General features: G+C 54.4%; 3 protein-coding genes across 3 annotated transcripts in view; 1 reads left to right on the forward strand and 2 right to left on the reverse strand.

The window, feature by feature from the left end:
• Positions 1–8,093, forward strand: part of slc50a1 (solute carrier family 50 (sugar efflux transporter), member 1) — a 10,819-nt gene extending 2,726 nt beyond the window's left edge. The window contains exons 2-6 of the mRNA NM_001015865.1: positions 4,374–4,451; positions 4,953–5,076; positions 5,994–6,155; positions 6,310–6,429; positions 7,324–8,093. Of these exons, the coding sequence (NP_001015865.1) occupies positions 4,374–4,451; positions 4,953–5,076; positions 5,994–6,155; positions 6,310–6,429; positions 7,324–7,416 (577 nt within the window). The 3' untranslated portion in view covers positions 7,417–8,093. The remainder of the gene's footprint in view (positions 1–4,373; positions 4,452–4,952; positions 5,077–5,993; positions 6,156–6,309; positions 6,430–7,323) is intronic.
• Positions 8,094–17,710: 9,617 nt separating this feature from the next.
• dpm3 (dolichyl-phosphate mannosyltransferase polypeptide 3) lies at positions 17,711–19,956 on the reverse strand. Its single transcript, NM_001011061.1, is given in 2 exon segments — positions 17,711–18,387; positions 19,914–19,956. A coding segment is annotated over 1 exon segment (279 nt). The 5' UTR covers positions 18,332–18,387; positions 19,914–19,956; the 3' UTR covers positions 17,711–18,052.
• A 15,561-nt stretch (positions 19,957–35,517) lies between these two features.
• On the reverse strand, positions 35,518–42,532 carry krtcap2 (keratinocyte associated protein 2). The gene is made up of 5 exons (NM_001097402.1): positions 42,431–42,532; positions 37,284–37,438; positions 35,953–36,016; positions 35,804–35,870; positions 35,518–35,720 (listed from the first exon to the last, which is right to left on the reverse strand). Exons 1-5 carry the CDS (start codon positions 42,432–42,434, stop codon positions 35,600–35,602), a joined length of 411 nt encoding a protein of 136 aa, NP_001090871.1. The 5' UTR covers positions 42,435–42,532; the 3' UTR covers positions 35,518–35,599.
• Between the last annotated feature and the right edge of the window lie 9,967 nt (positions 42,533–52,499).

Here is a 52,499-nt window from a genome sequence, read left to right on the forward strand (position 1 = left end):
GTAACTGGGCTCCTGTACCCCTGCCTGTAACTGGGCTCCTGTACCCCTGTACCCCTGCCTGTAACTGGGCCCCTGTACCCCTGCCTGTAACTGGGCCCCTGTACCCCTGTACCCCCGCTCTAACTGGCCCCTGTACCCCTGTACCCCTGCCTGTAACTGGGCCCCTGTACCCTGTACCCCTGCCTGTAACTGGGCCCCTGTACCCCTGCCTGTAACTGGGCCCCTGTACCCCCGCTCTAACTGGGCCCCTGTACCCCTGTACCCCTGCCTGTAACTGGGCCCCTGTACCCCTGTACCCCTGCCTGTAACTGGGCCCCTTACCCCTGCCTGTAACTGGGCCCCTGTACCCCTGCCTGTAACTGGGCCCTTGTACCCCTGTACCCCTGCCTGTAACTGGGCCCCTGTACCCCTTACCCCTGCCTGTAACTGGGCGCCCTGTACCCACTGTACCCCTGCCTGTAACTGGGCCCTGTACCCCTGTACCCCTGCCTGTAACTGGGCCCCTGTACCCCTGTACCCCTGCCTGTAACTGCGGCCCTGTACCCCTGTACCCCCACTCTAACTGGGCCCCTGTACCCCTGTACCCCTGCCTGTAACTGGGCCCTGTACCCCTGCCTGTAACTGGGCCCCTGTACCCCTGCCTTAACTGGGCCCCTGTACCCCTGTACCCTGCCTGTAACTGGCCTCTGTGCCCCTGTACCCCTGCCTGTAACTGGGCCCCTGTACCCCTGTACCCTGCCTGTAACTGGGCCCCTGTACCCCTGCCTGTAACTGGGCCCCTTACCCTGCCTGTAACTGGGCCCCTGTACCCCTGTACCCCTGCCTGTAACTGGGCCCCTGTACCCCTGTACCCCTGCCTGTAACTGGGCCCTGTACCCCTGCCTGTAACTGGGCCCCTGTACCCTGTACCCCTGCCTGTAACGTGCCCTGTACCCCTGTACCCCTGCCTGTAACTGGGCCCCTGTACCCCTGCCTGTAACTGGGCCCCTGTACCCCTGCCTGTAACTGGGCCCCTGTACCCCTGCCTGTAACTGGGCCCCTGTACCCCTGCCTGTAACTGGGCCCCTGTACCCCTGCCTGTAACTGAGCCCCTGTACCCCTGCCTGTAACTGGGCCCCTGTACCCCTGCCATGTAACTGGGCCCTGTACCCCTGCCTGTAACTGGGCCCCGTACCCCTGCCTGTAACTGAGCACCCCTGTACCCCTGCCTGTAACTGGGCCCCTGTACCCCTGTACCCCGTGCCTGTAACTGGGCCCCTGTACCCCTGTACCCCCGCTCTAATGGCCCCTGTACCCCTGTACCCCCGCTCTAACTGGGCCCCTGTACCCCTTCTGTAACTGGGCCCTGTTAGCCCCTGTCTGTAAACTGGGCCCCTGTACCCTGCCTGTAACTGGGCTCCTGTACCCCTGTACGCCCTGCCTGTAACTGGGCCCCTGTACCCCTGTACCCCTGCCTGTAACTGGGCCCCTGTACCCCTGTACCCCTGCCTGTAACTGGGCCCCTGTACCCCTGTAACCCCTGCCTGTAACTGGGCCCCTGTACCCCTGCCTGTAACTGGGCCCCTGTTACCCCCTGCCTGTAACTGGGCTCCTGTACCTGTACCCCTGCCTGTAACTGGGCCCCTGTACCCCTGTACCCCTGCCTGTAACTTGGCCCCTGTACCCCTGTACCCCTGCCTGTAACTGGCCCCTGTACCCGTACCCCTGCCTGTAACTGGGCTCCTGTACCCCTGCCTGTAACTGGGCTCCTGTACCCCTGCCTGTAACTGGGCTCCTGTACCCCTGTACCCCCTGCCTGTAACTGGGCCCCTGTACCCCTGCCTGTAACTGGGCTCCTGTACCCCTTTACCCCGCACCCCTGTACCCCTGTACCCCCGCTCTAACTGGCCCCTGACCCCTGTACCCCTGCCTGTAACTGGCCCCTGTACCCCTGTACCCCTGCCTGTAACTGGGCCCCTGTACCCCTGCCTGTAACTGGGCCCCTGTACCCCTGTACCCCCGCTCTAACTGGGCCCCTGTACCCCTGTACCCCTGTACCCCTGCCTGTAACTGGGCCCCTGTACCCCTGTACCCCTGCTGTTAACTGGGCCCCTGTACCCCATCCTGTAACTGGCCCCTGTACCCGTACACCCCTGCCTGTAACTGGCCCCTGTACCCCTGTACCCCTGCCTGTAACTGGGCCCCTGTACCCCTTGACCCCTGCCTGTAACTGGGCCCCTTACCCCTGCCTGTAACTGGGCCCCTGTACCCCTGCCTGTAACTGGGCCCTGTACCCCTGTACCCCCGCTCTAACTGAGCCCCTGTACCCCTGCCTGTAACTGGGCCCCTGTACCCCTGCCTGTAACTGGGCCCCTGTACCCCTGCCTGTAACTGGGCCCCTGTACCCCTGCCTGTAACTGGGCCCCTGTACCCCTGCCTGTAACTGGGCCCCTGTACCCCTGCCTGTAACTGGGCCCCTGTACCCCTGTACCCCTGCCTGTAACTGGGCCCCTGTACCCCTGTACCCCCGCTCTAACTGGGCCCCTGTACCCCTGTACCCCCGCTCTAACTGGGCCCCGCTACCCCTGTCTGTAACTGGGCCCCTGTACCCCTGTCTGTAACTCTCCCTGTACCCCTGGCCGTAACTGGGCTCCTGTACCCTGTACCCCTGCCTGTAACTGGGCCCCTGTACCCCTGCCTGTAACTGGGCCCCTGTACCCCTGTACCCCTGCCTGTAACTGGGCTCCTGTACCCCTGCCTGTAACTGGGCTCCTGTACCCCTGCCTGTAACTGGGCTCCTGTACCCCTGCCTGTAACTGGGCTCCTGTACCCCTGCCTGTAACTGGGCTCCTGTACCCCTGTACCCCTGCCTGTAACTGGGCTCCTGTACCCCTGTACCCCTGCCTGTAACTGGGCCCCTGTACCCCTGCCTGTAACTGGGCCCCTGTACCCCTGCCTGTAACTGAGCCCCTGCCTTACTTAATTCCTGTGTGTGCCCATCTGTACCCTTTGTGCCCTGTGTGTGCCCATCTGTACCCTTTGTGCCCTGTGTGTGTGCCCATCTGTACCCTTTGTGCCCTGTGTGTGCCCATCTGTACCCTTTGTGCCCTGTGTGTGTGCCCATCTGTACCCTTTGTGCCCTGTGTGTGCCCATCTGTACCCTTTGTGCCCTGTGTGTGCCCATCTGTACCCTTTGTGCCCTGTGTGTGCCCATCTGTGCCCTGTGTGTGCCCTGTGTGTGCCCATCTGTGCCCTTTGTGCCCTGTGTGTGCCCATCTGTGCCCTGTGTGTGCCCATCTGTGCCCTTTGTGCCCTGTGTGTGCCCATCTGTGCCCTTTGTGCCCTGTGTGTGCCCATCTGTGCCCTCTGTGCCCTGTGTGTGCCCATCTGTACCCTTTGTGCCCTGTGTGTGTGCCCATCTGTACCCTTTGTGCCCGCCCATCTGTACCCTTTGTGCCCTGTGTGTGTGCCCATCTGTACCCTTTGTGCCCTGTGTGTGTGCCCATCTGTACCCTTTGTGCCCTGTGTGTGTGCCAGGCTGTACTTACCCAATGTTTTTGTGCCCTGTGTGTGTGTCAGGCTGTACTTACTCAATGTTTTTGTGCCCTGTGTGTGTGCCAGGCTGTACTTACCCAATGTTTTTGTGCCCTGTGTGTGTGTCAGGCTGTACTTACTCAATGTTTTTGTGCCTGTGTGTGTGCCAGGCTGTACTTACCCAATGTTTTTGTGCCCTGTGTGTGTGCCAGGCTGTACTTACCAATGTTTTTGTGCCCTGTGTGTGTGCCAGGCTGTACTTACCCAATGTTTTTGTGCCCTGTGTGCCAGGCTGTACTTACCCAATGTTTTTGTGCCCTGTGTGTGTGCAAGGCTGTACTTACCCAATGTTTTTGTGCCCCCTGTGTGTGTGCCAGGGCTTACTTACCCAATGTTTTTGTGCCCTGTGTGTGTGTCAGGCTGTACTTACCCAATGTTTTTGTGCCCTGTGTGTGTGCCAGGCTGTACTTACCCAATGTTTTTGTGCCCTGTGTGTGCCAGGCTGTACTTACCCAATGTTTTTGTGCCCTGTGTGTGTGCCAGGCTGTACTTACCCAATGTTTTTGTGCCCTTGTGTGCCAGGCTGTACTTACCCATGTTTTTGTGCCCTGTGTGTGTGCAAGGCTGTACTTACCCAATGTTTTTGTGCCCCCTGTGTGTGTGCCAGGCTGTACTTACCCAATGTTTTTGTGCCCTGTGTGTGCCAGGCTGTACTTACCCAATGTTTTTGTGCCCCCTGTGTGTGCCAGGCTGTACTTACCCAATGTTTTTGTGCCCTGTGTGTGCCAGGCTGTACTTACCCAATGTTTTTGTGCCCTGTGTGTGCCAGGCTGTACTTACCCAATGTTTTTCCCCTGTAGGTCAGACCTGCGGGTGATGGTTGCCAAGCGGAGTGTAGAGAATATTCAGTTCCTGCCGTTTCTGACTACAGATCTGAAGTACGTGGGGGCCCCTCGGCTGCCAAGGGAGAAGTGGGGGCTCTAATAGAGAGCTGGGCACTGGGCATGAACAGCGCCAATCAGTCCATACACCTATTTCATTCACCCCCTGTCCTGTAATTGCCCCAACCATATGAGCTGTAAGTTCCTCTCATTATCCACTACTCCTTTTGCCCATTCTTCCCTGCACCCCAGCATCTGGCAGCGTTAATGTGCCCGGGGCACAGACTTGTTGCCCATCCTTTTCTTTCAGTAACTCATGGTAAGTGGGTGCCAGGTTTGTAGGGATCCCATTACATACGGGGGTCAGACTCACCGGTCTCTATTTCCCTGCTAGATCCCTGAATGCACTGCTATTGCCATAACCAGTTACAGAACAGTAACTGTGCCCCCCTTGGGGGCCCTACGCAGAGCCCAGAGTATGTGAGAGGGGGTAATGGGATTGGCCCCAGGGCCCCTTTCCCTATGAGGTACATTGACTCTCCTGTTTCCCCCCCACAGTAACCTGGGCTGGTTCTATTACGGGTACCTGAAGGGAGATGGGACCCTCATTATAGTCAACTTGATTGGCGCCTCGTTGCAGACCCTGTACATGGCGGCGTATATACTGTACTCACTTGAGAGGGTAAGTGCCCGCTGTACCCCTGCTCTGGGAATCACTAGGGGGCGTGGCCTGTAGGCCTTGTGGGTTCTGAACATGAGGTGCTGACCCAATCCCTGGCTGTGTGGGGCCCCTGGGCCTGGTGGGCTCTGCTGATGAGGTTCTGACCCAATCCCTGGCTGTGTGGGGCCCCTGGGCTTGGTGGGTTCTGCTGATGAGGTTCTGACCCAATCCCTGGCTGTGTGGGGCCCCCGGGCTTGGTGGGCTCTGCTGATGAGGTTCTGACCCAATCCCTGGCTGTGTGGGGCCCCTGGGCCGGGTGGGTGGGTTCTGCTGATGAGGTTCTGACCCATTCCCTGGCTGTGTGGGGCCCCCGGGCCGGGTGGGTTCTGCTGATGAGGTTCTGACCCAATCCCTGGCTGTGTGGGGCCCCTGGGCTTGGTGGGTTCTGCTGATGAGGTTCTGACCCAATCCCTGGCTGTGTGGGGCCCCTGGGCTTGGTGGGTTCTGCTGATGAGGTTCTGACCCAATCCCTGGCTGTGTGGGGCCCCCGGGCTTGGTGGGCTCTGCTGATGAGGTTCTGACCCATTCCCTGGCTGTGTGGGGCCCCCGGGCCAGGTGGGTTCTGCTGATGAGGTTCTGACCCAATCCCTGGCTGTGTGGGGCCCCTGGGCTTGGTGGGTTCTGCTGATGAGGTTCTGACCCAATCCCTGGCTGTGTGGGGCCCCCGGGCCGGGTGGGTTCTGCTGATGAGGTTCTGACCCAATCCCTGGCTGTGTGGGGCCCCCGGGCCGGGTGGGTTCTGCTGATGAGGTTCTGACCCAATCCCTGGCTGTGTGGGGCCCCCGGGCCGGGTGGGTTCTGCTGATGAGGTTCTGACCCATTCCCTGGCTGTGTGGGGCCCCCGGGCCGGGTGCTTTCATTCTCTTGTGCATTTGCAGCGCTACGTTGTCAGTCAGGTCCTGGTGTCGCTGGGGGTTCTGTTTCTGGCCCATTGTTACTTCACCCTCTGGACCCCCGATATCAACTCGCGCCTGAACCAACTGGGCCTGTTCTGCAGCATCTTCACCATAAGCATGTACCTCTCCCCACTGGCCGACCTGGTATGTACCCCCACTATTTCATCCGCCCCAGTGCCCCCCAATAGCTGCTGTCTCCCTGGTCTCCCCGGTGAGGGGGGGAGGGGCATCTCTGGGCCATTATGGGAGGGTGAGAGTCGGACCCCCCCAATACTGGATCTTTCTGCCCCCCCCACAGGCCCAAATCATAAAGAGCAAATCGACCAAGTGCCTCTCCTTCCCGCTGACTGTGGCCACGTTCCTCACCTCCACTTCCTGGGTGCTGTACGGCTGGGTGCAGAGCGACCTGTATATCACGGTATGTGCCCCCCGGCCCTCTAGGTCGGTACTGATTGTCCCCTGGGGGGTGGTGTATGAATACCCCACAGTACTGTGCCGATTATCGGGGGGGCGTGTGTATGAATACCCCACAGTACTGTGTCGATTATCGGGGGGGGGTGTATGAATACCCCACAGTACTGTGTCGATTATCGGGGGGGTGGTGTATGAATACCCCACAGTACTGTGCCGATTATCGGGGGGCCGTGTGTATGAATACCCCACAGTACTGTGCCGATTATCGGGGGGGGAAGTGTGTATGAATACCCCACAGTACTATGCCGATTATCGGGGTGTGTGTGTATGAATACCCCACAGTACAGTGCCGATTATCGGGGGGGAAGTGTGTATGAATACCCCACAGTACTGTGCTGATTATCGGGGTGTGTGTGTATGAATACCCCACAGTACAGTGCCGATTATCGGGGGGAAGTGTGTATGAATACCCCACAGTACTGTGCTGATTATCGGGGTGTGTGTGTATGAATACCCCACAGTACAGTGCCGATTATCGGGGAATGTTGTATGAATTACCCACAGTACTGTGCTGATTATCGTGGGCGCGTGTAGAAATACCCCACAGTACTGTGCTGATTATCGGGGGGAAGTGTGTATGAATACCCCACAGTACTGTGCTGATTATCGGGGGGGGCATGTGTATGAATACCCCACAGTACTGTGCCGATTATCGGGGGGGCGTGTGTATGAATACCCCACAGTACTGTGCCGATTATCGGGGGGCATGTGTATGAATACCTTACAATACTGTGCCGATTATCGGGGGGGTGGTGTATGAATACCTTACAATACTGTGCCGATTATCGGGGGGCATGAGTATGATTTGGGTTCCTCACTCTCCGTACCTTCCCACCAGGTGCCCAACTTCCCTGGCATCGTGACCAGCTTGCTGCGCTTCTGGCTCTTCTCCCGGTACCCCCCAGACCAGCCTGCCTATAGCCTCCTGTAAGCCTAATATTTGCCCCCGGGCAAACACATCTACGGGATCTTCAGCCAAGTGCCTTTCTACTGCACCCAAGTGCCAATACCCCCCACCCCTGGGCAGATACTTGGCCCTGCTCTATGATGCTGCATAAAATAATGTATGGTGATGGTGGTGATGGTGAGGGATACAGTGCCCATCAGCCCCGTGCCCCCCGGCATGGAAGGGGTTACTCCCAGCTCCAGGATTAGTTGTGTAGCCACAATAACCCCCTCCCGCTGACTCAGCATTTGCCCCTAGCTCCGCGCATCAGCACTTTACTGGCGGCTGAGTCAGGGCCGGGTCTCTGCACCACAGCTACACAAACAGCCAGGGGCCCCAGGGAGCCGGCCGGGCCCCCCCAGCAGGAAGCACAAGGAGAGGTCCGTGGCCACAAAGGGAAGAGACTGACCCCAGGTCACTACTGACAGATACTGACGTGTGAATGAGCCCCCAGCACCTCCGTGTATGGAACATTCCACCCCCCCCCCAAACTGGGCGGCTCCTACGGGGCTCGGGGAGTTAGGGACCCAGATCTCTTACACTGTGCAATAGCGGGGCCCCCAATCACTGTGCCTTCATTTACTGGTTGGTGGGAATACTTACCCTTTAATTAAGTGCCCGACTCCTCGTGCCTTTTTGTAATAAATGATAAGTTTGTACTTCAGGCTGCGCCTTATTGCACCCATGGGTGCTGACTTGTTTCTATGGTTACTGGCTCATTTGGGCCCCGTTATAAGGGTTACTGGCCCCTGTGGCCCCCTCTTATTTAGGTTACTGGCCCCTGTGGCCCCCCTTATTTAGGTTACTGGCCCATTTGGCCCGCTTATTTAGGTTAATGGCCCATTTGGCCCGCTTATTTAGGGTTACTGGCCCATTTGGCCCCCTTATTTAGGTTACTGGCCCATGTGGGCCCCCCTTATTTAGGTTCCTGGCCCATTTGGCCCCCTTATTTAGGTTCCTGGCCCATTTGGCCCGCTTATTTAGGTTACTGGCCCATTTGGCCCGCTTATTTAGGTTACTGGCCCATTTGGCCCCCTTATTTAGGTTACTGGCCCATTTGGCCCACTTATTTAGGGTTACTGGCCCATTTGGCCCCCTTATTTAGGTTACTGGCCCATGTGGGCCCCGTTATTAGGGTTACTGACCCATTTCAGTGCTGCTATTAAGGTTACTGGCCCCTGTGGCACCCCCTTATTAAGGTTACTGGCCCATTTGACCGCTATTATTAGGGTTACTGGTCTATTTGGCCCTATTATTAAGGTTACTGGCTCATTTGGGCCCTATTAGGGTTACTGGCCCCTGTGGGCCCCCTTATTAAGGTTACTGGCCAATTTGGCCCATTATTAGGGTTACTGGCCTATTTGGCCCATTATTAGGGTTACTGGCCCATTTCAGTGCTGTTATGAGGGTTACTGGCCCCTGTGGGCCCCCTTATTAAGGTTACTGGCCCATTTGGCCCCATTATTAAAGTTACTGGCTTATTTGAGCCCCATTATTAAGGTTCCTGGCCCATGTGGGCCCCCTTATTAAGGTTCCTGGCCCAGGTGGGCCCCGTTATTAAGGTTCCTGGCCCAGGTGGGCCCTGTTATTAAGGTTCCTGGCCCAGGTGGACCCGTTATTAAGGTTCCTGGCCCATTTGGGCCCCCTTATTAAGGTTCCTGGCCCATTTGGGCCCCCTTATTAAGGTTCCTGGCCCATGTGGGCCCCGTTATTAAGGTTCCTGGCCCATTTGGGCCCCCTTATTAAGGTTCCTGGCCCAGGTGGGCCCCGTTATTAAGGTTCCTGGCCCAGGTGGGCCCCGTTATTAAGGTTCCTGGCCCAGGTGGGCCCCGTTATTAAGGTTCCTGGCCCAGGTGGACCCCGTTATTAAGGTTCCTGGCCCATTTGGGCCCCCTTATTAAGGTTCCTGGCCCATTTGGGCCCCCTTATTAAGGTTCCTGGCCCAGGTGGCCCCGTATTAAGGTTCCTGGCCCAGGTGGCCCTGTTATTAAGGTTCCTGGGCCCATTGGGCCCCTTATTAAGGTTCCTGGCCCATTTGGGCCCCCTTATTAAGGTTCCTGGCCCATTTGGGCCCCCTTATTAAGGTTCCTGGCCCATTTGGGCCCTGTTATTAAGGTTCCTGGCCCAGGTGGGCCCCGTTATTAAGGTTCCTGGCCCAGGTGGGCCCTGTTATTAAGGTTCCTGGCCCTTGTGGGCCCTGTTATTAAGGTTCCTGGCCCATTTGGGCCCCCTTATTAAGGTTCCTGGCCCATTTGGGCCCTGTTATTAAGGTTCCTGGCCCTTGTGGGCCCTGTTATTAAGGTTCCTGGCCCATTTGGGCCCCCTTATTAAGGTTTCTGGCCCATGTGGGCCCTGTTATTAAGGTTCCTGGCCCATTTGGGCCCTGTTATTAAGGTTCCTGGCCCATTTGGGCCCTGTTATTAAGGTTCCTGGCCCAGGTGGGCCCCGTTATTAAGGTTCCTGGCCTATTTGGGCCCCGTTATTAAGGTTCCTGGCCCAGGTGGGCCCCGTTATTAAGGTTCCTGGCCCATTTGGGCCCCCTTATTAAGGTTCCTGGCCCAGGTGGGCCCCGTTATTAAGGTTCCTGGCCCAGGTGGGCCCCGTTATTAAGGTTCCTGGCCCAGGTGGGCCCCGTTATTAAGGTTCCTGGCCCAGGTGGACCCCGTTATTAAGGTTCCTGGCCCATTTGGGCCCCCTTATTAAGGTTCCTGGCCCATTTGGGCCCCCTTATTAAGGTTCCTGGCCCAGGTGGGCCCCGTTATTAAGGTTCCTGGCCCAGGTGGACCCTGTTATTAAGGTTCCTGGCCCATTTGGGCCCCCTTATTAAGGTTCCTGGCCCATTTGGGCCCCCTTATTAAGGTTCCTGGCCCATTTGGGCCCCCTTATTAAGGTTCCTGGCCCATTTGGGCCCTGTTATTAAGGTTCCTGGCCCAGGTGGGCCCCGTTATTAAGGTTCCTGGCCCAGGTGGGCCCTGTTATTAAGGTTCCTGGCCCTTGTGGGCCCTGTTATTAAGGTTCCTGGCCCATTTGGGCCCCCTTATTAAGGTTCCTGGCCCATTTGGGCCCTGTTATTAAGGTTCCTGGCCCATTTGGGCCCTGTTATTAAGGTTCCTGGCCCAGGTGGGCCCCGTTATTAAGGTTCCTGGCCTATTTGGGCCCCGTTATTAAGGTTCCTGGCCCAGGTGGGCCCCGTTATTAAGGTTCCTGGCCCATTTGGGCCCCCTTATTAAGGTTCCTGGCCCATTTGGGCCCCCTTATTAAGGTTCCTGGCCCATTTGGGCCCCGTTATTAAGGTTCCTGGCCCATTTGGGCCCTGTTATTAAGGTTCCTGGCCCATTTGGGCCCTGCTATTAAGGTTCCTGGCCCATTTGGGCCCCCTTATTAAGGTTCCTGGCCCATTTGGGCCCCCTTATTAAGGTTCCTGGCCCATTTGGGCCCCCTTATTAAGGTTCCTGGCCCATTTGGGCCCCCTTATTAAGGTTCCTGGCCCATTTGGGCCCCGTTATTAAGGTTCCTGGCCCATTTGGGCCCCCTTATTAAGGTTCCTGGCCCATTTGGGCCCCGTTATTAAGGTTCCTGGCCCATTTGGGCCCTGTTATTAAAGTTACTGGCCCATTATTGGCCCCTCAGTGATGGCTCAGTAGCCCACATGGCGGGAGTCGGGCCGTACAGAGCACATTCCTGGCGCATTCTTGCCGTCCCCTCCCACAGGCCGAGGGGTGGGGGGGCAGATAAACCAGGTGTGTGCTGGGAATGCAGAAAATACAGGTGCCGTCCCTCCCGCACCCATTGATGGGGGATTAGGGCACAAAGAGTGTCTGGGTGCAAGGCCAAATACCCCGCTGGGGGGGGGGGGGTAATGCACAGACAGTACAGCTCTGTATAGGAGGGAGCTCTGCATAAACAATCCATGGCTCACAGGGGCAGGATATTACATTAATGCCCCCCCCCAATCATTTCCCTGAATTACACGCAATATCTGGTTCTAGGCGGTTCTGGTTTGCTCTGGCCCAATGTGACTCACAGGGGCCACGTATGTGGGGGGGGTATGTGTGCAAGAGCGGGCAGGTTGTGCCGGGTTGTGCAATTTCCCACTCAGTACCAGGAAGATCCGTACGGATCAGCCCACAGAACCTCCCCACTCCCACTATTGGGTGCCTCGCTGAGAGTAAATCCGGAGCCGGCCCGCTGGGATGGGTTTGGTTCTGATTCCCCCTGGAAATTCCCATCTATCTGCTAAACAGGCATCCGGCCCTTCCTTAAACTGCCCCGTGTATCTGCCATTACAGCCCCCGCGTCCTGCTGAGAGGCCTGCTCTGATTGGCCGAACCAGCAGCTCTGGCCCAGATCCCAATCAGTTGAGATTCTGAACCCAACTGGACCCCAGCAGTAACTCACAGGTATAAATGGGCCCAATAGAACTTCTCACAAGGGGAGCCCCCTGCCTTCACCAATAGTTGGTACGGGCAGGTAGGGGGGTTCCCCTTTCATCGTGGTCCCTGCAGTTGTGGGGAGCTAATATGGAAGCTATCTGGGCTCCTATTGGCTCCCCTGTACCCACAGTGCCTACATTACCCATCATCCCCTGCCGCTCACTCCAGCTCAGAGTCAGCTCGGAGCAATCGAGGGCAGATTACATAAGCCTACATTACCCATCATGCCCTGCTGCTCACTCCAGCTCAGAGTCAGCTCGGAGCAATCGAGGGCAGATTACATAAGCCTACATTACCCATCATGCCCTGCTGCTCACTCCAGCTCAGAGTCAGCTCGGAGCAATCGAGGGCAGATTACATAAGCCTACATTACCCATCATGCCCTGCCGCTCACTCCAGCTCAGAGTCAGCTCGGAGCAATCGAGGGGAGATTACATAAGCCTACATTACCCATCATGCCCTGCTGCTCACTCCAGCTCAGAGTCAGCTCGGAGCAATCGAGGGGAGATTACATAAGCCTACATTACCCATCATGCCCTGCTGCTCACTCCAGCTCAGAGTCAAACGGGAGCAATCGAGGGGAGATTACATAAGCCTACATTACCCATCATGCCCTGCCACTCACTCCAGCTCAGAGTCAGCTCGGAGCAATCGAGGGGAGATTACATAAGCCTTCATTACCCATCATGCCCTGCTGCTCACTCCAGCTCAGAGTCAGCTCGGAGCAATCGAGGGGAGATTACATAAGCCTACATTACCCATCATGCCCTGCTGCTCACTCCAGCTCAGAGTCAGCTCGGAGCAATCGAGGGCAGATTACATAAGCCTACATTACCCATCATGCCCTGCCACTCACTCCAGCTCAGAGTCAGCTCGGAGCAATCGAGGGCAGATTACATAAGCCTACATTACCCATCATGCCCTGCTGCTCACTCCAGCTCAGAGTCAGCTCGGAGCAATCGAGGGCAGATTACATAAGTGACCTGGGCGGCTATTTCAGGCGCCAGTTGCATCGGAGCGAGAGTGGAACGCACACCAGGGCTATATTTACCCCAACGACCCAAACCAGAAATGGGAGATGCCAACCGCATTCCTGAGAGCAAGTGGAGCAGTCTGGGATCCAATGTGAGCCCTAAATTCTCTCCTTATTATGTCAGCGGCTAATGATACGGGGAGCAGCCCAGCAGCACCCCCATCCTGAGCCAACCTGGAACCCAGTCAGGGAAAGGATTATACCCTGTAACCTGCCCCCCCCTCCCAGTGCCACTACTGGGGGCCCCCCCATCCCAACAATAACACTCACAGGTGCAGGAATTCCTGCCCCCGCCCACCAACACTGCCGAGTAAACAGGTGCTCCAGGTAACAATGGGCCCAGCAGCGCTCAGCACGCAATCCTAGGGGCCCCCGGGGCCCGACACTCACCCCCCAACTTCTACATCTGCCCCTACATTCCTGCCCCAGGCCCCACACTGGCACATTCCTCTCTCTTAATGAGCTTGTTTGTGCAATGGGGAAAGCCTGGGATTGGTTACACTGGGGCAGGGGCAGGTAAGGGGGGGTCACTATATATAAATATATAAGGGGGGGGCAGTAATGAAATAGAGAAAGTACAGGGAAGAGCGACTAAGCTGATAAAGGGAATGGGCTCAGTTATGGGGAAAGGCTGGCCCAGTTGGGATTGGTTACACTGGGAAAGGGGCAGTTAAGGGGGGGGGGTCACTATATATAAATATATAAGGGGGGGCTGTAATGAAATAGAGAAAGTACAGGGAAGAGCGACTAAGCTGATAAAGGGAATGGGCTCAGTTATGGGGAAAGGCTGGCCCAGTTGGGATTGGTTACACTGGGGGGGGGGGGGGCAGTTAAGGGGGGGTCACTATATATAAATATATAAGGGGGGGCAGTAATGAAATAGAGAAAGTACAGGGAAGAGCGACTAAGCTGATAAAGGGAATGGGCTCAGTTATGGGGAAAGGCTGGCCCAGTTGGGATTGGTTACACTGGGGGGGGGGGGCAGTTAAGGGGGGGGGTCACTATATATAAATATATAAGGGGGGGGCTGTAATGAAATAGAGAAAGTACAGGGAAGAGCGACTAAGCTGATAAAGGGAATGGGCTCAGTTATGGGGAAAGGCTGGCCCAGTTGGGATTGGTTACACTGGGGGGGGGGGGGGAGGGGCAGTTAAGGGGGGGGGTCACTATATATAAATATATAAGGGGGGGGCTGTAATGAAATAGAGAAAGTACAGGGAAGAGCGACTAAGCTGATAAAGGGAATGGGCTCAGTTATGGGGAAAGGCTGGCCCAGTTGGGATTGGTTACACTGGGGAAGGGGCAGTTAAGGGGGGTCACTATATATAAATATATAAGGGGGGGCAGTAATGAAATAGGGAAAGTACAGGGAAGAGCGACTAAGCTGATAAAGGGAATGGGCTCAGTTATGGGGAAAGGCTGGCCCAGTTGGGATTGGTTACACTGGGGAAGGGGCAGTTAAGGGGGGGGTCACTATATATAAGGGGGGGCAGTAATGAAATAGAGAAAGTACAGGGAAGAGCGACTAAGCTGATAAAGGGAATGGGCTCAGTTATGGGGAAAGGCTGGCCCAGTTGGGATTGGTTACACTGGGGAAGGGGCAGTTAAGGGGGGGTCACTATATATAAATATATAAGGGGGGGGGCAGTAATGAAATAGAGAAAGTACAGGGAAGAGCGACTAAGCTGATAAAGGGAATGGGCTCAGTTATGGGGAAAGGCTGGCCCAGTTGGGATTGGTTACACTGGGGAAGGGGCAGTTAAGGGGGGGGTCACTATATATAAGGGGGGGCAGTAATGAAATAGAGAAAGTACAGGGAAGAGCGACTAAGCTGATAAAGGGAATGGGCTCAGTTATGGGGAAAGGCTGGCCCAGTTGGGATTGGTTACACTGGGGAAGGGGCAGTTAAGGGGGGGTCACTATATATAAATATATAAGGGGGGGGGCAGTAATGAAATAGAGAAAGTACAGGGAAGAGCGACTAAGCTGATAAAGGGAATGGGCTCAGTTATGGGGAAAGGCTGGCCCAGTTGGGATTGGTTACACTGGGGGGGGGCAGTTAAGGGGGGGTCACTATATATAAATATATAAGGGGGGGGCAGTAGGTGGGTGTGTGGGTGCTGTTACACACGTTGGCAGTGAGTAAGGGCAGGGAGTAGGTTGGCAGTGAGTAGAATGTTATGCCATGTGACTAGGCCACGCCCCCACCATATAACATACAGCGTGCGTGTAGGCAGTACATATATATAAGTACATTGCATGACAGTGTGGGACACACCTACAGACAGGGGAGGGGCAGGAGAGGCAAAACACACACACACCGGGGCAGCTCAGCGAGAGGATTGGGCAGACAGTCGCAATGCCAGAAATGTGTTGTTTATCTCCTGTAAATACCAGACTGGGGCAGAATAGAGTCATTGCCTGTCACTCCAGTCTCGCCCGGGGCACTGACTCACCCCCTCTCCTCATATTGGGGCAGAAAACAATTAAAAAGCAAAAACAACTCTTGCACACGTCACATGACTCACTGGCAGTACTGTACTCTATAGGCCAGGCAGCCTGCAGTGCCAATGGCTGGTATAGACACGGGCATGCTGGGTACTGAGAGGGCTCCACCACGTTCCCACAATGCCTCTCAGGTGCAAGCAAAAAACATAATAGTAATAAAGGGTGAGGTTATATGATGCTTTATTATTGGGATAAGCACTTGGCCTGTGAGCTTACACTCTAGGGGTCAATACATGTGCTATATGCAAATAAATTAAGGGTGAACTATAGGAAACATACATTCCCGGGGTTCCATGGGTATCTGGGGGGGGTACAGGGGGTTCCCTGGGTATCTGGGGGAGATACAGGGGGTTCCCTGGGTATCTGGGGGAGGTACAGGGGGTTCCCTGGGTATCTGGGAGAGATACAGGGGGTTCCCTGGGTATCTGGGGGAGGTACAGGGGGTTCCCTGGGTATCTGGGGGAGGTACAGGGGTTCCGTGGGTATCTGGGGGGGGTACAGGGGGTTCCCTGGGTATCTGGGGGAGATACAGGGGGTTCCCTGGGTATCTGGGGGAGGTACAGGGGGTTCCCTGGGTATCTGGGGGAGGTACAGGGGGTTCCCTGGGTATCTGGGGGAGATACAGGGGGTTCCCTGGGTATCTGGGGGAGGTACAGGGGGTTCCCTGGGTATCTGGGGGAGATACAGGGGGTTCCCTGGGTATCTGAGGGAGGTACAGGGGGTTCCCTGGGTATCTGGGGGGTACAGGGGGTTCCCTGGGTATCTGGGGGAGATACAGGGGGTTCCCTGGGGTATCTGGGGGGGTACAGGGGGTTCCCTGGGTATCTGGGGGGGGGTACAGGGGGTTCCCTGGGTATCTGGGGGAGGTACAGGGGGTTCCCTGGGTATCTGGGGGAGGTACAGGGGGTTCCGTGGGTATCTGGGGGAGGTACAGGGGGTTCCGTGGGTATCTGGGGGAGGTACAGGGGGTTCCGTGGGTAACTGGGGGAGGTACAGGGGGTTCCGTGGGTATCTGGGGGAGATACAGGGGGTTCCCTGGGTATCTGGGGGAGGTACAGGGGGTTCCGTGGGTATCTGGGGGAGATACAGGGGGTTCCCTGGGTATCTGGGGGAGGTACAGGGGGTTCCCTGGGTATCTGGGGGAGGTACAGGGGGTTCCCTGGGTATCTGGGGGAGGTACAGGGGGTTCCCTGGGTATCTGGGGGAGGTACAGGGGGTTCCCTGGGTATCTGGGGGAGGTACAGAGGGTTCCCTGGGTATCTGGGGGAGATACAGGGGGTTCCGTGGGTATCTGGGGGAGGTACAGGGGGTTCCCTGGGTAACTGGGGGAGGTACAGGGGGTTCCGTGGGTATCTGGGGGAGATACAGGGGGTTCCCTGGGTATCTGGGGAGGTACAGGGGGTTTCGTGGGTATCTGGGGGAGGTACAGGGGTTCCCTGGGTATCTGGGGAGGTACAGGGGTTCCCTGGGTATCTGGGGGAGGTACAGGGGGTTCCCTGGGTATCTGGGGGAGGTACAGGGGGTTCCCTGGGTATCTGGGGAGGTACAGGGGGTTCCCTGGTATCTCTGGGGGAGGTACAGGGGGTTCCCTGGGTATCTCTGGGGGAGGTACAGGGGGTTCCCTGGGTATCTGAGGGAGGTACAGGGGGTTCCCTGGGTATCTGGGGGGTACAGGGGGTTCCCTGGGTATCTGGGGGAGGTACAGGGGTTCCCTGTGTATCTGGGGGGGTACAGGGGGTTCCCTGGGTATCTGGGGGAGGTACAGGGGTTCCCTGGGTATCTGGGGGGGGGGGGGGTACAGGGGTTCCCTGGGTATCTGGGGGAGGTACAGGGGTTCCCTGGGTATCTGGGGAGGTACAGGGGGTTCCCTGGGTATCTGGGGGAGGTACAGGGGGTTCCCTGGGTATCTGGGGGAGGTACAATGGGTTCCCTGGGTATCTGGGGAGGTACAGGGGGTTCCCTGGGTATCTGGGGGAGGTACAGGGGTTCCCTGGGTATCTGGGGGAGGTACAATGGGTTCCCTGGGTATCTGGGGGAGGTACAGGGGGTTCCCTGGGTATCTGGGGGAGGTACAGGGGGTTCCCTGGGTATCTGGGGGAGGTACAATGGGTTCCCTGGGTATCTGGGGGAGGTACAGGGGGTTCCCTGGGTATCTGGGGGAGGTACTTTCTGTGTAGGTGGGAGAGGGGCGGGAATACAGTCACATGGGCAATACATAGCCAATCAGGGGTGGGCTACCTTTTATGGAACACAGGGCAGCTAAGTTGCCCCCGCACTTGCCCATAAGAGACACAGGTATCACATATCAGATAAACAGAAGTTTTATTTATCAGACTAGAGAAACCCTGCCCATTGGGTCCCACGTTGGTCCGTACTGGGGGCGCCAGAGAAACCCTGCCCATTGGGTCCCACGTTGGTCCGTACTGGGGGCGCCAGAGAAACCCTGCCCATTGGGTGCCACGTTGGTCCGTACTGGGGGCGCCAGAGAAACCCTGCCCATTGGGTGCCACGTTGGTCCGTACTGGGGGCGCCAGAGAAACCCTGCCCATTGGGTGCCACGTTGGTCCGTACTGGGGGCGCCAGAGAAACCCTGCCCATTGGGTGCCACGTTGGTCCGTACTGGGGGCGCCGGTGCCCAGAGGAATAATCAGAATTTCAGGCCTTTCAGGGCCAAGTCTCTCTTTGCCTCGCTGATTTGCTGCTGCAGTTCCCGGGCCGCATCCTCGCAGTCGTTGAAGGTTGCCACGCGGTAGCCAATGGTGGCCAGAGAGTAGCAGCCAAACACGACCAGCAGATAAACAGGCAGGGGCCACAGGAGCTGCTGGAGGGGCGGGGGCAGATCCAAGCCCAGCAAGTTAAAGTTCAGGGTAACCCAGGCGGCCCCCAGGACACTCAGTGCCAGTAGCCACTCTGCCAGCTTGGTCATGGTGGGATGTCAGTGCCAGCGCAGGAGCCAACGTGTCCCGGGGTATGTGGCTACCTAAGGGGACATAAGGCAAACGTAACTATGGTAACAGAACTGGAGATCTCCCCTTTATTTATGATGTGATCCGGCATTACAGCATATTGGCCCCTTACCCACAGGGTGAAGTTAGTGCCCCCCAACCAAGCTAATAATGTGGGTACAGCCATGCTGCTCCCCAACACCTTTACACTTAATGCAGCGGGGCCCCTCATCCCCTGCTTATGTAGGACTAGTTAGGCACCCCCAGAGCTCCTTCCCATAATCCCCCAGCACTCCTTCCCATAATCCCCCAGTACCCCTCTCCTTCCATTAATCCCCCAGTACCCCTCTCCTTCCCATAATCCCCCAGTACCCCTCTCCTTCCATTAATCCCCCAGTACCCCTCTCCTTCCCATAATCCCCCAGTACCCCTCTCCTTCCATTAATCCCCCAGTACCCCTCTCCTTCCCATAATCCCCCAGTACCCCTCTCCTTCCCATAATCCCCCAGTACCCCTCTCCTTCCCATAATCCCCCATTACCCCTCTCCTTCCCATAATCCCCCACCACTCCTGCTCCTTCCCATAATCCCCCAGTACCCCTCTCCTTCCCATAATCCCCCAGTACCCCTCTCCTTCCCATAATCCCCCAGCACTCCTTCCCATAATCCCCCAGTACCCCTCTCCTTCCATTAATCCCCCAGTACCCCTCTCCTTCCCATAATCCCCCAGTACCCCTCTCCTTCCCATAATCCCCCATTACCCCTCTCCTTCCCATAATCCCCCAGTACCCCTCTCCTTCCCATAATCCCCCATTACCCCTCTCCTTCCCATAATCCCCCACCACTCCTGCTCCTTCCCATAATCCCCCAGTACCCCTCTCCTTCCCATAATCCCCAGTACCCCTCTCCTTCCCATAATCCCCCAGTACCCCTCTCCTTCCCATAATCCCCCAGTACCCCTCTCCTTCCCATAATCCCCCAGTACCCCTCTCCTTCCCATAATCCCCCAGTACCCCTCTCCTTCCCATAATCCCCCAGTACCCCTCTCCTTCCCATAATCCCCCATTACCCCTCTCCTTCCCATAATCCCCCAGTACCCCTCTCCTTCCCATAATCCCCCAGTACCCCTCTCCTTCCCATAATCCCCCAGTACCCCTCTCCTTCCCATAATCCCCCATTACCCCTCTCCTTCCCATAATCCCCCAGTACCCCTCTCCTTCCCATAATCCCCCATTACCCCTCTCCTTCCCATAATCCCCCACCACTCCTGCTCCTTCCCATAATCCCCCAGTACCCCTCTCCTTCCATTAATCCCCCAGTACCCCTCTCCTTCCCATAATCCCCCATTACCCCTCTCCTTCCCATAATCCCCCATTACCCCTCTCCTTCCCATAATCCCCTAGTACCCCTCTCCTTCCCATAATCCCCCGGTACCGCCAGTCCCTTTATGTTATCCCCCAGTAGCCCCTGCTCCCTCCCATAATCCCTTAGTACCACACTCCCGTTCTATACTCTCCCAGTACTTTCCCCGCTATTCCCATACTATCCCGGTACTTCGGGAACAGTACCTACCTGTTCCCTTTATAAATGTCACTGCTGGCCCCGCCCCTCTACCTCATCACTCAGCGCCGCTCGCAGATACACGGCAGCATTTGGAGAAACGTGCAGGCGAGGATGAATAGGCGTAGCATAACGCGCGGTGCAACATGGGAGATGGAGTTGAAGCTATCTGCCGCCATGTTGCTAGCGGGACAATGCGCTGGGCTAGTTACTGACTCGCGCGGTGCAGCATGGGAGATGCAGTTGAAGCTATCTGCCGCCATGTTGCTAGCGGGACAATGCGCTGGGCTAGTTACTGACTCGCGCGGTGCAGCATGGGAGATGGAGTTGAAGCTATCTGCCGCCATGTTGTTAGCGGGACAACGCGCTGAGCTAGTTAGGGACGCGCGCGGTGCAGCATGGGAGATGGAGTTGAAGCTATCTGCCGCCATGTTGCTAGCGGGACAATGCGCATGCGCTTGGCTAGTTACTGACGCGCGCGGTGCAGTATGGGAGATGGAGCAGAGCCACGCCAGGTAGCGCTGTGCGCATGCGTATGTGAGTGAGAGGGGAAAGGCGCCTGAGAATGCGCGGGAAGCAGAGAGGAAGGCGTTACATTTGACCTGTGAGCCCCGGAACGGAACCCCCACCCACTGTTATCCCCGGTTGGTTATTGTATCTTAGCCTTAAAGCTGGACCCTTCTCTGTTATGTGTCCCTAGTAAAGGTACATCTCGTTACTGGACTGTAAAGTGTGGACTACAACTCCCAGCATCCCCCTCGCAGTAGTGTTGGGAATAGAGTTGCCACCTGGCCGGTATTTTACCTGCCTGCCCAGTAAAAATGATGCACGATGTTATTATAGGGGGGAAAATCTAGGAAGGCCGGTTTGCTTTCATCCTGACTGAGCGTTCAGCAACGGGCAGCGTCTCCTGTATAAACTGGGCCCCTCAGTGGCGCCCTCCCCCGGCCCAATGCTGTATTGTTACAGAGCCGTTAGTAATGGCTACTGTGTGGCACCAGCCTGCCCCTCCCACAACTGACCCGGGCCCCTGTGCCCCCCCCCCCAGGGAAGCCCCTCATGGGCCATTCCAGAGCCTGGATACAGCAGGTGGAACGGCTCATTAGGCAGCCGGGGGGGGGGCTCTGATTGTAAGAATCCCATATCTGTCATTGGGCCCATCCATCAGGCAACGGGACGCGGGGGTGCACCGAGCACTGACAGGGGAGTGAGCCTTGTCCTCTCCCAGGAGCAGGGTGGTCTCACAGCCCCCCCCATACACAGTGAGCCCTTATATATACTGGGGCCCCTGGGTGGTCTCACAGCCCCCCCCCATACACAGTGAGCCCTTATATATACTGGGGCCCCTGGGTGGTCTCACAGCCCCCCCCCATACACAGTGAGCCCTTATATATACTGTGGCCCCTGGGTGGGAATATACAGCCCCCCCCATACACAGTGAGCCCTTATATATACTGGGGCCCCTGGGTGGGAATATACAGCCCCCCATACACAGTGAGCCCTTATATATACTGGGGCCCCTGGGTGGGAATATACAGCCCCCCATACACAGTGAGCCCTTATATATACTGTGGCCCCTGGGTGGGAATATACAGCCCCCATACACAGTGAGCCCTTATATATACTGGGGCCCCTGGGTGGGAATATACAGCCCCCATACACAGTGAGCCCTTATATATACTGTGGCCCCTGGGTGGGAATATACAGCCCCCCCATACACAGTGAGCCCTTATATATACTGTGGCCCCTGGGTGGGAATATACAGCCCCCCCCATACACAGTGAGCCCTTATATATACTGGGGCCCCTGGGTGGGAATATACAGCCCCCCCATACACAGTGAGCCCTTATATATACTGGGGCCCCTGGGTGGGAATATACAGCCCCCATACACAGTGAGCCCTTATATATACTGTGGCCCCTGGGTGGGAATATACAGCCCCCCCATACACAGTGAGCCCTTATATATACTGGGGCCCCTGGGTGGGAATATACAGCCCCCCATACACAGTGAGCCCTTATATATACTGTGGCCCCTGGGTGGGAATATACAGCCCCCCCCATACACAGTGAGCCCTTATATATACTGTGGCCCCCGGGTGGGAATATACAGCCCCCCCATACACAGTGAGCCCTTATATATACTGGGGCCCCTGGGTGGGAATATACAGCCCCCCATACACAGTGAGCCCTTATATATACTGTGGCCCCCGGGTGGGAATATACAGCCCCCCCATACACAGTGAGCCCTTATATATACTGTGGCCCCTGGGTGGGAATATACAGCCCCCCATACACAGTGAGCCCTTATATATACTGTGGCCCCTGGGTGGGAATATACAGCCCCCCATACACAGTGAGCCCTTATATATACTGGGGCCCCTGGGTGGGAATATACAGCCCCCCATACACAGTGAGCCCTTATATATACTGTGGCCCCTGGGTGGGAATATACAGCCCCCCATACACAGTGAGCCCTTATATATACTGTGGCCCCTGGGTGGGAATATACAGCCCCCCCCATACACAGTGAGCCCTTATATATACTGGGGCCCCTGGGTGGGAATATACAGCCCCCATACACAGTGAGCCCTTATATATACTGTGGCCCCTGGGTGGGAATATACAGCCCCCCCCATACACAGTGAGCCCTTATATATACTGGGGCCCCTGGGTGGGAATATACAGCCCCCCCATACACAGTGAGCCCTTATATATACTGGGGCCCCTGGGTGGGAATATACAGCCCCCATACACAGTGAGCCCTTATATATACTGTGGCCCCTGGGTGGGAATATACAGCCCCCCATACACAGTGAGCCCTTATATATACTGGGGCCCCTGGGTGGGAATATACAGCCCCCCATACACAGTGAGCCCTTATATATACTGTGGCCCCTGGGTGGGAATATACAGCCCCCCCCATACACAGTGAGCCCTTATATATACTGTGGCCCCGGGTGGGAATATACAGCCCCCCCATACACAGTGAGCCCTTATATATACTGGGGCCCTGGGTGGGAATATACAGCCCCCCCATACACAGTGAGCCCTTATATATACTGTGGCCCCTGGTGGGAATATACAGCCCCCATACACAGTGAGCCCTTATATATACTGTGGCCCCTGGGTGGGAATATACAGCCCCCCATACACAGTGAGCCCTTATATATACTGTGGCCCCTGGGTGGGAATATACAGCCCCCCATACACAGTGAGCCCTTATATATACTGTGGCCCCCTGGGTGGGAATATACAGCCCCCCCTACACAGTGAGCCCTTATATATACTGGGGCCCCTGGGTGGGAATATACGCCCCCCATACACAGTGAGCCCTTATATATACGGGGCCTGGGTGGGAATATACAGCCCCCCATACACAGTGAGCCCTTATATATACTGTGGCCCCTGGGTGGGAATATACAGCCCCCCCATACACAGTGAGCCCTTATATATACTGGGGCCCCTGGGTGGGAATATACAGCCCCCCCATACACAGTGAGCCCTTATATATACTGTGGGCCCCTGGGTGGGAATATACAGCCCCCCCATACACAGTGAGCCCTTATATATACTGTGGCCCCCGGGTGGGAATATACAGCCCCCCCATACACAGTGAGCCCTTATATATACTGTGGCCCCCGGGTGGGAATATACAGCCCCCCCATACACAGTGAGCCCTTATATATACTGGGCCCCTGGGTGGGAATATACAGCCCCCCATACACAGTGAGCCCTTATATATACTGTGGCCCCTGGGTGGGAATATACAAGCCCCCCATACACAGTGAGCCCTTATATATACTGTGGCCCCCGGGTGGGAATATACAGCCCCCCATACACAGTGAGCCCTTATATATACTGGGGCCCCCGGGTGGTCTCCAGCCCCCCATACACAGTGAGCCCTTATATATACTGTGGCCCCTGGGTGGGAATATACAGCCCCCCATACACAGTGAGCCCTTATATATACTGTGGCCCCTGGGTGGGAATATACAGCCCCCCATACACAGTGAGCCCTTATATATACTGTGGCCCCTGGGTGGGAATATACAGCCCCCCCATACACAGTGAGCCCTTATATATACTGTGGCCCCTGGGGTGGGAATATACAGCCCCCCATACACAGTGAGCCCTTATATATACTGGGGCCCCTGGGTGGGAATATACAGCCCCCCATACACAGTGAGCCCTTATATATACTGGGCCCCTGGGTGGGAATATACAGCCCCCCATACACAGTGAGCCCTTATATATACTGGGGCCCCTGGGTGGGAATATACAGCCCCCCATACACAGTGAGCCCTTATATATACTGTGGCCCCTGGGTGGGAATATACAGCCCCCCATACACAGTGAGCCCTTATATATACTGTGGCCCCTGGGTGGGAATATACAGCCCCCCCATACACAGTGAGCCCTTATATATACTGTGGCCCCTGGGTGGGAATATACAGCCCCCCCATACACAGTGAGCCCTTATATATACTGGGGCCCTGGGTGGGAATATACAGCCCCCCATACACAGTGAGCCCTTATATATACTGTGGCCCCTGGGTGGGAATATACAGCCCCCCATACACAGTGAGCCCTTATATATACTGTGGCCCCTGGGTGGGAATATACAGCCCCCCATACACAGTGAGCCCTTATATATACTGTGGCCCCGGGTGGGAATATACAGCCCCCATACACAGTGAGCCCTTATATATACTGTGGCCCCTGGGTGGGAATATACAGCCCCCCCATACACAGTGAGCCCTTATATATACTGTGGCCCCTGGGTGGGAATATACAGCCCCCCATACACAGTGAGCCCTTATATATACTGTGGCCCCGGAGTGGGAATATACAGGCCCCCCATACACAGTGAGCCCTTATATATACTGTGGCCCCCGGGTGGGAATATACAGCCCCCCCATACACAGTGAGCCCTTAGATATATACTTGGCCCTGGGTGGGAATATACAGCCCCCATACACAGTGAGCCCTTATATATACTGTGGCCCCCGGGTGGGAATATACAGCACCCCCATACACAGTGAGCCCTTATATATACTGTGGCCCCCGGGTGGGAATATACAGCCCCCCCATACACAGTGAGCCCTTATATATACTGTGGCCCTCTGGGTGGAATATACAGCCCCCCATACACAGGAGCCCTTATATATACTGGGGCCCCTGGGTGGGAATATACAGCCCCCCATACACAGTGAGCCCTTATATATACTGGGGCCCCTGGGTGGGAATATACAGCCCCCCATACACAGTGAGCCCTTATATATACTGTGGCCCCTGGGTGGGAATATACAGCCCCCCCATACACAGTGAGCCCTTATATATACTGTGGCCCCTGGGTGGGAATATACAGCCCCCCCATACACAGTGAGCCCTTATATATACTGGGGCCCCTGGGTGGGAATATACAGCCCCCCCATACACAGTGAGCCCTTATATATACTGGGGCCCCTGGGTGGGAATATACAGCCCCCCATACACAGTGAGCCCTTATATATACTGTGGCCCTGGGTGGGAATATACAGCCCCCCCATACACAGTGAGCCCTTATATATACTGGGGCCCCTGGGTGGGAATATACAGCCCCCCCATACACAGTGAGCCCTTATATATACTGTGGCCCCTGGGTGGGAATATACAGCCCCCCCCATACACAGTGAGCCCTTATATATACTGTGGCCCCGGGTGGGAATATACAGCCCCCCCATACACAGTGAGCCCTTATATATACTGGGGCCCCTGGGTGGGAATATACAGCCCCCCATACACAGTGAGCCCTTATATATACTGTGGCCCCCGGGTGGGAATATACAGCCCCCCCATACACAGTGAGCCCTTATATATACTGTGGCCCCTGGGTGGGAATATACAGCCCCCCCATACACAGTGAGCCCTTATATATACTGTGGCCCCTGGGTGGGAATATACAGCCCCCCATACACAGTGAGCCCTTATATATACTGTGGCCCCTGGGTGGGAATATACAGCCCCCCCATACACAGTGAGCCCTTATATATGGGCCCCTGGTGGAATATACGCCCCCATACACAGTGAGCCTTATATACTGTGGCCCTGGGTGGGAATATACAGCCCCCCATACACAGTGAGCCCTTATATATACTGTGGCCCCTGGGTGGGAATATACAGCCCCCCATACACAGTGAGCCCTATATATACTGTGGCCCCTGGGTGGGAATATACAGCCCCCCATACACAGTGAGCCCTATATATACTGGGGCCCCTGGGTGGGAATATACAGCCCCCCCATACACAGTGAGCCCTTATATATACTGTGGCCCCTGGGTGGGAATATACAGCCCCCCATACACAGTGAGCCCTTATATATACTGGGGCCCCTGGGTGGGAATATACAGCCCCCCCATACACAGTGAGCCCTTATATATACTGTGGCCCCTGGGTGGGAATATACAGCCCCCCATACACAGTGAGCCCTTATATATACTGGGGCCCCTGGGTGGGAATATACAGCCCCCCCATACACAGTGAGCCCTTATATATACTGTGGCCCCTGGGTGGGAATATACAGCCCCCCCCATACACAGTGAGCCCTTATATATACTGTGGCCCCCGGGTGGGAATATACAGCCCCCCCCCATACACAGTGAGCCCTTATATATACTGTGGCCCCCGGGTGGGAATATACAGCCCCCCATACACAGTGAGCCCTTATATATACTGGGGCCCCTGGGTGGGAATATACAGCCCCCCCATACACAGTGAGCCCTTATATATACTGTGGCCCCTGGGTGGGAATATACAGCCCCCCATACACAGTGAGCCCTTATATATACTGTGGCCCCCGGGTGGGAATATACAGCCCCCCATACACAGTGAGCCCTTATATATACTGGGGCCCCCGGGTGGTCTCACAGCCCCCCATACACAGTGAGCCCTTATATATACTGTGGCCCCTGGGTGGGAATATACAGCCCCCCATACACAGTGAGCCCTTATATATACTGTGGCCCCCGGGTGGGAATATACAGCCCCCCCATACACAGTGAGCCCTTATATATACTGTGGCCCCCGGGTGGTCTCACAGCCCCCCATACACAGTGAGCCCTTATATATACTGTGGCCCCTGGGTGGGAATATACAGCCCCCCATACACAGTGAGCCCTTATATATACTGGGGCCCCTGGGTGGGAATATACAGCCCCCCATACACAGTGAGCCCTTATATATACTGTGGCCCCTGGGTGGGAATATACAGCCCCCCATACACAGTGAGCCCTTATATATACTGTGGCCCCTGGGTGGGAATATACAGCCCCCCATACACAGTGAGCCCTTATATATACTGTGGCCCCTGGGTGGGAATATACAGCCCCCCATACACAGTGAGCCCTTATATATACTGTGGCCCCTGGGTGGGAATATACAGCCCCCCCCATACACAGTGAGCCCTTATATATACTGGGGCCCCTGGGTGGGAATATACAGCCCCCCCCATACACAGTGAGCCCTTATATATACTGGGGCCCCCGGGTGGGAATATACAGCCCCCCATACACAGTGAGCCCTTATATATACTGGGGCCCCTGGGTGGGAATATACAGCCCCCCATACACAGTGAGCCCTTATATATACTGTGGCCCCTGGGTGGGAATATACAGCCCCCCATACACAGTGAGCCCTTATATATACTGGGGCCCCTGGGTGGGAATATACAGCCCCCCATACACAGTGAGCCCTTATATATACTGTGGCCCCTGGGTGGGAATATACAGCCCCCCATACACAGTGAGCCCTTATATATACTGTGGCCCCTGGGTGGGAATATACAGCCCCCCCATACACAGTGAGCCCTTATATATACTGTGGCCCCCGGGTGGGAATATACAGCCCCCCATACACAGTGAGCCCTTATATATACTGTGGCCCCTGGGTGGGAATATACAGCCCCCCCATACACAGTGAGCCCTTATATATACTGTGGCCCCCGGGTGGGAATATACAGCCCCCCCCCCATACACAGTGAGCCCTTATATATACTGGGGCCCCTGGGTGGGAATATACAGCCCCCCCATACACAGTGAGCCCTTATATATACTGTGGCCCCCGGGTGGGAATATACAGCCCCCCCCATACACAGTGAGCCCTTATATAAACTGTGGCCCCTGGGTGGGAATATACAGCCCCCCCATACACAGTGAGCCCTTATATATACTGTGGCCCCCGGGTGGGAATATACAGCCCCCCATACACAGTGAGCCCTTATATATACTGTGGCCCCTGGGTGGGAATATACAGCCCCCCATACACAGTGAGCCCTTATATATACTGTGGCCCCCGGGTGGGAATATACAGCCCCCCCATACACAGTGAGCCCTTATATATACTGGGGCCCCTGGGTGGGAATATACAGCCCCCCATACACAGTGAGCCCTTATATATACTGGGGCCCCTGGGTGGGAATATACAGCCCCCCATACACAGTGAGCCCTTATATATACTGTGGCCCCTGGGTGGGAATATACAGCCCCCCCCATACACAGTGAGCCCTTATATATACTGTGGCCCCTGGGTGGGAATATACAGCCCCCCATACACAGTGAGCCCTTATATATACTGGGGCCCCTGGGTGGGAATATACAGCCCCCCATACATAGTGAGCCCTTATATATACTGTGGCCCCTGGGTGGGAATATACAGCCCCCCCCATACACAGTGAGCCCTTATATATACTGTGGCCCCCGGGTGGGAATATACAGCCCCCCCCCCCATACACAGTGAGCCCTTATATATACTGTGGCCCCTGGGTGGGAATATACAGCCCCCCATACACAGTGAGCCCTTATATATACTGTGGCCCCTGGGTGGTCTCACAGCCCCCCCCCCATACACAGTGAGCCCTTATATATACTGTGGCCCCTGGGTGGTCTCACAGCCCCCCATACACAGTGAGCCCTTATATATACTGTGGCCCCCGGGTGGTCTCACAGCCCCCCCATACACAGTGAGCCCTTATATATACTGTGGCCCCCCGGGTGGGAATATACAGCCCCCCATACACAGTGAGCCCTTATATATACTGTGGCCCCCGGGTGGGAATATACAGCCCCCCATACACAGTGAGCCCTTATATATACTGGGGCCCCCGGGTGGGAATATACAGCCCCCCATACACAGTGAGCCCTTATATATACTGTGGCCCCTGGGTGGGAATATACAGCCCCCATGCACAGTGAGCCCTTATATATACTGTGGCCCCCGGGTGGGAATATACAGCCCCCCATACACAGTGAGCCCTTATATATACTGTGGCCCCTGGGTGGGAATATACAGCCCCCCCATACACAGTGAGCCCTTATATATACTGTGGCCCCCGGGTGGGAATATACAGCCCCCCCCCATACACAGTGAGCCCTTATATATACTGTGGCCCCCGGGTGGGAATATACAGCCCCCCATACACAGTGAGCCCTTATATATACTGTGGCCCCCGGGTGGGAATATACAGCCCCCCCATACACAGTGAGCCCTTATATATACTGTGGCCCCCGGGTGGGAATATACAGCCCCCCATACACAGTGAGCCCTTATATATACTGGGGCCCCTGGGTGGGAATATACAGCCCCCCCATACACAGTGAGCCCTTATATATACTGTGGCCCCTGGGTGGGAATATACAGCCCCCCCCATACACAGTGAGCCCTTATATATACTGGGGCCCCTGGGTGGTCTCACAGCCCCCCATACACAGTGAGCCCTTATATATACTGTGGCCCCTGGGTGGGAATATACAGCCCCCCCATACACAGTGAGCCCTTATATATACTGTGGCCCCTGGGTGGGAATATACTGTGGCCCCCAAGGGCAATAAAGGCTCCCATCAGCCCCTTCTCTCCCATGCATTGGCAGGAAGGCAGCTGCTTCCTGATTGGCCGCTCTCCCTCTCCTGTACAAACAACCAGATCCTGTTTTCCACATCTCAGGAAGCCGGGGGGGGGATTGTTATGCTGAATGTGTTACTAACTTTGGGGTTCCCTAGCAACGCTGCACATATAGCAGGGGGACAGGGAGCCCTTTCGTTTCATGTGGGGCAAATGCACCTTACTGCCCTAACTGCAGCCCTCCAGCTGTTACCCCTACAATTGCTTCCCCCAGTCTCTCACCACTAGGGCATTATGGGAGTTGTAGTCCAACAAGACCTGTAAAGCTCCAGGCGGCAACACTATCTGCATGGGGGCCAAACATGGGCCAGGCAGCTGAGTACAGGGGGGGGGGCAGATTAGGAAATTGGTGCCCCCCAATAATGGCAGTGTGACTGACCCAGAGGCAGAAGGTCCATCTCTTGTCTCACAATGGGGAATAAAGGGCAAGTAGGTGGCAGACTGGCACAGACATGGCACTTAGGTACCCAGTGTGTGTGTTTGTCAGCCAGGAAAGCCGCACCCCCTTCCCTAACGTCAGTGCCCCCCACGAGCCACTGGGACTTCTCGGCTGCCCCAGTTCCCACTCTATTTCCCAGAGCAGGGGGAGTAGATAAGGAGTCCCAGTGAGTGATTGCCCCGGGCAGCGGGGTCACAACTTCCCATGTGCTTCCTGTTTGTCCAACTCCGCTCCATGGGAGAGAGACTCCCAGCGCTACTCACGCCAGGGCACCCCCCCACAGCAGGAGTGTCAGCTCCCCGGCCCAGCGCTACTCACGCCAGGGCACCCCCCCACAGCAGGAGTGTCAGCTCCCCGGCCCAGTGCTACTCACGCCAGGGCTTCCCCCCCTACAGCAGGAGTGTCAGCTCCCCGGCCCAGCGCTACTCACGCCAGGGCTTCCCCCCCTACAGCAGGAATGTCAGCTCCCCGGCCCAGTGCTACTCACGCCAGGGCTTCCCCCCTACAGCAGGAGTGTCAGCTCCCCGGCCCAGCGCTACTCACGCCAGGGCTTCCCCCCCTACAGCAGGAGTGTCAGCTCCCCGGCCCAGTGCTACTCACGCCAGGGCACCCCCCTTACAGCAGGAGTGTCAGCTCCCCGGCCCAGCGCTACTCACGCCAGGGCATCCCCCCCACAGCAGGAGTGTCAGCTCCCCGGCCCAGCGCTACTCACGCCAGGGCTTTCCCCCCCCACAGCAGGAGTGTCAGCTCCCCGGCCCAGTGCTACTCACGCCAGGGCTTCCCCCCCTACAGCAGGAGTGTCAGCTCCCCGGCCCAGTGCTACTCACGCCAGGGCTTCCCCCCCCACAGCAGGAGTGTCAGCTCCCCGGCCCAGCGCTACTCACGCCAGGGCTTCCCCCCCCACAGCAGGAGTGTCAGCTCCCCGGCCCAGCGCTACTCACGCCAGGGCTTCCCCCCCTACAGCAGGAGTGTCAGCTCCCCGGCCCAGTGCTACTCACGCCAGGGCTTCCCCCCCCACAGCAGGAGTGTCAGCTCCCCGGCCCAGCGCTACTCACGCCAGGGCTTCCCCCCCCACAGCAGGAGTGTCAGCTCCCCGGCCCAGCGCTACTCACGCCAGGGCTTCCCCCCTACAGCAGGAGTGTCAGCTCCCCGGCCAGGCTACTCACGCCAGGGCACCCCCCCCCCCAAAGCAGGAGTGTCAGCTCCCCGGCCAGCGCTACTCACGCCAGGGCTTCCCCCCCACAGCAGGAGTGTCAGCTCCCCGGCCCAGCGCTACTCACTACAGGGCCTTCCCCCCCCCAAAGCAGGAGTGTCAGCTCCCCGGCCCAGCGCTACTCACGCCAGGGCTTCCCCCCCACAGCAGAGTGTCAGCTCCCCGGCCCAGCGCTACTCACGCCAGGGCTTCCCCCCCTACAGCAGGAGTGTCAGCTCCCCGGCCCAGCGCTACTCACGCCCGGGCCACCCCCCTACAGCAGGAGTGTCAGCTCCCCGGCCCAGCGCTACTCACGCCCAGGGCTTTCCCCCTACAGCAGGAGTGTCAGCTCCCCGGCCCCAGCGCTACTCACGCCAGGGCTTCCCCCCTACAGCAGGAGTGTCAGCTCCCCGGCCCAGCGCTACTCACGCCAGGGCTTCCCCCCCTACAGCAGGAGTGTCAGCTCCCCGGCCCAGCGCTACTCATGCCACGGCTTCCCCCCCACAGCAGGAGTGTCAGCTCCCCGGCCCAGCGCTACTCACGCCAGGGCTTCCCCCCCACAGCAGGAGTGTCAGCTCCCCGGCCCAGTGCTACTCACGCCAGGGCTTCCCCTAACAAAAAGAGTGCCAGCTCTGCAGCCCAGGACTTCCCTGTTGTGGGAATGAGGAATATACATTACTCGGTTGCTGGCACCCCGTAATCTGCCCGGTAACATCGGGTTCTGAGGAGCAATTGGTGCTTTAATCATGTGTGTATGGATGTTAGAGGATGCTGGGAGTTGTAGTTAGAGTCTGTGAGGATGGGAGGGCTACACAGCCATGCCTTGCTACCCAGTAGCCAAAGCAACAGATCATTGGCCACTCTGGTCTCACACTGGGCTAAACTGCCCAACAACCAATCAGGCGGCAGTGCCACAGAGTCACATGACTGCTCCCTGAATCTAACATATCCCTGGCTGAAGAGCTGACTATTATATTGCCCCTCCCCTCAGGGAGTGAGATACTCCCCGCAGAGGCTGGGGTCACATGGTGATGCCTGTAAGCCCCGCCCCCAGCTAATCCCATTGAGGCTAGTGAGGAATGTGGCTAATTGCCCCAGACTGGGGCTGTGACCCCCGGTGCCCCTCTCAGCAGCTTAGGGGGGGGGGGCCGCCCCCACATGGGGTATGGGCTACAGGAGAGGCACTTACTGCTCATATGGAAGGGGCAGGGGGGCTTCCTGTAGCCACTATACCAGAAGGGCTCACTGGCAGAGTGCAAGCTCAGTGGCCAACCCATTACAGGGGGCACCCCAACTGCCTCAGAGCCTGTTAACCCTTAGTGTCCTATATACCATCAACTGCACCCCACTGCACCCCAGGGGCTGCCGCACATATTAACCCTTACAGCACTGCACCCCAGGGGCTGCCGGACCTATTAACCCTTACAGCACTGCACCCCAGGGGCTGCCGGACCTATTAACCCTTACAGCACTGCACCCCAGGGGCTGCCGGACCTATTAACCCTTACAGCACTGCACCCCAGGGGCTGCCGGACCTATTAACCCTTACAGCACTGCACCCCAGGGGCTGCCGGACCTATTAACCCTTACAGCACTGCACCTCAGGGGCTGCCGGACCTATTAACCCTTACAGCACTGCACCCCAGGGGCTGCCGGACCTATTAACCCTTACAGCACTGCACCCCAGGGGCTGCCGGACATATTAACCCTTACAGCACTGCACCCCAGGGGCTGCCGGACATATTAACCCTTACAGCACTGCACCCCAGGGGCTGCCGGACCTATTAACCCTTACAGCACTGCACCCCAGGGGCTGCCGGACATATTAACCCTTGAGTACAAGAGTATGAGTGAAGGCACCCTGTTTCCCGGCTCAGTGCCTCTGTAGCTCACAGTGCGAGGCTTTATGGCGCCACCTAGTGGTGCCTCCCTGTATGACACGGGTTGAGGAAGGGGTCGGCTGACCCCATAGACACAAGTACCGCAGCCCTAGTGCCCGTAACACTTATTTTTAGCCCTGCTTGGGGCAATTCTATTTGTGGCTCCTGCTTGGGGCAATTCTATTTGTGGCTCCCACAAATATTCCTCATACCAAGCGCCACCCTGCATGCCTGTAGCCCGATGTGCCTGATTGGTTGCCAGCCATGCTTGGCTGTGTTATCCCAGTTGGTGGGTGGGAGGTCACCCAGTGTCGGTATGTACCAGCAGCGCTGGGAGGCTGTGCCATGTGTCTGATACTCAGCAAGAAGTGCAAGCTCCTGGGCCCAGCAGCCTATCCCTGAGTTCCTAGGAATGGTATATACACTGTCGGAATATCATTTGGGGATCAGATTGGCCCAGATGCTACAGAACCTTGTGCTGTCATGTGACAAGATCAGATCCAATCAGTCCCACAGACTCTGAGCAGAATCTCCCGTTCAGTTTAACCCTCTTTGTACTACACCCCGTGTGTCTAAAGTCCCCCCGTGTCTCAGGGGCTCCCCCAAACTCTCTCTCTCTCTGACAGGATATCAGGGGCTCCCCCAAACTCTCTCTCTCTGACAGGATATCAGGGGCTCCCCCAAACTCTCTCTCTCTCTCTCTGACAGGATATCAGGGGCTCCCCCAAACTCTCTCTCTCTCTCTGACAGGATATCAGGGGCTCCCCCAAACTCTCTCTCTCTCTCTCTCTGACAGGATATCAGGGGCTCCCCCAAACTCTCTCTCTCTCTCTCTCTGACAGGATATCAGGGGCTCCCCCAAACTCTCTCTCTCTCTCTCTGACAGGATATCAGGGGCTCCCCCAAACTCTCTCTCTCTCTCTGACAGGATATCAGGGGCTCCCCCAAACTCTCTCTCTCTCTCTGACAGGATATCAGGGGCTCCCCCAAACTCTCTCTCTCTCTCTGACAGGATATCAGGGGCTCCCCAAACTCTCTCTCTCTCTCTCTGACAGGATATCAGGGGCTCCCCCAAACTCTCTCTCTCTCTCTCTCTGACAGATATCAGGGCTCCCCCAAACTCTCTCTCTCTCTCTCTCTGACAGGATATCAGGGGCTCCCCAAACCTCTCTCTCTCTCTCTGACAGGATATCAGGGGCTCCCCCAAACTCTCTCTCTCTGACAGGATATCAGGGGGCTCCCCCAAACTCTCTCTCTCTCTCTCTGACAGGATATCCAGGGGCTCCCCCAAACTCTCTCTCTCTCTCTCTCTGACAGGATATCAGGGGCTCCCCCAAACTCTCTCTCTCTGACAGGATATCAGGGGCTCCCCCAAACTCTCTCTCTCTGACAGGATATCAGGGGCTCCCCCAAACTCTCTCTCTCTCTCTCTGACAGGATATCAGGGGCTCCCCTAATCTCCCCCTAACTAGTGAGTAACTAGTAACGGCAGAAGGCTCGGCAGCCTGTTCCCTGGATATAGTGACATTGCCCCTGTGAGTTACCCTTCATGTTTGTGCTTCCCCCCCCCCCCAGCTGGCTGCCCCATACAGCCCTGTACCCTGTATAACTGTCCTACAAACCCACCCGCCGTATCCCCCTCTCCTACACACCCACCCGCCGTATCCCCACCTCCTACACACCTACCCGCCATACCCCCACACCTCCCTGTGTGTAGCTGTGTAACTGTAAGACTGTACAGCGCTGCGTCCCCTTGTAGCTCTGTATAAGTTACACATAGAGATATACTTACTATATAGATCCCATTAATCTCTCTCTATTTCACTCACTATTCTCTTTCATTGCCCCTTTTCCTGTAGTTCTATTTACCCCATTTACCCATCGCTACATGCCCCCCGCCCCCTGGCCAGCTTGTGGCGACTGCCCCATTCCCTAGTGATATACAAACTGGGCAGGAAGGCTTTGCCTGTAACGGCGCTGCCCCCAAGTGGTGACAGAAATGATTGCAGCTATAGAGACAGTACTAATGTGGGTATTGGGAGGTGAGTGCAAGCTCTGCGTCACAGGCACCATGGGTAGGATGGATGGGAGGGGAACCTCAGGGCTGAGCCACGCCCAGTAGGCGGCCCCCCCAGTAGAAGAAGAGGCAAGAGGACCATGGGTACAAAGAATGGGTTTATTTTGGCAGAATGGAATGTACATGGGGTCCCTTTGCCCTTGGGCACCAGGGGGGGCACATACAGATCAGCTCCTCTTCTTGCCCTTCCCTGCCACCTTGCCTGGGGTAACTGCCGGCTGCACGCTCTGGTAGAGGCTGGAGGAGATCTTGTTCACATAGTACAGATCCACCAGGGAGAAGATGAAGCTGTTGGAAGCAGGAGAGAGAGGGAGGGGGGTCAGTGTGGGGCAAATAGGGCACTTACCCCAGTGCCAGGGCATTATACTCACCAGGTGGTCACGCACACCCTGTGCACCAGTCCGGAGGCAAAGAGCGCAATGAACAGGCAGACGGCAACTGCAGGGAGAAGAGACAGGTTACAGCATGGGGGGCAGGCGGGGGGGGGGGGGGCAGTAGGGGCACGTGGGGGGGTACTTACCCTCGGGGAAGATCTTGGCCTGGAAGCCCTTCCCAAACACCACATTCTCCAGGTTACTGAAGGCCTGAGCTTGGAGTTAAGGGCCAATGAATGAGCGGCTGCAGGATACGTAGTGGGGAAATGCCCTGTATTGGGGGGCTGGTTACCCCAGGGGTGCCATGCTAGTGACGCTGGCCCCCCCCCCCCCCCGCTGGCACAATGTATAGAACTCACAGTGTGCCCATTGTACCCGCGGCTGCAGGATATGTAGCGGGGAAATAGTCCCACAGTTACATTCTATTATACATGCCCTGTATTGGGGGGCTGGTTACCCCAGGGGTGCCATGCTAGTGACGCTGCCCCCCCCCCCCGCTGGCACAATGTATAGAACACACAGTGTGCCCATTGTACCCGCGGCTGCAGGATACGTAGCGGGGAAATAGTCCCACAGTTCCATTCTATTATACATGCCCTGTATTGGGGGGCTGGTTACCCCAGGGGTGCCATGCTAGTGACGCTGCCCCCCCCCCCCGCTGGCACAATGTATAGAACACACAGTGTGCCCATTGTACCCGCGGCTGCAGGATACGTAGCGGGGAAATAGTCCCACAGTTCCATTCTATTATACATGCCCTGTATTGGGGGGCTGGTTACCCCAGGGGTGCCATGCTAGTGACGCTGCCCCCCCCCCCCCGCTGGCACAATGTATAGAACACACAGTGTGCCCATTGTACCCGCGGCTGCAGGATACGTAGCGGGGAAATAGTCCCACAGTTCCATTCTATTATACATGCCCCTGTATTGGGGGGTTGGTTACCCCAGGGGTGCCATGCTAGTGACGCTGCCCCCCTCCCCCCCCCCGCTGGCACAATGTATAGAACACACAGTGTGCCCATTGTACCCGCGGCTGCAGGATATGTAGCGGGGAAATAGTCCCACAGTTCCATTCTATTATACATGCCGTGTATTGGGGGGTTGGTTACCCCAGAGGTGCCATGCTAGTGACGCTGCCCCCCTCCCCCCCCCGCTGGCACAATGTATAGAACACACAGTGTGCCCATTGTACCCGCGGCTGCAGGATATGTAGCGGGGAAATAGTCCCACAGTTCCATTCTATTATACATGCCCTGTATTGGAGGGTTGGTTACCCCAGGGGTGCCATGCTAGTGACGCTGCCCCCCTCCCCCCCCCGCTGGCACAATGTATAGAACACACAGTGTGCCCATTGTACCCGCGGCTGCAGGATACGTAGCGGGGAAATAGTCCCACAGTTCCATTCTATTATACATGCCCTGTATTGGGGGGCTGGTTACCCCAGGGGTGCCATGCTAGTGGGGGGCACAGAAGGATACCGTGAGGGAGAAGAAGAAGATGCCGGAGCCCAGCAGCCCCCCCAGGATAGTGAGCCACTCGGAGGAGGCCAGTTGCCGGCTGTACATCTGCATCCCAGCGAAGAGCAGGAGAGACACCAGGGAGGAGAGTGCCAGGGAGATGCCCGTACTGACTGCTGCGAGAGAGAGAGAGACAGGAGGTTACTGCGCTGGTGCCCCAATAAGTGCCCCCCACTGGGGTGGGAATGTGTCATGTGACTCCTCTGCCTCACTCCTCCCCCATATCTGATTTATATGCCCCCACATGGGGTAATAACGGGTATATACCCCCCCCCCCCCCACAGAGGGAGGCACAGGGGGTACAAACTGGCAGGGAGAAATCTATCTGTCGGAGGGTACAGGGAGGGATATGAGTATATATATATATGGGGGAGGGATATGAGTATATATATATATGGGGGAGGGATATGAGTATATATATATATATGGGGGAGGGATATGAGTATATATATATATATGGGGAGGGATATGAGTATATATATATATGGGGGAGGGATATGAGTATATATATATATATGGGGAGGGATATGAGTATATATATATATATATGGGGGAGGGATATGAGTATATATATATATGGGGAGGATATGAGTATATATATATATGGGGAGGGATATGAGTATATATATATATATATGGGGGAGGGATATGAGTATATATATATATATATGGGGGAGGGATATGAGTATATATTATATATGGGGGAGGGAATATGAGTATATATATATATATATGGGGAGGGATATGAGTATATATATATATGGGAGGGATATGAGTATATATATATATGGGGGGGATATGAGTATATATATATATATGGGGAGGGATATGAGTATATATATATATATGGGGGAGGGATATGAGTATATATATATATATGGGGAGGGATATGAGTATATATATATATATATGGGGAGGGATATGAGTATATATATATATATGGGGAGGGATATGAGTATATATATATATGGGGGAGGGATATGAGTATATATATATATATGGGGAGGGATATGAGTATATATATATATATATGGGGAGGGATATGAGATATATATACTATGGGGAGGGATATGAGTATATATATATATATATATATGGGGAGGGATATGAGTATATATATATATATGGGGAGGGATATGAAGTATATATATATATATATATATGGGGGAGGGATATGAGTATATATATATATGGGGGAGGGATATGAGTATATATATATATGGGGGAGGGATATGAGTATATATATATATATAACAGGGGAGGGATATGAGTAATATATATATATGGGGGAGGGATATGAGTATATATATATATATGGGGGAGGGATATGAGTATATATATATATATATATATATATATGGGGGAGGGATATGATATCATATATATATATATATATGGGGGAGGGATATGAGTATATATATATATGGGGGAGGGATATGAGTATATATATATATATATGGGGGGAGGGATATGAGTATATATATATATATATTGGGGGAGGGATATGAGTATATATATATATATATATACATGGGGGAGGGATATGAGTATATATATATATATGGGGAGGGATATGAGTATATATATATATGGGGGAGGGATATGAGTGTATGAGTATATATATATATATACATGGGGGAGGATATGAGTATATATATATATGGGGGAGGGATATGAGTATATATATATATTGGGGGAGGGATATGAGTATATATATATATATATATATATATGGGGAGGGATATGAGTAATATATATATATATGGGGGAGGGATATGAGTATATAATATATATAATGGGAGGGATATGAGTATTATTATATATATATGGGGAGGGATATGAGTATATATATATATATATACATGGGGGAGGGATATGGTATAATATATATATGGGGAGGGATATGAGTATATATATATATGGGGGAGGGATATGAGTATATATATATATATGGGGGGAGGGATATGAGTATATATATATATTGGGGGAGGATATGAGTAATATATATATATATATATGGGGGAGGGATATGAGTATATATATATATATATGGGGGAGGGATATGAGTATATATATATATATATGGGGGAGGGATATGAGTATGTATATATATATATGGGGGAGGGATATGAGTATATTATATATATATATATGGGGGAGGGATATGAGTATATATATGGGGGAGGGATATGAGTATATATATATATATGGGGGAGGGATATGAGTATATATATATATGGGGGAGGGATATGAGTATATAATATATATATATATAAATGGGGGAGGGATATGAGTATATATATATATATATGGGGGAGGGATATGAGTATATATGGGGGAGGGATATGAGTATATATATATATATATGGGGGAGGGATATGAGTATATATATATATGGGGGAGGGATATGAGTAATATATATATATATATATGGGGGAGGGATATGAGTATATATATATATATGGGGGAGGGATATGAGTAATATATATACTATATATGGGGGAGGGATATGAGTATATATATATATGGGGAGGGATATGAGTATATATATATATATATGGGGAGGGATATGAGTATATATAATATATTAATATGGGGGAGGATATGAGTATATATATATATGGGGGAGGGATATGAGTATATATATATATATTGGGGGAGGGATATGAGTATATATATATATATGGGGGAGGGATATGAGTATATAATATATAGGGGAGGGATATGAGTATATTATATATATGGGGGAGGGATATGAGTATATATATATGGGGGAGGGATATGAGTAATAATATTATATATGGGGGAGGGATATGAGTATATATATAATATGGGGAGGGATATGAGTATATATATATTATATGGGGGAGGGATATGAGTATATATATATATGGGGGAGGGATATGAGTATATATATATATGGGGGAGGGATATGAGTATATTATATATGGGGGAAGGGATATATAATATATACTAATAGGGGGAAGGGATATGAGTATATATATATATGGGGGAGGGATATGAGTATATATATATATATGGGGGAGGATATGAGTATATATATATATATGGGGGAGGGATATGAGTATATATATATATATAGGGGAGGGATATGAGTATATATATATATATATATGGGGGAGGGATATGAGTATATATATATATATGGCGGGAGGGATATGAGTATATATATATATGGGGGAGGGATATGAGTATATATATATATGGGGGAGGGATATGAGTATACTATATATATGGGGGAGGGATATGAGTATATATATATATGGGGGAAGGGGATATGAGTATATATATATATACGGGGATGGGATATGAGTATATATATATATGGGGGAGGGATATGAGTATATATATATATGGGGGAGGGATATGAGTATACTATATATATATATCATGGGGGAGGGATATGAGTATTTATATATTGGGGGAGGGATATGAGTATATATATATCCACCCTCGCGGGGGAGGGATATGAGTATATATATATATACTCACTCATTGGGGGAGGGAATGAGTTATGGGGGAGGGATATGAGTATATATATATATGGGGGAGGATATGAGTAATAATATATATACTTATATGGGGGAGGGATATGAGTATATATATATATGGGGGGGAGGGATATGAGTATATATATTTATCGCGCGCGGGAGGGATATGAGTATATATATATATATCGCGCGCGCGCACGCGCACTCATGAGTATTAATATATACTATGGGGGAGGGATATGAGTTATATATATATATATATGGGGGAGGGATATGAGTATATATATATATTATATGGGGGAGGGATATGAGTATATATATATATATATGGGGGAGGGATATGAGTATATATATATATGGGGGAGGGATATGAGTATAATAATATATATATATATACCCTGGGGGAGGGATATGAGTATATATATATATATATATATATGGGGGAGGGATATGAGTATATATATATATGGGGGAAGGGATATGAGTATATATATATATTATGGGGGAGGGATATGAGTAATATATACTCATATATGGGGAGGGATATGAGTATAATATATATATTATATGGGGGAGGGATATGTCCGCAGTATATACTATATATATAATATATATGGGGGAGGGATATGAGTATATATATATATATACATGGGGGAGGATATGAGTATATATATATATATGGGGGAGGGATATGAGTATATATATATATATTGGGGAGGGATATGAGTATATATATATATATATATGGGGGAGGGATATGAGTATATATATCACTCACTCTATATGGGGAGGGATATGAGTATATATATATATATATGGGGAGGGATATGAGTATATATATATATATGGGGGAGGGATATGAGTATATATATATATTATATGGGGAGGCGATATGAGTATATTATATATATATATATGGGGGAGGGATATGAGTATATATACCTATATATACCTCGCGCCGGCCGGCGACTACTGGCAGTATATAATTATACCTGGGGGAGGGATATGAGTGTATATATATATATATGGGGGAGGGATATGAGTATATATATATATATGGGGGAGGGATATGAGTGTATATATTATATATGGGGGAGGGATATGAGTATATATTTATATATGGGGGAGGGATATGATGTTATATATATATATATGGGGAGGATATAGTATATATATATATATGGGGGAGGGATATGAGTATATATATATATATATGGGGGAGGATATGAGTACTATATATATTGGGGGAGGGATATGAGTATATATATATGGGGGAGGGGATATGAGTATATATATATATGGGGGAGGGATATGAGTATAATATATATGGGGGAGGGCACATATGAGTTATATATATATATGGGGGAGGGATATGAGGTTATATATATATAATGCCAGGCGGAGGGATATGAGTATATATATATGGGGGAGGAATATGAGTATATATATATATATGGGGGAGGGATATACATTACACAGAGGTGAGTTGGTCAGTAAGTTCCTGGGACAACGTCTTCCCTTTCCCCCCAATTCCCCCCCTCTTCCCCTTTAGCCCCACATACCCCACTCCTGCCCCCCCCCGGGGCTCACACTTACCCATAGCGCTGCTTCCCTCACACCTGTGCGGCTCCGGTACCGGTTACTGACTCTCACTGACTGTCACTGACTCACTGCCAACCGGCACCAGGGATCCAGGAGCCACTCACAGCCACTGAGCGGAGCCGCCAGGCACAGAGCGCCGCCCACACTGACAGGGAAGGGAGAGAGCGGCCCGGCACTGACCAGCGCCACCTGCCGGGCACCGCCGCAACTGCACCCATCCTGTGAGTAACAGCGCTTCCTCCAGGGCCGAGTTTGTGCTTATAAAGCAGCAACCGATACAGCAGGAGCTGCCATACTGACTGCCATCTGCTGGCCCTACTGGGGCCCGGGGGAGAGCGGGCAGTTTGTGCAGCAGTCTCTTCCAAGCAGCCAGCTGTAGTGTTGGGCTTATAGTGGCCCCTACAGAATCGCATTGACTGAGCTTTATACTATGTCAGTTGTATGGCAACTCCCGGCACCCCCCAATACAAAATTCTCTCTGTACAGGCTTGGGGCAAACTTAGGGGGCTGTTCCCTGCTGAATTGTGCTTAGTACAGGGGTCCCTATGGTGCATAGTTTTATGGTATCTCTCTGTACAGGCTATGGGCAAACTTAGGGGGCTGTTCCTGCTGAATTGTGGCTTAGTACAGGGGAATCCTATGTGCCATAAGTTCTTATGGTAATCTCTCTGAACAGCTATGGGCCAAACTTAAGGGGCTGTCTGCCTGAATTGTGCTTAGTACAGGGGAATCGCCTAATGCTGGCCATACGTTTTATGGTATCTCTTGTATAGGCTATGGGCAACACTTTAGGGGGCTGTTCCTGCTTGAATTGTGCTTAGTACAGGGGATCTCCCTATGTGCCATAGTTTTATTGGTATCTCTGTACAGGTATGAGTAAACCTTAAGGGGGCTGTTCCTGCTTGAATTGTGTCTTAGTACAGGGGATCCCTATGTGCCATAGTTTTAATGGTATCTCTCTTACAGGCTATGAGCAAACTTAGGGGGCTGTTCTGCTGAATTGTTGGCTTAGTACAGGGGAACCCTTGTGCCATAGTTTTATGGTATCTCTCTGTAACAGGCTATGACGCAAACTTAGGGGCTGTTCCTGCTGAATTGTGCTTTAGTACAGGGGAATCCATGTGCCATAGTTTTTATGTAAATCTCTCTGTAACAGGCTATGGGCAAACTTAGGGGGCGTTCCCTGCTGATTGTGCTTAGTACAGGGGAATCCCTATGTACCATAGTTTTATGGTATCTCTCTGTACAGGCTATGGGCAACTTAGGCGGCTGTTCCTCGCTGAATTGTGCTTAGTACAGGGGAATCCCTATGTGCCAATAGTTTTATGGTATCTCTCTGTACAGGCTATGGGCAAACTTAGGGGGCTGTTCCTGCTGAATTGTGCTTAGTACAGGGGAATCCCTATGTGCCACTAGGTGGGGTGATACAGACTATTTCAATGCTCAGATCTTCTCCCCTATATTACTGGGGGGCAGTAGAGGCAGTTTTGCCCTGTAACCCATTCAGTACTGCCCCAGCAGGGATACAATCAGGCAGCAGAGGTGTCAGGAAGTTACTATATTGTTTCCTGCCCACTGATTGGCTGCTGAGGAGGAGGGAGGGGATAACTTGCAGCACAGCCATAAAGTGAGAATTAACAAATGTAACAAACTGCAAGTCACATGACTACATTTAAATATAATAAAATCTGGTCTTGTGAAAATGGATCTCAGTGCAGAATTCTGTATTTATGTACTGTCCCCGCCCCCTCCCCTATACTGCCCCGCCCCTCCCCTGCTTCTATACTGCCCGCACGCTCCCCTCCCCCTATACTGCCCCGTCCCCTCCCCTGCCTCTATACTGCCCCGCCCCCTCACACTGAGCCCTATGGCAGCACCTACCCACAATACAAACTCACCTAAAGGATTATTAGGAACACCTGTTCAATTTCTCATTAATGCAATTATCTAATCAAAACCAATCACGGCAGTTGCTTCAGTGCATTTAGGGGTGGGGCCAAGACAATCTCCTGAACCCCAAACTGAGTGTCAGACTGGGAAAGAGCTGATTGGAGCAATAGTGGGCGGGGCATGGGTGTCGGTGCCAGACGGGCCGAGTATTTCCCAATCGGCTCAGTTACTGGGATTTTCCCTCACAACCATTTCTAGGGGTTACACAGAATGGGGGGAAAAGGGAGAAACACCCCGTATGGGGCAGTCCTGTGGGTGCAAATGCCCTGTTGCTGCTGGAGGCCGGAGAAGGGTATTAGTATGGTGTTCCTAATAATCCCTTAGTGAGTGTATGTGTACTGTCCCCAGCCCCCCCTGTCTCTAATACTGCCCCGCCCTCCCCCTGTCTCTATACTGCACGCCCTCCCCAGTCTCTATACTGCCCGCCCTCCCCCTGTCTCTATACTGCCCCGACCCCCTCCCTGTCCTCTATACTGCCCCCCTCCCCCGTCTCTATTATCTGCCACCGCGCCCTTCCCCCGTCTCTATACTGCCCGCCCTCCCCCGTCTCTATATACTGCCCCGCCCTACCCCCTCTCTATATGCCCACGCCCCCCCTCCGTCTCTATACCTGGCCCCGCCCTCCCCCTGTCTCTATACTGCCCCGCCCCTCCCCCCGTCTCTATACTGCCCGCCCCTCCCCGTCTCTATACTGCCCCGCCTCCCCCGTCTCTATAGCCCGCCCTCCCCTGTCTCTATACTGCCCGCCCCTCCCCCGTCTCTATACTGCCCCGCCCCTCCCTGTTCTATACTGCCACCGCCCTCCCCCCCGTCTCTATACTGCCCACCCCTCCCCCTGTATCTAAATACTGCCCCTGTCCCCCTGTCTCTATAATGCCCCGCCCCTCCCCGTCTCTATATCTGCCCTGCCCCTGTTCTAATACTGCCTCGCCCCCCTGTCTCTATAACTGCCCGCCTCTCCCCCTGTCTCTATACTCCCCGCCCCCTCTCCACCGTCTCCTATACTGCCCCGCCCCTGTCTCTATACTTCCGCCCCCGTCCCCTGTCTCTATACTGCCCCGCCCTCCCCCTGTCTCTATCTGCCCCGCCCTCCCCTGTTCTTCTATACTGCCTCCGCCTCGCCTCCCTATACTCGCCCCGCCCCCTCCCCTGTCTCTAATACTGCCCTGCCCCCTGTCTCTATAACTGCCCCCGTCGCCTCTATCTGGCCCGCCCTCCCCGCCGTCTCTATACTGCCCCGCCCCTCCCCCGTCTCTAATATCTGCCCGCCCCTCCGCATCTTATACTGCCGCTCCTCTGCTCTCCTCACTACCTGCCCCGCCCCTCCCGCCGTCTCTATACTGCCCCGCCCCTCCCGCCGTCTCTATAGCTTGCCCCGCCCTCCCCCGTCTCTATACTGCCCCGCCCCTCCCCCTGTTCTCTATACTGCCACCGCCTCCCCCCAGTCTCTATATCCTGCCCGCCCCTCCCTCTGTCTCTATAAACTGCGCCCGCCCCTCCCCCGTCTCTATAACCTGCCCACCCCCTCCCCCTGTCTCTATACTGCCCTGCCCCTGTCTCTATAACTGCCCGCCCCTCCCCCCGTCTCTATACTGCCCTGCCCCCTGTCTCTAATACTGCCACCCGCCCTCCCCCGTCTCATACTCGCCTCCGCCCCTCCCTGTCTCTATACTGCCCCGCCCCTGTCTTATATCTGCCCCGCCACCCTCGCTTCTATACTGCCCCCGCGCCGCGTCTCTATACTGCCCCCGCCCCTCCCCCGTCTCTATACTGCCAGTGCCGCCCCCTCCCCGTCTCTATTCTGCCCCGCCCCTCCCGCTGTCCTCTATACAGACCCTGCCCCCGGCTGTCTCCTAGTCTGCCCGCCCTGTCTCTATAAACTTCTCGCCCCTGTCTCTATCTTCTGGCCCGCCCTCCCCGGTCTCTATTACTGCCGCTCCCCGTCTCTATACTGCCCGCCCCTCCACCTGTCTCTATACTGCCGCCCCTCCCCCTGTATCTATACTGCCCCGCCCCTCCCCCGCCTCTATAACTCGCCCCGCCCCCCTTCCCTCTGTCTCTTACTGCTCGCCCTCGCGCCGCCTCTAATACTGCCCCCGCCCCTCCCTGTCTCTATACTGCCCCGCCCCTCCCCTGCTTTATACCTGCCACTGCCCCCCCTGTCTCTATACTGCCCCGCCCCTCCCCCTGTCCTCTATACTGCCCCGCCCCCCTGTCTCTTATATTCTGCCCCGTCCTGTCTCTATACTGCCGCCGCCCTCCCCTGTCTCTATACCTGCCCCCGCCCTCTCCGTCTCTACCTGCCACCGCCCCTCCCCTGTCTCTATACTGCCCCACCCCCCTTTCCCCTGTCTTATACTGCCCCCGCCCTCCCCCTGTCTCTATACCCCTGCTGCCCCCCCTCGTCTCTATACGCTGCCCCCGCCCCCTCCCCTGTCCTCCTACTCTGCCCCGCGCCCCTCCCCTGTCTCTATACTGCCCGCCCCTCCCCCTGTCTCTATACTGCCCGCCCTCTCCCCCTGTCTTATACCCTGCCGCCCCCTCCCCCCCTGTCTCTATACTCCGCGCCCTCCCCCTGTCTCTATACTTGCCCATGCCCCACTGTCTCTATACTGCCGCCCCTCCCCTGTCTCTATAACTGCCCCGCCCTCCCTGTCTCCTATACTGCCCCCGCCCCTCCCCTGTCTCATATACTCCCTCCCCTCCCTGTGTCTATATGTCCCCCCGTTCTCTCTCCCTGTTCTCTCATACAGTCCCCCATCTCTTTCCTCTGTCTCTATCCTCGTCCCTCTCTTTTCCTCTGTCTCTATACTGCCCCTCCCCTGTCTCTATCGTCCCCCCACTCTCTTTCCTCTGTCTCTATACACTGTCCCCCTCCCGTCATTTTCGCTCCTGTCTCTATACTGTCCCACCTCATCTCACCCTGTTCTCTATACTGTCGTCGTCTCCCCTCCCTCTGTCTCTATTAAGACAGTCCCCACCTCCTCTTTCCCTCTGTTTCTCTATACTGTCCCCCCGCTCTCTCTTCCTGTCTCTATACTGTCCCCTCCTTCTCTCCCTGTTAATCTAATAACTGCCCCCCCTCTCTCTCCCCTGTCTCTATACTGTCCCCCCTTTTCTCTTTCCTCTGTCTCTTAATAACTGTCCCCCCCCTCTCTCTCCCCTATCTCTATACTGCCCCCCCTCTCCTTTCTCTGTCTCTATAACTGTCCCCCTTCTTTCCTCTCTCTCTATACTGTCCCTCCCTTTTCTTTTCTTTCTCCCCTGTCTCTATACTGCCCCTCTCTCTTTCCCCTGTCTCTATACTGTAACCCCCACTCTCTTTCCTCTTCTCTTACTGTCCCCCTCTCTTTCCTCCTGCCTCTATACTGTCTCGCCTTTCTCCCTGTTCTCATAACTGCCGCCATCTCTTTTCCCCCTGTCTCTATACTGTCACCCCTCTCTCTCCCCTGTCTCTATACTGGCCCCCTCTCTCTTTTCCTCTGTCCTCTATACTGTCCCACCCTCTCCTTCCTGTCTCTATACAGCTCCCACCCTCTCTTTCCCTCTGTCTCTATACTGTCCCCCTCTCTCTCCCCTGTCTCCTATACTGCCACCCTCTCTTTTCTCTGTCTCTATACTGCCCCTCTCTTCTCCTCTGTCTATACTCGCCCCCCTCTCCTTCCCCTGTCTTATACTGTCCCCCTCTTCTTCCCCTTGTCTCTACTCTCCCCCTCTCTTCTCTCCTGTCTCTATAAACTGCCCCACTCTCTTTCCTCTGTCTCTCCATACTGTCCCCGCCCTCTCTCTTCACTGTCTCTAATACGTCCCCTCTTCTCTCCCCTGTCTCTATACGCCTCTCTTTCCACTGTCTCTACTACCCTGTCCCTCTCTTTCCTCTGTCTCTATACTGTCCCCCTCTCTCCCCTGTCTCTATACTGTCCCCCCTCTCTCCCTGTCTCTATACTGTCCCCTCTCTTTCTCTGTCTCTATACTGTTCCCCCTCTTTCCTGTCCTCTATACTGTCCCCTCTCTCTCCGCTGTCCTCTATACTGTCCCCCTCTCTTTCCCTGTCTCTTACTGTCCCCCACTCTCTTTTCCTCTGTCTCTATACTGTCCCCTCTTCTCTTCTCCCTGTCTCTATACTGCCCCCTCTCTCTCCCCTGTCTCTATACTGTCCCCCTCTCTCTCCCCTGTCTCTATACTGTCCCCTCTCTCCCCCCTGTCTCTATACTGTCCCCCCTCTCTTTCCTCTGTCTCTATACTGTCCCTCTCTCTCCCTGTCTCTATATCTGTCTTCCCTCCTTTCCCCTGTCTCTAATACTGTCCCCCCTCTCATTTCCTCTGTCTCTATACTGTCCCCCTCTCTCTCCCCTGCATCTTACTGTCCCTCTCTCCTCTGTCTCTATACACTGGTTTACCCCCCTTCTCTTTCCCTGTCTCTATGCTGTCCCCTCTCTCCCCTGTCTCTCTACTGTCCCCCACTCTCTCTTCTTCTGTCTCTATACTGTCCCCCCTCTCTCCCCTGTCATCTATAACTGCCCGCCCCCCTCTCCCTGTCTCTATACTGTCCCCCTGTCTCTAACTGTCCCCCTTCTCCCCTGTCTCTATACTGTCCCCCTCTCTCTATACTATCCCCCCTCTCTCTCCCCTGTCTCTATACTGTCCCCCCTCTCTCCCCTGTCTCTATACTTCCCCTCTCACTTTCCCCTGTTCTCTACTGTCCCCCTCTCTTTTCCTCTGTCCTCTATACTGTCCCCTCTCTTTCCTCTGTCTTCTAATACTGCCCCTCTTCTTTCCCCTGTCTCTAACTGTCGCCCTCTCCTCTTTCCTCTGTCTCTATACTGTCCCCTCTCTTTCCTCTGTCTCATAACTGTCCCCTCTTCTTTCCTCTGTCTCTATACTGCCCCCTCTCTTTCCCTGTCTCTATACTGTCCCCTCTCTCTTTCCTCTGTCTCTATACTGTCCCCTCTCTCTCCCCTGTCTCTATACTGTCCCCCTCTCTCTCCCCTGTCTCTATACTGCCCCTCTCTTTCCTGTCTCTAATATGTCCCCCCCCCCTCTCTCCCCCTGTCTCTATACTGTCCCCCCTTCTCTCTCCCGCCCTGGTCTCTATACTGCCCCTTCTCTTTCTCTGTCTCTATACCAGGAAGGATTGAAAGTAAGTGCTGGCTTTCCTGGGCTTAAAGTACTAGGGCGATGCAGTAACGGAATAGTAAGACCTTGCTCCTGGGCTAAAGATACTAGGGGGATGCAAGTAAAGGCGAATTAGAAGCTCGCCTGGCTCCTGGGCTAAAGTACTAGGGGGATGCAGTAGGGAATAGTAAGCGCCTCTGCTCCTGGGCTAAAGTACTAGGGGGATGCGTAAGGGAATAGTAAGTGCCTGGCTCCTGGGCTAAAGTATAAGGGGATGCAGTAAGGGAATAGTAAGCGCCTGGCTCCTGGGCTAAAGTACTAGGGGGATGCAGTAAGGAATAGTAAGCGCCTGGCTCCTGGGCTAAAGTACTAGGGGATGCAGTAAGGGAATAGTAAGCGCCTGGCTCCTGGGCTAAAGTACTAGGGGGATGCAGTAAGGGAATAGTAAGCGCCCGGCTCCTGGGCTAAAGTACTAGGGGATGCAGTAAGGGAAGTAAGCGCCCGGCTCCTGGGCTAAAGTACTAGGGGGATGTAGTAAGGGAATAGTAAGCGCCTGGCTCCTGGGCTAAAGTACTAGGGGGATGTAGTAAGGGAATAGTAAGCGCCTTGGCTCCTGGGCTAAAGTACTAGGGGGATGCAGTAAGGGAATAGTAAGCTGGCTCCTGGGCTAAAGTACTAGGGATGCAGTAAGGGAATAGTAAGCGCCTGGCTCCTGGCTAAAGTACTAGGGGGATGCAGTAAGGGAATAGTAAGCGCCTGGCTCCTGGGCTAAACGTACTAGGGGGATGCAGTAAGGGAATAGTAAGCGCCTGGCTCCTGGGCTAAAGTACTAGGGGGATGCAGTAAGGGAATAGTAAGCGCCTGGCTCCTGGGCTAAAGTACTAGGGGGATGCAGTAAGGGAAATAGTAAGCGCCCGGCTCCTGGGCTAAAGTACTAGGGGGATGCAGTAAGGGAATAGTAAGCGCCTGGCTCCTGGGCTAAAGTACTAGGGGGATGCAGTAAGGGAATAGTAAGCGCCTTGCTCCTGGGCTAAAGTACTAGGGGGATGCAGTAAGGGAATAGTAAGCCGCCCGGCTCCTGGGCTAAAGTACTAGGGGGATGCAGTAAGGGAATAGTAAGCGCCCGGCTCCTGGGCTAAAGTACTAGGGGATGTAGTAAGGGAATAGTAAGCGCCCGGCTCCTGGGCTAAAGTACTAGGGGGATGCAGTAAGGGAATAGTAAGTCGCCGGCTCCTGGGCTAAAGTACTAGGGGGATGTAGTAAGGGAATAGTAAGCGCCCGGCTCCTGGGCTAAAGTACTAGGGGGATGCAGTAAGGGAATAGTAAGCGCCTGGCTCCTGGGCTAAAGTACTAGGGGGATGCAGTTAAGGGATAGTAAGCGCCTGGCTCCTGGGCTAAAGTACTAGGGGGATGCAGTAAGGGAATAGTAAGCGCCTGGCTCCTGGGCTAAAGTACTAGGGGATGTTAGTAAGGGAATAGTAAGGCCCTGGTCCTGGGCTAAAGTACTAGGGGGATGCAGTAAGGGAATAGTAAGCGCCTGGCTCCTGGGCTAAAGTACTAGGGGGATGCAGTAAGGGAATAGTAAGCGCCTGGCTCCTGGGCTAAAGTACTAGGGGATGCAGTAAGGGAATAGTAAGCGCCTGCTCCTGGGCTAAAGTACTAGGGGGATGTAGTAAGGGAATAGTAAGCGCCTGGCTCCTGGGCTAAAGTACTAGGGGGATGCAGTAAGGGAATAGTAAGCGCCTGGCTCCTGGGCTAAAGTACTAGGGGGATGCAGTAAGGGAATAGTAAGTGCCCGGCTCCTGGGCTAAAGTACTAGGGGGATGCAGTAAGGGAATAGTAAGCGCCCGGCTCCTGGGCTAAAGTACTAGGGGGATGCAGTAAGGGAATAGTAAGCGCCCGGCTCCTGGGCTAAAGTACTAGGGGGATGCAGTAAGGGAATAGTAAGCGCCTGGCTCCTGGGCTAAAGTACTAGGGGGATGCAGTAAGGGAATAGTAAGCGCCTGGCTCCTGGGCTAAAGTACTAGGGGCATGCAGTAAGGGAATAGTAAGCGCCTGGCTCCTGGGCTAAAGTACTAGGGGAATGTAGTAAGGGAATAGTAAGCGCCCGGCTCCTGGGCTAAAGTACTAGGGGGATGCAGTAAGGACAATAGTAAGCGCCTGGCTCCTGGGCTAAAGTACTAGGGGGATGCAGTAAGGGATAGTAAGCGCCGGCTCCTGGGCTAAAGTACTAGGGGGATGCAGTAAGGGAATAGTAAGCGCCGTCCTGGGCTAAAGTACTAGGGGGATGCAGTAAGGGAATAGTAAGCGCCCGGCTCCTGGGCTAAAGTACTAGGGGGATGCAGTAAGGGAATAGTAAGCGCCTGGCTCCTGGGCTAAAGTACTAGGGGGATGCAGTAAGGGAATAGTAAGCGCCTGGCTCCTGGGCTAAAGTACTAGGGGGATGCAGTAAGGGAATAGTAAGCGCCTGGCTCCTGGGCTAAAGTACTAGGGGGATGCAGTAAGGGAATAGTAAGCGCCTGGCTCCTGGGCTAAAGTACTAGGGGGATGCAGTAAGGGAATAGTAAGCGCCTGGCTCCTGGGCTAAAGTACTAGGGGGATGTAGTAAGGGAATAGTAAGTGCCTGGCTCCTGGGCTAAAGTACTAGGCGGGATGCAGTAAGGGATAGTAAGCGCCCGGCTCCTGGGCTAAAGTACTAGGGGGATGTAGTAAGGGAATAGTAAGCGCCCTGGCTCCTGGGCTAAAGTACTAGGGGGATGCAGTAAGGGAATAGTAAGCGCCTGGCTCCTGGGCTAAAGTACTAGGGGGATGCAGTAAGGGAATAGTAAGCGCCCGGCTCCTGGGCTAAAGTACTAGGGGGATGCAGTAAGGGAATAGTAAGCGCCTGGCTCCTGGGCTAAAGTACTAGGGGGATGCAGTAAGGGAATAGTAAGCGCCTGGCTCCTGGGCTAAAGTACTAGGGGGATGCAGTAAGGGAATAGTAAGTGCCTCGGCTCCC

The sequence above is a fragment of the Xenopus tropicalis genome, chromosome 8 (assembly GCF_000004195.4).
Source record: "Xenopus tropicalis strain Nigerian chromosome 8, UCB_Xtro_10.0, whole genome shotgun sequence".
NCBI classification, from domain to species: Eukaryota; Metazoa; Chordata; class Amphibia; order Anura; family Pipidae; genus Xenopus; species Xenopus tropicalis.

Bases quoted from the DNA above. Each gene is read 5' to 3' on its own strand.
- krtcap2 (NM_001097402.1), bottom strand. The intron at 36,017-37,283 runs GTATCCTTCTGT...CTCCAAGCTCAG, and splicing joins TCTTCTTCTTCTCCCTCACG to GCCTTCAGTAACCTGGAGAA. The intron at 35,871-35,952 runs GTAAGTACCCCC...TTCTCCCTGCAG, and splicing joins GGCCAAGATCTTCCCCGAGG to TTGCCGTCTGCCTGTTCATT.